Source organism: Misgurnus anguillicaudatus, chromosome 19, assembly GCF_027580225.2.
Source record: "Misgurnus anguillicaudatus chromosome 19, ASM2758022v2, whole genome shotgun sequence".
Lineage (NCBI taxonomy): Eukaryota > Metazoa > Chordata > Actinopteri > Cypriniformes > Cobitidae > Misgurnus > Misgurnus anguillicaudatus.
In genome coordinates this window covers 28,002,625-28,073,525 of record NC_073355.2, presented here as the reverse complement: position 1 = coordinate 28,073,525, position 70,901 = coordinate 28,002,625, and the positions used below count along the sequence as shown (strand labels likewise).

The 70,901-nt window shown below is 37.3% G+C and overlaps 6 protein-coding genes across 9 annotated transcripts; 3 read left to right on the top strand and 3 right to left on the bottom strand.

Moving 5' to 3' along the window:
• Positions 1-20,258: 20,258 nt before the first annotated feature.
• On the bottom strand, positions 20,259-22,417 carry LOC129436174 (uncharacterized). The gene is made up of 4 exons (XM_055194120.2): positions 22,126-22,417; positions 21,658-21,778; positions 21,403-21,532; positions 20,259-21,116 (listed from the first exon to the last, which is right to left on the bottom strand). The coding sequence occupies exons 2-4, from the start codon at positions 21,758-21,760 to the stop codon at positions 20,915-20,917; spliced, it is 435 nt and encodes a 144-aa protein (XP_055050095.2). The 5' UTR covers positions 21,761-21,778; positions 22,126-22,417; the 3' UTR covers positions 20,259-20,914.
• Positions 22,418-22,719: 302 nt separating this feature from the next.
• ift70 (intraflagellar transport 70) lies at positions 22,720-36,380 on the top strand. 3 transcript variants are annotated; one of them, XM_073857337.1, is made up of 20 exons: positions 22,720-22,917; positions 23,075-23,140; positions 23,579-23,788; positions 24,663-24,719; positions 25,814-25,949; positions 26,218-26,322; positions 26,400-26,528; positions 26,846-26,895; positions 29,550-29,702; positions 29,791-29,856; positions 30,119-30,172; positions 30,254-30,319; positions 30,611-30,686; positions 30,881-31,086; positions 32,907-32,954; positions 33,097-33,168; positions 33,291-33,394; positions 34,668-34,746; positions 35,606-35,735; positions 35,938-36,380. In XM_073857337.1, exons 1-20 carry the CDS (start codon positions 22,864-22,866, stop codon positions 36,072-36,074), a joined length of 1,998 nt encoding a protein of 665 aa, XP_073713438.1. In that variant the 5' UTR covers positions 22,720-22,863; the 3' UTR covers positions 36,075-36,380. The 3 variants fall into 3 exon arrangements, with proteins under 3 accessions (XP_073713438.1, XP_073713437.1, XP_073713439.1); XM_073857336.1 differs by having other exon boundaries at positions 22,721-22,917; positions 30,605-30,686; XM_073857338.1 differs by lacking the exon at positions 32,907-32,954 and having other exon boundaries at positions 22,722-22,917; positions 30,605-30,686.
• A 203-nt stretch (positions 36,381-36,583) lies between these two features.
• c19h16orf89 (chromosome 19 C16orf89 homolog) lies at positions 36,584-40,604 on the bottom strand. The gene is made up of 8 exons (XM_055194117.2): positions 40,325-40,604; positions 39,722-39,874; positions 39,497-39,647; positions 38,661-38,778; positions 38,367-38,529; positions 38,185-38,289; positions 37,968-38,045; positions 36,584-37,873 (listed from the first exon to the last, which is right to left on the bottom strand). The coding sequence occupies exons 1-8, from the start codon at positions 40,491-40,493 to the stop codon at positions 37,770-37,772; spliced, it is 1,041 nt and encodes a 346-aa protein (XP_055050092.1). The 5' UTR covers positions 40,494-40,604; the 3' UTR covers positions 36,584-37,769.
• A 975-nt stretch (positions 40,605-41,579) lies between these two features.
• Positions 41,580-44,645, top strand: alg1 (ALG1 chitobiosyldiphosphodolichol beta-mannosyltransferase). The gene is made up of 13 exons (XM_055194114.2): positions 41,580-41,992; positions 42,151-42,228; positions 42,315-42,418; positions 42,599-42,747; positions 42,834-42,923; positions 43,003-43,113; positions 43,237-43,358; positions 43,439-43,477; positions 43,585-43,644; positions 43,723-43,833; positions 43,917-44,031; positions 44,116-44,191; positions 44,288-44,645. Exons 1-13 carry the CDS (start codon positions 41,719-41,721, stop codon positions 44,423-44,425), a joined length of 1,467 nt encoding a protein of 488 aa, XP_055050089.1. The 5' UTR covers positions 41,580-41,718; the 3' UTR covers positions 44,426-44,645.
• eef2kmt (eukaryotic elongation factor 2 lysine methyltransferase) lies at positions 44,612-46,529 on the bottom strand. Its single transcript, XM_055194115.2, has 8 exons — positions 46,206-46,529; positions 46,063-46,125; positions 45,904-45,984; positions 45,695-45,796; positions 45,478-45,611; positions 45,110-45,357; positions 44,834-44,983; positions 44,612-44,760 (listed from the first exon to the last, which is right to left on the bottom strand). Exons 1-8 carry the CDS (start codon positions 46,329-46,331, stop codon positions 44,660-44,662), a joined length of 1,005 nt encoding a protein of 334 aa, XP_055050090.2. The 5' UTR covers positions 46,332-46,529; the 3' UTR covers positions 44,612-44,659.
• A 2,033-nt stretch (positions 46,530-48,562) lies between these two features.
• Positions 48,563-51,530, top strand: LOC129436171 (beta-galactoside-binding lectin). 2 transcript variants are annotated; one of them, XM_055194116.2, is made up of 4 exons: positions 48,563-48,712; positions 50,282-50,361; positions 50,465-50,636; positions 51,005-51,530. In XM_055194116.2, exons 1-4 carry the CDS (start codon positions 48,710-48,712, stop codon positions 51,149-51,151), a joined length of 402 nt encoding a protein of 133 aa, XP_055050091.1. In that variant the 5' UTR covers positions 48,563-48,709; the 3' UTR covers positions 51,152-51,530. The 2 variants fall into 2 exon arrangements, with proteins under 2 accessions (XP_055050091.1, XP_073713441.1); XM_073857340.1 differs by lacking the exon at positions 48,563-48,712 and adding an exon at positions 50,151-50,175.
• Positions 51,531-70,901: the final 19,371 nt, after the last annotated feature.

Here is a 70,901-nt window from a genome sequence, read left to right as displayed (position 1 = left end):
AGAGTCATTTTAATATCGACTACTTACCAAGATAATCACCTAAATGTACAAAAACATTCTGGGCCTTAGTTGGACTGGAACTACCAGACATACCAGCTCTACCGTGTTTGTTTTTATGCACTTTGACTCACAAGTGAATTGAAAGTATGCCATCTAACTTTGTGGTCATATAGTGTAGGTTTAAATTGAATAACTGCTTCTGCTTTTCTTGCTTGCACAGATGCACAAAAGAGAGTAAAGTGAAATCTGGCCTCTATGTCCTACTCCCTTTGGATGGGCGTAATGGTGATGCAGAGTAATCAGTCTTGCTTTAGTTCTGTGCTCAGTAAGTGTTTGACTCGGCCAATGCTTTAATCTCCATGCAACAATTAGGCCATTTAGACCAGGGAAAAGCATAGCCTGACCTCTTCCCTTGTTTAGATCTGCCTGGAGGTCCACTGAGACATAGTAATCAAATTACAGCAAGATGGACAGCTTCAAGGAGTGACCCCGGCTTTGTTGCTTGCAATAAAATGACACAATGCGAGAATTAATCTGAGACAGTCCTGATCCAATTATTCTGCCAATTAACTGGGTTATATTCAATTTCTGACCTCAGCATTAATACCCAACACTTCTAATTTTCTGGTTATAAACACTGTGGTTTATAAGCATCAGATCAATGCTCGGATTGAATCCCAAGGAGTTTTTTAAAACAAACCACACAGAAATCACTAAATTGATCTTAATGGAAAACGTACCCATTTTTTCAAGGGGGCTAAAGGTGAATCATAGAAAAATGTAGGCCTAGTATTATTTGAAGAAAAAAACATTGACTCCCCACACCTAAGTCTAACATCACAGAGATAAAATTGGATACAAAAATGTACACATTTAATCATACAAAATTATATGATTTAACCAACACTTAAAATGCATACAAAGATTGTTTTGAAATCACATGGATTATGCATCACAGGTATTACAATCTGCATCTTAAAGGGGACATATCATGAAAATCAGACTTTCTCCAAAGTGCTATAATTGGGTCCCCAGTGCTTCTATCAACCTACAAAATGTGAAAATTAACAACCCAGTATCTTAGTTTTGGTAAACCATTCTCTGCCAGCATGAAAAATATAGGTAATTGAAATTTTGCTCCACTTGTGATGTCAGAAGGGGATAATACCGCCCCTTAATCTGCACTATCCAAAAACTAGACTGCTATTTAGTGCAGAGATCAACTCATTTGCATTTGAAAGGACACATACAAAAATGGCACATTTTGCTCACATCTACAAAGTGGCAATTTTAACATGTTATAATAAATTATTTTATATGGTATTTTGAGCTAAAACCTTACATATGTACCTTGGGGACATTTATTTTACATCTTTAAAAAGTCTTGTAAAATGTCCCCTTTAATACCATGTCTATGGGTCTTAATTAGATTTTTGTACAATTTAAATATTCATGCGCTGCAGTATTTAATGTTAATGCAAATCACCTCCCTGTTGCTATTCTTCATCACTAATCTTTTTACTCATTCAGTACAATGAATTAATCTGATATCCCAGGCGACTACTACCTTAAAGCTGTGTTTAAAGTCTTGTTGATGGGAAAAATGTGATGTGTGAATTGTCATTTATCCAGTGTCCCCCCTAGTAGCACATTTTGCATTTAGTGTGTGTGAGTCAGTGGAGTAAAGTGAATGTTTATAGCAGTATGTCGTGCACTGGTCAAACACTTATGAGATTTGATTTTCAAGGGTTTACCTGGTGTGCTGCTGTCCTCTCTAATCCTCTGCTCAACGGCAGTGTTTGTTAACCACTGTGCTTCTGATGCATATGTGTCTATTTTGTTCTATCTTTTAACTGCAATGCTATTTCAATTCCTTAAATGTACTGTAAATAAGGTGAAGATGTACCAGGAAAGCATGGTAAAACCATATTTGATTAGAAAATACGTAAGCAATAATGTACGAGAGGCTGTGCTGTATCGTGAATATGTAACGGCTGAAGGGCGTTGTTTGCGTCGTGCCTAACAATGCTCTTTAGCCGTTACTTATTCACGAGACAGCACTTGCCTCGAGTACCTTATTGCTTTTATAAAACGGTTACCACACAATATTAAAGTTTAAAAAAAGTATTAGTGCAACTTTCATTAAGTGAAATCAGTAAAAACAATCCTTCCGCTAGAAAAAAATAGTCCCTGGCCTGAACAACAACATTCCAATGCGTAATATGCATGAAAGCTCAAAAAGAAAAAAACACGTATGTGTGGTTGCTAAGCGTGTTGCTAAGGGCGCAGTGAACCGTTGGGTGAAGCGGTCATAGCCGTGTTTTATCGTGAATAAAGCACAGTTATTAACCAATCAGAATCAAGGATTGGAACTAACCGTTTTATAATATGCAATACAAAAAGTTTTTGTTGGACCAAAGTATGTGTTGTTTTTAACTTTTGTCCTACATGTGTGTCTTGTAACTGTGATGTGGAACTAAGCTCAATTGTTTTTGTTTTTGTTTGTAGGGGAAGCGATATGTGCACGTTTAATACGAAGACAAGGCATGTATGTTATCTAGAGTCAAGCACATTGCCTCTTGGCTTAGAGCTCATCTGCCCGAGGAACAGATGTTAATATGGGCAAGAGCTGTCAACGTGATGAGCCAGTTTAAGACCGCTTATGCTCTAAGCCTGGGCCCTCTTCCTAGAGTTAGTATGTCATTTATTTACCGCATGGTTCCTAACTGACGACATTGGTCAACTAACAAAGCGGCCAAAGTAGGGTTTTGTCTACTGTAGATAAATGAACCCATTATAGTGCTATAGAACTTTATTTAAAGTTAGTCCCAGTCGTTGATTCTGATTAGTTATAAGCTGTGATTTAGGGTGCTTTCACACCTGCCTTGTTTAGTTTGGTTGAATCGTTCCGATTGCTCACTTGGTGCGGTTCGTTTGGGCAAGTGAGAATGCAGCAATCAAACTCTGTGCACACCAAAAGCGGACAAAACAAGCGGACTGGCTTCAAACGAACTCCTGAGCGGTTCATTTGTGGTGAGAACACAATCCGAGATCTAACCAACCTAACTGCAAAAAGTACTGCGCATTTTGGACTAAACCAGCTGCCGTAGTCAGCTGCGCAGTGCATTATTGGTTGAGGAAGTGTTTGTTGACAGTTTCTATTAGCAATATTAGCACAATGATAGGTCGCGGACATACCTGGAGTTGCGAGGAGGTGCGGACAGAGCCTCAGAAATTTGGTGTCTCCCCATTTGTAGTGCATTAAAACGTTGTTTTCAAGCCGCATCCGCGATTCATTCTGAAAATGAACGGTTTGTCTAGAGTGCTGTATACAAACTATGTATAACAACAACAGAGACATAATAGGGCTTGGGCGTCGTGACGTCATTACTTGTCGTGGCGGCCATGTTGGTTGCCTCCTTTACTGCTGCGCTCCATGCTGCGCTCTGTTTATAGACATACTTTCTCTCAATCGTGTGTCTTAATTTGATTAATTTGTCGTTATTTTTTCAATCATGGTAAACCGTTGCTGTATTAATAATAAAGTAACGCATTAAAAGTAATTTACATTAAAAATGACAGATAAGAACAAAACTTCATTATGTTTTATTCAATATCGGAAACCAAACATTAACCTCAACCCCTCAGTAATGTGTATACATGACATATAAATGACATTTATATATACGACAGTGAAGTATAACATCTGAATATTAATTTATATAGCTTAAGTCAACATTGAACATAAGGGAAATGTCCCGGTTTACTCGCCCAAAATACGGGAACATTTCAACATTCATCTTTCTGTTGCTATCCCTCTGCTGACAGCAAAAACTGCTGCATTAACTAAGCTACTTGTGAAGCTAGGTCATACGTGACTTTGCTTACAGATTGGCGTGAAATCGTGCTCTTACAACAACCACGCTGTTATCTTAAATGACTCTTTTTTCATATGGATCCCAACCGTTAATAGTTCCGATTTTGTCCACATACCGGTCCCTGCTTCCCTGTTTAACGTATCCCAGTAAATTACACATACTTTCCCGGATTTTAACATCTTTTTTCTTTCTTTTAATTCTCCCAACTCTGCCGCTTCTCCTCGTTCAACTTGCAGTATGATTACATTCGCGAGGCCACCAACATGGCCGCCACGTCCCAGAATGCAACGCGGCGCCCAAGCCCTATTACAGCTCGCAGCCGTCTGTCCATGGTGTCTGCTGTATTTTCCTTCTTTTGTTTACTTCCAGGGTTCCGTTGGAATTTCGTGCACGTTGATTCTGACCAATCGAGAAGCAGTTTAGAAAATACGTTTAAAAACATGTGGCCAATGAGTGATGTGGATCTTATCACATTACTGAATTTTGGTTTGTTTCAACTGGTGTGGATCAGAGCAATCAGTGTGGTGTGAAAAGGAACCAAAACTGCTAAAAAAGTTAATTTTTTTTTGCTTTTGGTCCGGACCGATGTGAAAACATCCTTTTTTACGATAAAACACACATTTGACCGCTGAACCCAACGATTCTGTGTATCACTGCGAAACCAACCCTTAAAAATGTAAAACATTCTGTTGGTGTTTACAGTTGGTCAGGGACTATTTTTTTCCATCGAGTAAAACTTATTGATTTTACTTCATAAAAATTTGTTGTTACATATATATATATATTTTGCTTTAATATCTGTTTTTGTGGTAACCATTTTCATAAAAGCAATAAGGTACTCAAGGCTGGTGCCATATTGTAAGTCATGGCTGAAGGGGTTGTAGGCACTCCGCTTCACATGATGTCTAACAACCCCCTTCAGGCATGACTTATTCCACAATACAGCACTGTATATCTCTAGTCCCTTATTGCTTACTTAACAGACCTATTACAGTACATTTAAAGTTTTAAGGTTACGTTATGTTAGAGTGTATGTTATGTTATACTGTATTAGATTATTTCTTTTATATACCTATTTACTTTTAGCTGTAAAATGAAAAATTGATCCTTGATCGCTTGACTGAAGCTTTTAAGATTGAGAGAGTAAAGAAGGCTTGGTTTCAGCTGGCTGTGATATCGAAGACTGGAAGTTGAGAGGACATCGGACACACACTGTGTAGATATGATCACCTCAGGGCGTTTAACAGCGGGAGTAGCTATGTGCAGTTCTACCACATCCTCATTTGCAATTCATATTGGGTAAGTGGTTTGGGGACACAGGCTGAGGTTCCCGCTCTCTGCCCCAGAATGACATGGGCTGGACTTGTGCGACAGCATCTGCAGCCCTCCATATGTGAGGAGGAAGTTCAGATACTCTATGGACACGTTTTCGTTTTAAGGTATGAGTACACGGTATAGCAATATATTTGGAAGTGAAGGCTGCGCCTGATATGGGACAGACCACCTCCAGGTAACCTTAATAGAACATGAAGCCGATAGTCATTCAACACCTGACACTGAGATTTAATGAGATACTTACCTTGGTGCTGGCAAGGCCGGCAACAACACTAGTGAATCATTCAAGGTGATCATTTCACACAGGGTACACATTTTTCCTCTAGCTTAATTGGTAAAGCACGGTGCTACCAACACCAAGATCTTGGGTTTGATTCTTTTGCAACATGCAATGAACTGCATACACTGTAAGTCACTGAGGCATACATGTAAATGTAGTTTACCACACATACATACACACATAGATAAATATACCCAGCATAGCAAAGTCATTGTAAGCCCCCCTTGGCATGAAGCATCTGGCTGGTATAGTGTTGCAGGTGGTGAAGTGTGACACTTGCCACCTGGCCCTCTTCAGAAGTGGCCCTCAAATACCGGCCTTCACGCTGTCTCTCAGTATCGACCACCTGCTAGATTGGCTCATTCACATGATGGTCTCTATTCTTATTATAATTATGACAGGTATTGTTCTTGCCATTGGCACTGTGATGTCTTGAGAGCTACTTTGCAGCGGTTTGAAGAAGAAGCACATTTTCAATCATGGCCGCATACGTAATGCTAGTGGTTTTTGCCATCCAGCATCCCAGGACTCAGATGATTATAAGGTGTGCTGTAGGAAAACCACCCATGGTTTCAGCAAATGGTCTCACAGTTTACAGACAACCAAGTGTTGTGATGTGAGATCAGATTAAGGTTTTTGCCCGTTGACCACAGGGGAGATGAGGGGAATCGTGCTTGTATCCTGTGTGGGTGGCTGTACGGTCCCACCACCTGTGTGCCACATGCCACTGACCTCTGCCAAGCATTTCCATGTAAATACTGGATATGGACAAGAAGTGCTAGGAAGGAGATGTATGAGGATGGGGAATTATGCTGTGTTTGGGCTGACTGAGGGTTTTTTAAATATAGTACCATAGTCACCACCGGGACAGGAGTCAAGATGATGTAATCTTTCAGGGATTTCTATCAAGATAGGCAGTTTTGTATTAAAGACTTGCAAGAAATAGCTCAAAACCTGTATGCTGTTGTGTTGTATAGAGAATTTAAATCATGTGAATTTGTCCTTTTTATGAGCCTGATTTACATGGCACTAAAATTGTCATTGTATGAGAAGAACTGCATAAAAATGTATACTTTAGGCCTGCAGCATACAGGTTTGGAACGGCATGCAGGTAAGTAAATAAATTACCTTTAATATGATTTCATTTCTCATTTATTTCCTAAATTGGACATAAAGAAAATTAATACATTAAAAGCACCGAAAGAGCATGCAGCCATTTTGAGTTTGCTCTACAAATTATACTCAATGATTTGGCCATGCGCCTATGTAATGAACGATCGGTGAAACCGAACTGAAACAAGCATTCGAATGTGTTTGCCAGCTCCACTGAAGGGTGCCTGAATCTCACAAGAAAATCTCTTCCCTCGTTTTTTTTTTCTCTTATCCTCTGACGTTTCTCAGCAGAAGTCTCCTCGCTGTTCTGAGAAAAGGCGTCTCTTAATTCCTTTCGCCCTCCAAAGTGACTGTTTCTGTGAGTGATGGACGCATGCGTATAACACGCACCTTCAGCCAAATCCGCCTCGCTGTCCTATTAGTGAAGAAGGTCTAATCTCTCTCCGCACCACCCGTTCGGTCTGAGCCGTAATTAAAGAGGCCAGACAGAAGCGAGGTGGAGTATAAAGGCAAGCGCTTCTCTTGAGCCGCTCCTCCTGCGATGCATCCTGTAATGAAAAGGCTGCATGTTAATAACCAAGGTGTGAAACACCCCTGGGGTCTGCGACGTATCGCATTCTCCGGCCCACTTGCTGGTAAAGGCCTGGTGCCGGCTGCTCCGTGAGCAGGTTATAAACATGAGCCGGGAGGAGTCCCGGTCCCGCAGTGATGGATGTTCGTTGGACTGTAAAGGTGTTGACAGAGCAGACAGGTGCTCTGATGGATCAGTGTCCTTCAGTAGGTCAGCGTTTCCATTCTACTTTGAATTTCTCCAGACTTATGCTGCCAAAATAAAAAATAAGAAAAGTGTTCTTAAGGTATTCTGCTGTGAATCTTGGCTGGATGAGCTCTATGTGAGTGGATAGATGTGGATCAGTGGTGATAAACAGTAAATGTCAATCACTGCCAGATGGTCTAAAAATTGTTTTGCATGCTATATTGTATACGAATCGTTAAACCTGGCACAGCTGGCATCAGAAGTCAGTCCCCCAACATTATGTAGTATTTATGCATTCATGTACTTCAGTTGATACAGGTTTGCATTAGGTTGTGGGTTCAATTCACAGGAACACACATACACCCATAGATATAAAAAATGTATAACTTGAATGTACTGTAAGCAACCTGATCTCACAAAATACGTGAAATAGTCACGCATTTTTTTGCTCAGTTTTGCGTGACATTGTCAAGTATTTCCACCATATTACGTGCCCCTGGCGCGACTTTCTTTTCCGTGGCGGTTTCGCGTGTTGGTTGCTCGGCTGTTTTTCCTATTTTCTTGCAGTTGTCGCTTCGGTTTGGGGTTAGAACAACTTTCTGTTAAATAAAATGACATCCTTACCCAAACCCAACTCTAACCCTAACGTCAGGCGACGATGGTTTAAAAAGCATACAAATTTTTTTTTATAAACCAATACATTAAGTGACATTGTAACACAAACAGCAAATCTGGCCCCAAACCGAAGCGACAATTGTTTAAAAATAGGAAAAACAGTTGAGTAACCAATACGTGAAACTGTCACGAAAAAGAAAGTCGTGTCAGGGGCACGTAATATGGTGGAAATACGTGACAATGTCACGCAAAACTGAGCAAAATAATGCGTGACTATTTCACGTATTTTGTGAGATCAGGTAGACTGTAAGTTACTTTGGATATAAGTGTCTGTCAAATATGTAAATGAGGAGCTTACACTGAAAAAATAAAGGATGCATTTACTTAAAAATATAGTGCATCATTTTTGCGTCCATTTTTTAAGTAAGTATTACACGGAAATTTAAGCAATTTATGCAATTAAAGTAAAACTTACTTTAAAAAGTGGATGCAAAAATGATGCACTATATTCTTAAGTAAATCCAGCGTATTATTTTTTACAGTGTGACACCTCCATCAAAAATAAGATAATGATATTAACTGAATGCTCTTGGCATGTGTTATACCTTCATCAAATACCTTCACTTCCCTCCTCAGACCATTCTCAAATATCACTTTGTTGTCAGAATCCGGTAAACGCCGCATTAACTTTTCTGCAAAATCCTCTAAGTGCACTGAAGATAAAAATGAAAAACAACTCAAAACGACCCTATAGATCACATTTAAACTTGGGTCGCTTGTGAACTCTTGGACTTAAATACAACCCGTATGTGATAGTCACATGGATCACAGCACCCCCCCACTGTTTTTGCTTAAATTGCAATTGCTTAAATTGCTTAAAATTCCATGTAAAACTTACTTAAAAAATTGCAATTGCTTAAATTGCTTAAAATTCCTTTTAAAACTTACTTAAAAAGTGGATGCAAAAATGATGCACTGTACTTTTAGTAAATCCTGCATATTTTTTCAGTGTATAATGTGTAGTTCAATTTCGTCATACTTATGGCACTTTTCCATTGCATAGTACCCCACGGTTCGGTTTGGTTTGTGTCGGGTCATCTTACTTTTGAGAGCTTTTCCACTGGGTGCAGTACGCAGTACCCGATACTTTTTTTCGTACCACCTCAGTTGGGGCTCCAAGCGACCCAAGCTGATACCAAACTTAACGAAAACACTGTAGATCACTGATTGGTCTGAGAGAAGCGCCACTACCAGCGTCATTACTATAATTAAAAGATTAGCTTTACCTCAGTGCTAGCTTGCGCTGTCTCAAGCAAACATGTTGTCATCTGTGCTCTGCATTAAGTTCCCAAACTCCCTTTTAGCGATGAAAAACATCCACAGGTTGAGTTTTTCCAGACTTGCAGTTTGTGGCGGAACATTCGCGACGAACATGTCAGCGCTTGACGCCACAGGTCGGGTGTTTATACAGAGGTAGTGAGACAGATGTAATGATAAACGCAATGTGCAAACATCTATTTTTGGTGCCCTATTTTAATTTTGTGGTGGACTGAGAAATAAATAAATGTATGGGAATGTACAACTACGCTCTCACTTGTATGATGTCACAGCAGTAGGCAGCGCAAATATAACGGCACGCCTATAATCCCTCCCACTCAGAAGTGTTAGTAAACTCGATGGAAAAGCTAACCACGCCAAAGTGAGGTGAGCTGACCCGAACCAAACTAAACTAAACCATGGGGTACTATACAATGGAAAAGCGCCATTACATTCTGACTTTCATCATTTGCAGTGTTTCTAGTGGCATCTTTACTGATTTTGTTACTATGTACTATGTCTTGTCCAAAGAAGTGGATTTTTTGAAGTGGTGGTTTTTGCTCCACTTGCATGCACTTAGAGGGTTTTTCAGCAAAAGACGCTCCAATTTGTTAAATACCATGAAATTCCTAAATTACTGAGTTATAACCTTTTCATTGCCATTAAAGTAAAATTACTGAACCTAAACATAAGGGCCTGGTAAAAATGCTCATTTACAAGAAAACATGTCAGACACACTTAAATGGTTTTGCATCTGAACTCCCTAAATGTTCTGATAAACAAAGCACCAGTTCAAGTCTTCTGTGTACTTTGGATTTCAACAATGCACATTTGATATGTAATTAGTTCCCCCAAAAATGCACCCATAAACCTCGCCAGAAATGTAATTCTCATGTGACTTATTTCTTGTGAGCAAAACAATCTCCCCAGATCTCTGCTCCAGAAAGAAGGTTTGTGCTTGTAGCACTTAGCTGTGTCAGGCTTACTGGTTCAGAAACTAAAATACAGCCCTGGCAAAAACAAGCTTGATTACGACAACAGCCGTGATGTAACCAAAAAGGATAAGTCACGATTTTACAGCAGCAGGCTTACAGAGCCCGCTTAAAGAGCTGTTCCTCTTTTAAACATTATGCACATCCAGGGAGAAATGTTTTTTGGTCAGAAGTTTAGGAGACATTGGGGAGATCTCAGTTATGTTTTATTTAGGTATAAATGGTGCCTTAGATGTTTCTCCTAAAGTCAAATGAGCATACAGTATTTAGGATATAGAGCTTTTATCATCATAGTTAAAGAGAAATTTTGTTGCACATTGATATTGAAATGTCTTAATCTTTTAAACTACAGATATTTGCATCTTAGCAAACCACTGTACTGACACATTGCCGAGATCCAGGTAAGAGATCACTGTGGAAAATTAAAAAATATTAATTAAACTGAATCTGCATTTTATCTCTTTAACGTCTCAGTAGTTTTGTGATCTCATTTGTGATCATTCTTTCCTGCGTTGTCACAAGAGACAGAAGCTGTCAAATTGAAAACATCTAGACTCGCGCAGCAGTCCCAGCCCTGTGAATCTATTACCGATACCAAGAACTAGCTGGATATGTGGCTGATCTCATTGGATAAATGGACACTCCTGAGGCCAAGCAGCATTTTAATGAAATACCTGAAAAGTCCATTTGCACCTCTCTCTCTCAGTCATTAATTACAGCACCGCAGGCAGAGGAGCTTTACAGCGCTGTTTAAAATGGAAATCTTTAAACAAAGGGGTTGACAGAAAATTTGGTTGCACTGAAAAATTGGGACGTCTCATGAATAATTGAATACAACATGTTGTTCTTAATTTGCTGTTTCACTTGGAAAGGTTAATGGGAGTTTTTTTTTTTTTTAAATCTCTAAAACTACACCATGTCTCTGTGTTTTTCTGAAATTCTGATAAAACATTTCTGATTACAGTATACTCGATTTTTGTCACACCTAAATGGTTTTTAATGGACTGATCATATTTAGTTTTAATTTATTTAATAGATCTGAATCCAATTTTTAATTGTGACATTTTTGGTTTTGTTTTTTGCAAGATATCCAAAGAGAACAATTCATATGATTCCCCTTGAAAATGTTAAATGCAGTTTCTGTACAGTTAAAAAAATTATATCATATCAACATATATTTTACTTTAACAAATTAAGTTAAATACTTTCAACTTGTAAGTTATGTCAACTTATTGCAAGTCAAATCTTTAATTGACTTGCATTAAGGTGTTTAAACTTCTTTTTTATCTGTTTATTGAACTTTTAAAAAAATATACAGGATACAGGAGAATCATGAACAAATTTTTCATGCTGCATTTTTAGCCAAACTAAAATATTACTTGGTTTCTTTGAGTGTCCAAACAGGAGATGGTTGAGTTATGGCTATATCTGTTTATCTGACTATTAGCAAATAGGGGAGTTTTTTGGAAACCTGTTTGAAATCTGTAAGTGTCATCTGAGGTCTCTTGAGCATCATTTGAGGTCTATTTTAATATCCCAGACAGCAAAAATCTGTATGTAATTTGTTCCTTAGCTCTTAGTCAAGAGGAGTAACTTGGCTGCAGTTTGTAAACCTTCTTAAATCTTCTTATAAGTGAGCATCTTGCTTGGGTATAGACTGTTTCCACAAAACTCATTTCACGTGTGGCTAAAACAGGAAATGGAATATGCCCCCCCCCCCCCATAAAATGTGACACCTCATTTCATTTAATAGTGCCATTCAGTAACCTGATGCTATTTTAACCTCCCAATCAACCCCTGTCAGATTGGCCTTGCACCTCTGTCAGTCAAGGAAAGAAATTATTCTTGTTTATAAGTAGAAAATAAGTTAAGTGCAGCATAGATGGATTTTTTTCTTGAATCATCGTAAATTTGGGGAAATAAATGTATTAAATTCCAGGGATTCATGAACTGTTGGATTGCATTTTTTTTTATTGAATAGTAAATGGCAGTAAGGTTTGCATCAGCACTTGGAGAATAAGAATAATATGACAGCCAGAAACTTGCATTCCTCAGGCCAAAGGATGCCAGGTCCACCAAACAAGACTGGCAAGTAGCAGTGGGAATTCACAGCCTTAGGGGAGCCACTGGGAGCAGTAAAGCATGATGGGTAAAACAGAGGAAATCTAAATCAAGATCTCCTACAGAAAACAATTTCACCTATTCTTTATAATAGACTTTTCAAATTAGGACGTTAGTGATATGCTATTTCTCAGCTGTTAAAATACTGGAAAGGTGTTAATAAATGAAATTTAACAAAAACATGATTCAAATTTTGATAAGAGTTAAGTAGTGGACTGAATAGTATTGCATTTTTTTTTAATTGCTGCAATTTGTAAAGTGAGTCTTTAACATCGCCTGACCCCTCAGCCAAGCTGCTTCACTGATTTAATTACCACACCATTCATAATCGTCAAACTCTTTCAGATCCGTATTGCACTAACCATGTCAGAGAGAGTTTAACAGCAAAGTGTTGCCTCACAACCTTTCTCATCGTGAGGTTTTTCCTAAAGGTGTTTATTAGTGAAAATACAAAAGAGCTTTTAACAAGTTTCAAGTTTCCAGAACAGTATGTCACTACTACATTCTGAAATGCTATGTTATACTCAAAAAACTGGTTCGTTTCAAACCCATGGTTCAATCAAAAAGAACAAACCCATCTGTTGGGTTTAATTAAGAAAACACCCAACCATATAAGCATATTAATTTAAATCCAACAGGGGGGCACATTAAAAAGTCTTTGGTTTGAGCCCCAGCTACTGTAGGTCAGATGGTCTTGGTTTGGACTTTCTGTGTGCATGGTCTCCTTGTGTCAGCATGGGTTTAATCGAGTACTCTGGTTTCCTCTGACAGGCCAGAAACATGCAGGTTAGATGAATTGGAGATGCCAAATTGTCATCACAGCTCGTATTTCGAGGTGGACCATTAAAAAGGTGACGCACACGGGTTTTGGCAATGCAAGCTCCCTTCTTAAACTTGTAACATGAATTTCGAGTGAATTTGATTCTCAGGAAACGACTGAGGTGCTCTCAAGCTCTTCACCCCCCATTTAGTCCCCGGATGCTGTGGTAAATGGCTACCACACTGTTTGTGTGTTCGTTACTCACTGCTCCTAATGGGTTAAATGCAGAGATGACGAATTTTGCATTTGTGCACTGTCAAAAACAAATGGTCAAAAATTGGTACTAATATGCATCCTTTGGTACCATTATGTTCCCTTTGAGTAGGGTTGCAAAGGGGAGGAAAGTTATTCTGTAAATGTCCGGAAACTTTCTATGGAAACCTAACCTGGGGAATTTTGGAAATATTCCTGGGAATTTATGGGAAATATTTGGAAATTTGTGGAAATTCATATAAACTATATCATATACAAACATAAATAAACATTTTGTTTGGTCATAAGCAGACATGCATGCTAGGTAATACAAATTTTTAAAATGACGTCTTGACTGATGTAAGTAGAACTTTAATTATTTCATTGAGTAACACCAAAGCATAATAAACATTACTGTAGTTATTATAATAGTGCCTAGATATCTGATTACCGGGCTAGCTTCTGCATAAACACATTTGCTAGTTAAACTATAATACCATATATTCAATTCAATTTTATTTATATAGCGCTTTTCACAATTTGGTAATTGTATCAAAGCAGCTTTACATAATAGATGCAGTGAAAAGCACAGAAAATCGACAGATAGCACAACATAATACACGATAGCATAAGCAGCTAAATTTGCTGCGGCTATAAATCAACATTATAAGCGAATGTATTACTAATGTAATTTATAGAAGTTAAGCCCAAGAAGGCTGCCTCCCCAGGTTGAAAAAACCCCTAGGAGAAAAAAAACCCGGATTTTAAGCCGGGGAAGTAAAAAAACTCCTAGGAGGGAAAAACCCTTGGGATATATTCCGGACAGGCTAACTATTGCTGGTTAAGTGTATTACATATAATTGATGATTTTAGAAAATTTGTGGGCCCAGGGCGAGTCTATGTATGGGGCCCCCCATATGAGCTTTAAAACAGAAACTCGTTTGACTATATCAAATATATTTATCCAAGTTTTATCATCAAAACTTACTCGACTTGATGTAGTCCTTGGACTCAAATGCAGCAAGTGTGGCTTTTGTGGTAGTCAAGGCCTGGAAAATATATATAAGTGATATATGTGCATATGACTGAGGAATGTGCGGGGTTGAAATTCAACTGAAATTGTATTACATCATCTTGTTTTAAACAAAATGTTGCTGCAAGATATTTTTTATAATTACATTTAAGTTGCTTGTTATAGGCCACTTTGCTTTTTTTCAAATTCCCAGTATATTCCCATTAATTCTCATATATTACCGTAATTCCTATGGAACGTTTTCTGCCTCAAAAATTTTCAGGATATTGCAACCCTACCTTTTTTGACCATTTTTTTCTGACAGTGTATGAAACTTGGGTGAGACTAGGCTCTGTCTCTGTTTTTATCAAGTGAACTCCATATCAAATGAGACGGTAGTCAAAGCAGTGACCAAGTACTGTATACCTGTAAATTCCACCAAAAATAGTTATAGTTATAATCAGAAGCAGTGGTGGCTCGTGACTGCTCATCTGAGGTGTGCTAATTCAAAATTAGTTTTCGGAGTGTCATGTGTCTAGCTTGCGTTTTCAAAATATGTGTTTGTTGGGTCATGTAAACCATGTGCATCACGTGTTTTGTCAAAATAAACCGTTTATGATAAAAGAGACGCTCACATTCACAAAATACACGCAAGACACTCCCTTAACAGTAAACTCTGATTACGCATGAGATTATGTGATTATCTGGCAAACGCGAACGTCTCTTTATCATAAACCCTTTAGACACGTCTGCAGCAGGCACTTATTTTGACAAGACACGTGATGCACACACGATCCCTCGATGCACAGAACACATATTTTGAAAAAAAAAAACACACACACATGATGGGCTACATACATGTTGTGACGAACTTCGCATCGAGCGCCCTTGAATAAAGAAGTTATCGGCCGCCACTGGTCAGAAAATAAAGTACCAGAAGATAAAATAAGTTTGCTACTTTTTATACATATGGCATTTATTTATTACCTTCATGTCAACATTCATTTTGATAACAATCATGTGCTGTTGTGCTCATGGGACCAGGGTTCGCCTATGTCATATCTTGTTTCTCTATTCTCCATCTCACTCTTTCCTGTCAGTTCTCTAATGTCATGTCTAAAAGGCAAAAAGCCAAAGAAGAAAAAATGAGACAATCTAGACAGCCCCTTGTCTAAAGAACTAATTCCTTTCTGTCTCCATCTCTGTAGTTTTTTATCCGAGCACATGACAGCCGACCGGGCCTCCATCGCCATCATGTCAAACGGTTTTAATCTTTTGACAACATTGTAAAGATGTTCTTAAAGTTTTGAGCTGTGAACGAAGGGCACTACTTAATCGCCTTCCCATCTCCATTTTATTCCATTAATCCCCTGCACAGCTGTTTGAGACACTGTAAGATAATGTTTGTCCCTTTCACCCCTTATCCTGTAACTGAAAAATGATCTCTCAAGTACAACAAAAATGCATCTTAAGAACACCCCTTCAGCCCTATTTCCTTTTTATTGCAATAAAAAGTATATCAAAAATTGAAATATTTAAAATATGTTATGTTCAGTGCAATGAATACAGGGCCTGAGGAGATTGGAGGTCACACCAAATAATGCAGACAGCATCTTGTTTTTTCACCTGAGTTTGCATCCCAAGTTGGGTCCTGGCTTGTTTAAGTTCACACATTAATGTAATAGTACTTGGACAGTGCCACAAGATTTATCTCCAAAAGTTACAAATATAAAACGGAATTATTTACTATCATTGCTGTCATGCTTGTCCTTCATCTGATGTTTGCTCTTAAACATCTGTGCATGTTATATAATAAATCAAGTGCAGTGTTTTTCACTGCAGTGTGACTGAAACAGTACAGTTACTGTCGGCCAGATTCTGTTCAATTAAGCAGCAGTGGATGTCCTATACCTTCTGTAGGTCAAATCCCATATGTGGGTAGACTTTAAATGCAAGTACAGCTGTATGGATAGTATGGTTAAATGCTAATGGTATTTGGACAAAAATATTTTCTATTAGCTTACTGAATCCATTCATTTTGTTCTTTGAAATATATATTTTTTCAATGACACAGTTTATTTAACAAATTTTATCTTTAAAGGTTGAGTTCTGCAGAATAAATGTTTTTCAAGGACAGTGAATGTTAAATTCTTTAAAATGCTATTAGATTAGGTTCTGTGTTTTGTGTCTTACATGAGGAAAGGTCATCTATTCCTCTATTTGTACCTGTACCTGTTCAAGTTCATATATTCAGCTCAGTCTCTGGCTTTTGTAGCTTCAGGATTGTTATCATAAATCTTTTTGCCACACATACCAAGAATGATGTACTAAATATTAATTTATGACATTCAAAGACTCATTCAAACCCACATGAGTGAGCTAAGATTTGAGGGCTTTTATTCAGATATGTTTGTTAAAATTAAAAAAAATGATTCTGCCGTTTATGGTGAAGTTATAGCAGTTTGTGGTTTTGGTGTTGAAATGAGTGCACATAATTCTTGAGAGACTGTATCTTTTTGGCAGCCTTTACAGTTGTAAGACCTCCAATATCTTTGGATTAACTTCTCAGACTCCAAGAGCTTGCTAAATCTTCAGTCGAGATGCGCGCATTGATTGTGACTCAGTTTGAAATAAAGCATGTCTGTCACTGCATTTTATTGATGTGCCCACTCTAGTGACCCCAATAAAGACCGTGTTGCATAAGAATGTATAAGACAGACATTTATGGTCTGAAAGCATCCAACAATTGATTAGCATCTATGAAGGAATACTAAAACATTTTGGCTGTGCCAGTTTCAAGAAAGGGTTTCATTAAGGACTTTATATGTGCAATCCAATGTCATATACTTTTACATTGAATTTAATTTAATTGGTTTAATGTGCATATGGTAGCGGCAGTGACATTTAAAGGAATAGTTAACCCAAATATGAAAATGTAATGAATTTTAAACCTGTATGAATTTCTTTATTCTGTTGAACGCAAAAGAAGATAATGTGATACATGATGGTAACCCGCACCTATTGAGTTTTATTATGGAAGTGAATGTCAACTGTGTGGTTACCATCATTTACTAATTTACTTTTCTTATTTTGTGTTCAACAGAATAACAAAGCTCATACTTGAACAACATGATGGTAAGTGTTTTCATTTTTTTGGAGAATTATTCCTTTAAGCTGAATTTAAGCCTCTGATGTTTAAGGGTTAAGTTAATATTGTATTATGTCACCAACACTATCTTGGGGTCAAACTGTAGTTATAACATATAAGACCAATGCTTTATGGTTAAGAAAGATTGCGGACTATGGTAGCCTATATGTAAGACTTAAGATTATACATAAATAGTTGCAAAGCATAGTTATGTAAATAATTCCGTTTTTATCATAAACAAATACTATAAACAAAACTACATTGCTGTCATATATCCAGCATGGATCACAACAAATAGCAAATGCCCTCTACGTACAGTAGGCTTACTGTTAATCCTGAGATCAGCAATATGTTGCAGTTCACTTAGCTTGCAGTAGATGGTGCTGTTTCAATGCCATGCCATCGACTGGACGCTGGCCTTGAATCAAACAGCTTAATAGATGTGGACACTCATGTGTGTTCCAAATGTCCTGTGCAGTTCCCACTCTTTTTAAAATCTTCATCTCAATTTGAACTCAATCAAGGTTTTGATTACACACCGTAAATGGCTGAGAAATCAATAAAAGATGCCTCTCTTATGGCCATTTTCCCAGAATTTTGAGTTGTATGACCTAAGCCGACTCAAGGCTAAATCCATACGAAGTGCTCAAGCTAATAAATGTTTTTAAACATGGACTGTCTGACCTTGGTTTGAAAGTCCTTGTTAAACCCGTCTTAAATGAAGTTATCGCAGATTGGTATTTCTAATATTGTGAGGATTAAATATGGAAGTGTAACTCAACACTGTGTATTTCACCATTCTGCCATACAATTGCAAACACATCTGTTCGCTTAAGCCAATTTGATATATAAATTTACATTTGTTTATACAGCCGTCTTCATATAGACATGTCATATCTAACACACCTACGCACATACTGCATGCATCACTGTTGTTTAGAGCATTGTGTAAGCAGTGCAAGGTCATGTGTTCATGCACATACTGATAAAATGTATGGATCGCTTTGGATGAAAATGTAAATGAAAACATAAACCAGTGCCTGACCTTAAAGGAAGCTTATTTCTAAGCATCAATGTTCTAATCTTGTATAAAAAAAATCCACATACATTTAGTTCCCTGCTAAAAAAAAACAATAGCATCACAGAAATGTTATTGGTTTTATTGGGAATTTTATTGGTTCTAATGGAATATGGCCCAAAGCACACTACAGTGTAGTGGTTTAAATGGTAAAAGCTAATGGTTCCTATTGGTATTTTAATGGCAACCATTAGAATTTCTGTAATGGTTTTATTGTTTTCTTCAACAGGGTTGTGTAGTGTGTTACTAACCTGTTAGCCGCCCTTGCTAACTACAGAAAGAAATGGCTTTAATGTGGATAAGAAACCAGGGAAGATACTTTATTGTCAGTTTCAAGAACTTTCCAATTGAATACATTACAGTTGTAAAAATTAATTTATAGCTGAAAATATTTGCAGGCATAAGGGATGATTTTACCACATAGCTGTAACACATTTGATGTGCAATGCTTCATAAATCTGAAAGGGTTTAAGAGACTGTTGCTGTTAATGTGTATGATTTATATGATGCTATTAGTGTATGTTGTAAACAGTGCTGTTAATATCTTTTGCTGATCCAGTCACAACAGTCTGTTGTCATTCCTGCAGGACCCAAATGATGTAATGGACATGAATGATGTGGTACTGTACATCTGCAATTACTTGAAACATTTGAGCTCTGTATGACTTCATAGCCACAGTATGTAGCCAAAGAGAGACACTTTATTTCCTCCTGCTGGTCAAATGTTAGCATTACAGTCTGGACACAGTTTAGCATCTGTGGAGTTTATATAACCACATTATATGGGCAGTTTCTCAATAGGAAGCCTGCAGCATCCGGAGGTTGCATTTGCAGTCTTATTTCAGAATAATTCTAATATACAATTATAAAGTTGACTGTTATTAGTTAATCGTAAATTGTTGTGTGAATGTAGTGTTTAGTTAACTTAAAGGTGGGGTGCATGATCTCTGAAAGCCAATGCTGACTTTTGAAATCACCTAAACAAACACGCCCCTACCCCAATAGAATCTGGACCTTCTTTTGAACCACACATATGCAACCCAGGCAACGATGTCGGTTAGTAGACACGCCCCTTACTGCTGATTGGCTACAAGTGTAATCCAAAGTGGTTTTTAAAAATCATGCACCCCGCCTTTAAATAAACCAGGCCTGATGACGTATGCATTTTCACAAAACATTTGTAGCAAACATTTAAAATATTTAACCATATGTTTTTGGTTCAAATTAAGATAAGTATTTGTAGTAAATGGCGACAGAATTCACATCTGAGTAAACTATTCTTTCGTTGATAAGTACTATAATAACCATCATTTGGACATTTGTGTAACTACAGAAAGATTTGTTGTGTAGTAGCTTAAAAAATCATAATACATTTTTTTGCTTCTGGTGATCCATTTCAGATTGAACATTTCTGAATTTTAAACTAAATACATTTTGGAAGAGCTTCTTGCAAATGTTTGTTAGAAATTCAGAGAGAATGCGAATACACAAAGTCGTGGGTATAATAAAAGCTTTTTGATTATTACACAGAACAAACATCATGTTATTATGCACAAAGCTAATTATGTCAAAAGTAAGCTAATGCACCAAAACATACTCGTGAATGCAACAGACTGAATTTATTATAGCTTACATGAGACCGCAAATATGAGCCAAGACAAAATTAAGCATCTCATTACCATGCTCCATCAAATTATAAGCATAAATTTACAATAAAAAAACACAATTTACCGTGTTCCTGAAATGTTCTTAGCTTGTACATAATCAGTTTATACCTGCAAGAGCCATTTATCATTCTGAGAGCTGCAAATATGAAATATCACCATGCTGACAGTCATGTACTGTATATTTGAATACACTAATTTAAATACAGACTAATTCCACTTACAGGATTAATGATCTTGTCAGTAAAATGCAATACTCTTATGCTGAATAACAAAGGCTGTTGTTTATTTGGTTTTGGAGTGATGCAAGGTATCCTAAAATATAATGTCCTGTGGTTACAGCTTTGTCTATTTTTTATGCAGTGTGTGAGTTATAAGCTAGGCCCTTATATTTTAAATAGCTGCTTTCAGCTTCCCAAAGCACATGGCCTGGGGTGGCCATTCACTATGTTCAGCATATTGTTTAATACCTGTTTCCCAGCAACATGCAGTAACAAAATGCCATAAACCTGAAAAGCTAAAGAAAAAACTGCATTATACATTATAGTCATTTGCCGTTTGGAGAGTTCCAGCTCTACTGGTCTCAGGATATTTAGGCGACAGGTGTTGGCTTTTTAATAACTCTTCTGCGCACTGGGTTTGTAGGTGGTGCATTCGCATTGCTCCTTTCAGTCTTGAGCTCATCGATGAATGTTTCCAGAGGTCCAAACTTCTCAGTCAGATCGGCAAGATGCGCTTTCAGGGCGTTGAATTCTTTGAACAGGTCATCCAACGCCTCAGAGAGAGGTTGGATTCTGAAAAAGGTCAAAAAGTAAAAGACATAAAATGAGTGGAAACACGGTACAGCACAATCACATACCATAAGGAGCCAGGAAGTTCCCTATTAAACATTACATTTTGCAAACTTTCCAGCTTTCTGGCATAATGAAATTTCTCTGGAAGAAGAAAAAACACAGTCCACATGCTCGGGGCTATAGATACCAAAATAACAACGTTCTGTCCCTGTTCATTCCTGTCTGTGGATGGAAAGAATGCTTAAATCTGGAAGTCGGATGTAACCGACTGAACCTCACACTGTACCTGGAGTAGTCAGGCAGCAAAGATTGATGGTCATTCTGCAGAAGCCCCTTTACTTGGTTCAGGATGTCAAACCTCCAATCATCAAGCACTTGGGTTAAGTTTGCCACTCCTCGCATGCTGACTTTCTCAGCTGTGGACCCAAACAGTATTTACTGCATGTTACAAAAATAATACTTTCTAGTGGAGGTTTATACCAACAAAACATATGAATGCATGAATTTCATGTGCTTTATTAAACTAAAGAAATCAGCTCAGAGCCATCGCGATAGTTCCACTCTTCTTTTGCTGGTCGTTTCCTCTGACCACCGACTAAGACCACAGCTATGGCCAGGAACAATAGGCTCACCCTGATGATCATCCCGGGTCTTTTCGGTTCCTCCACATGTACAAATAATAAACTCATGTCGTTACACTATAACTAAACATTTTTTTTGAAAACCGTTTCTGCCCCTATAATGTCTATGCAGTTTCAGTGCACAAACCAGTGCAGGCATTTTTCTCCATGTACTGTAAGAAAGCTACATATTTTAAGACAACATGCATGTAAAACAAAACCTTACATCACAATTCACAAAAACAAACAAACATACAAAATAATAAACATTTTGCTGCAAATTAACTTCTTGAAACTATATATTAAAAAGAATAAATTTAATATCTATCACTGATTTTCTCTGTTGAAATGTGCAACGTATTTAGCTCTAAATATCCATGCTTACATACCGGTCAGAAAGTTTAGACAGACAGATGTGACTCCTTCAGTGCCTCTGGAGTTCTGTGTCTTGGTATCCACCAAACAGAGCTGCACCACCCTTCGCCATAAGGGCCTGCCACGCCCCAGGACTAAAAACACTCCCACGTTCCCTCATCCAAGTCTCCACTATCACACACATCTTTTCCAAACACTTGGCTTGTATGAGCAAGCCACTATGGTTTAAATCAGAATTAACTTTTCCCTGAGGTCCAATGGGTTTCTGAAGGATTTGTGTGTGTGCTCACTCTGCTGTTGATCACTTAAAAATAAGCAAATTTCAGGGTTAAATATGTAATGTAAAGCTGATTAATAGAGCTTAAATTAACTCTCTTTTTTTTGTAGTAAAGGATGTTGTGTAACTTAAATTGCAGGCGATTTTCCAATGCAATTTTAATAATTTTTAAACTTATAAAACGACGTGTATAATAAATATACAGTGGTGGTTAACGCAAGAAACATGAAAACAAACAGAGAAAAAATAAAACAACAACGTGAAAATGTATTTTCGTTTTTTTTTTTTTTAAGTCTCGCTTTATCCTTTCTAGAGCGGCTCTGATCGTTTCATCGTAACGTCACCTCCGTCTGTGAAGTGGTTGCTAAGCGACCTGAGGCTTGCGCTGTGTCTCTGTACAGCATGATGAATTTTTAAATAGTTTTAAGCCATTTTGTATACGAAATAAAACCATACCTGGCGTTTGGATACAATCATGCCGCTAACGACGATTAAAGATGGTGAATATACAGCCACCGTATATAAAATGGTGAGTTATTAGCTGCATGTGCTAACAGGCTAGTTTGCTTCTCATCAGTCAGAGACGCTGTTTCCGTTAATGTTCACTGTTAGCAAAACAGTTCATTGAGCAAATCTCAAAAAGAATGTTTAAGCTGTTGATTAATGTTTATTACTGTTTCTGTAAGATCAAAGAGGGGCGATATGGAGATGCGATTCATATTTTGAGCAAAGAGCATCAGAAACAAACTAAAGTAAGTACAGTAGAAGCAGAAGACTAGACTTGTACCATTAACATTGCCTTATATTCATTTAGTCAGTCAATAAACATTGTTTTAATTTATGTTTTGTTTTTGTGTTTTAAAATAATATTGTTATTATGATTATTCATATATAATCTATTAATGTATACGTTTATATTATAAATGTAAATAATAAGAGGAATAATTATGTCATGAACAACAATTCATAATAGTTTCGTTTTATACTCATTTGGTAACTTGATGATTCATTTCATGATATCATTGCGTTTGTGTATAACTTAATGTGACAAATAAAACTTTGAACTTGAACTCATCTAGATTTGGTGTAGTATAAGTCCATATTATTCCTATGTTCTTATGATATAATAAAATAGTAATAATAAAGTATTTGTTTTTATACTATTTGTGTAAGTCTTATTATTTTTTCAGTCCAGGGCTGCCTTGTCACTCCTTGGCTATTGTTACTATCACATGCAAGACTTTACTAATGCAGCAGAGTGTTATGAACAGCTGACACAGCTTCACCCAGAGGTGGAGGACTATAAGCTCTACTACGCTCAATCACTATATGGAGCATGTGCCTTTCCAGATGCCATGAAGGCCACGTTCCTATTGGACAGCACAACTAGTCATACAAAGGTGCTTATGCATTAATATAACCTAAATCTGTGATCATTTATGTTTTATTTATGTACAAAATTTGGACTGCATAACAACTAATCGCAACTAATCGATTGCAGAATAAAAGTTTTTGTTTACATCATATACGTGTTTGTATTGTGTATAATAATTATGTATAGATAAATACACATGCATGCATCTATATATTTAAGAAATATATAAATATGTATTTATTATATATAAATATTATGAATACTTAATACATGCATGTATAGACCCCTTCAAGGTTCGTTAACATTGAATGACTATCGGGTGCGCGCGCAGCATGGGGTCAAACTGTTCAAACCATTTAGGCTTTCTATTTTAATCTAACAGGGCTGAAAAAGGATGACTTACCTGAAATGAAGTGAGCACTACAAACACAAGCCTCTTTGATCTTTGCATTGTCCCAGTCTGCACGTTTAATTGCTTGCAGCCGCAGATGTTGTATTTTTTGTTTTTGAGATTCTGCAGGAATCCCGAAAGACTTAACGGCTGACCTGGTGCGATTTTCAAAGCCCACGACGCAAGTAGGCATTTTTGACGATACCGAATAACACGCAACTCTGCTGTAATGACTTTTCTGACCCCGACATGCGCAGTGGGAACCACCTGTGACGTGAACTGTGAAGGGGTCTATAATTTTATGAAAACAATATGTGTATATATGTGTGTATTTATATAAACATAATTATTATACACACTACACAAACATATATGATGTAAACAAAAACCTTTATTCTGCAAACGATTAGTTGTTATGCAGCCCTATACAAAATACAAGTATTATTGTGAATCAAATATGTGTTGTTTTAGATCCATCAAAATTGAGATTTTTCATATTTCTAAATAGATGATTAAACTGCAAGCTGCTATCAAATATGGAGAGGAGGACTTTGCAGGTGCAAAGGTAACATTGCATTTTATTTCTTCTCCAGGCTTTTTTAAATTATAAAAAATCTTTAATCTAATTAACAGTGTCTGAAGTAATTTTGCATAATCAGACTATTGTAACTTGGCCTTCATTTGTACTAAGCTGATAAGCATTATAGTTTATAATAGTTGGCATAATAGTTTTAACATCTGTTGTTTTATAATGTCAAACCTAATGAAGTTGGATTGACATTTTTTAATTAATATAATCATATTCATACATTTGTAAATATGGCTTAAAGGAGACATTTAACAAGACTTTTTTACGTATGTGAGTACGTATGTGAAATTTTAGCTCAAAATACTATATCGATAATTTATGTTAATATTACCACTTTGTAGGTGTGAGCAAAAATGTGCCGTTTTGGGTGTGTCCTTTAAAATGCAAATGAGCTGATCTCTGCACTAAATGGCAGTGTCGTTGTTGGATAGTGCAGATTAAGGGGTGGTAATATCCCCTTCTGACATCAGAGGGGGAGTTAAATTTTAATGACCTATTTTTTCACTTGCTTGCAGAGAATTGTTTACCAAAACTAAGTTACTGGGTTGATCTTTTTCACGTTTTCTAGGTTGATAGAAGCACTGGAGACCAAATTATAGCACTTAAACATAGAAAAAGTCTGATTTTCATTATATGTCCCCTTTAAAAGGATAGTTCACCCAAAAATAAAAATTCTGCCATCATTTACCCACCCTCATTTTGTTACAAACCTGTATAAATGTTTGTAACTAAACCTTAAGCACCATTGACTTTATAGTATTTTTCTTTCCTGCTATGGAAGTCAATGGTGCTCCTGTTTCCTACTTGATTATAAATATCTTCCTTTGTGTTTAGCAAAACAAATAAATGTATACAGGCTTCGAACAACTTTAGGGTGAGTAAATGATTACAGAATTTTATTTCTTGGGTGAACTATCCCTTTTCTAGTGCCCACTGTCTATATATACAACATCCAGTAAGAACTCTAAAGCCATGGCTCATGTGGAAAATGAATCACCATTTGACCACAGAATGTGGCAAAGATGACCATATAGTTTATTATATTTCAACATTTGGTTTTGTCTGTCCAGACTTTGGTTGAGCAGTTGCCACAGGAAGATCCCGACTACGATGTGGATCTTGGATGTTTGCTTTATAAGGAGGGAGAATATGAAGAAGCTTGCAAAAAGTTTATGTCGTCTATGAATGTACTGGGCTACCAGCCAGGTATGCATGTGCTTCTTTAGCACAGATTTTTTTTTGTGTGTGTGTGTGTTTGCGGTTTACACGCAGGATCTGAACTGTAAGAAAAACAGACAAGCACACGTCGTTGTCCCTCAGTAATTCTTTTGCACAAACATCACATTGATTGGTTGACCACACTACCTAAGGGTAGTCATTTAGATTTTTATGGAAATGGATGTGGCTTCTCACATAGTGGAATGTTTTCTAAATCTAGCTGAGTTGGACTGTGTCTGAATTTCTTTTCTTACAGATTTGGCATACAATATAGCGCTGTGTTACTACAGCTTAAAGCAGTATGCTTCGGCACTCAAGTATATTGCAGAAATAATTGAACGTGGGATCAGAGAGCACCCAGGTATGTTTATCTGTAAATCTGTGTTGGTCTTATCAATTTCAGTGCAGCTCAATGCAATGCAATTTCTATTTCTATAGAACTTAGTATTGGCATGACAACAGAAGGCATTGATGTAAGGAGTGTTGGGAACACTCTCGTCCTACACGAAACCGCTTTGATCGAAGCCTTTAATCTGAAGGCAGCTATTGAATACCAGCTCAAAAACTGTAAGTATGGATAAAAAGTGTGACTTCATGTTTCAGGTTGGAATTCTTATTGCTTTAATCTTCAAGTGCACTCCGCATATTGTATAATGAATCACAAATCCGTCAAAAGAATCTGTGGCCTCCTAGGACTCAAAATGGTATTTGCATTAGCAATGAGGTTTTGCTGTGATGTTTCTCTCAGTGGCTTTCTGTGTAAATCAGCCTGGGGTGATGAACCGCTCGGTTCTCTCTGTCTAGTGTTGTGGATTACTATTAAAATTCAATAAACGTAACTCAACTCTGCAAAATTGTATTCATATATCTACATCTTTCTGCAGATGCTGCGGCACAGGAGGCTCTGACTGACATGCCCCCCCGATCGGAGGAGGTACTTAGAAAATATACTTTAAATCACCTGTATGATATTGCATTACACTGAGATATCTATTCCAGGAGTACCTCTTCTAGTGATTTAGCTATCGAATCCTCAGTTAAACTCTGTTTTTTCATTTCTATAGCAAAAAGACCCCCGAATGAGATGAGATGCCTGTCAAGAGAATATTTTCGTGATTAGTTATGCTGTGTGATCTGAGCGTGCTCACTCTTGCAGAATATCTTCTTAGGAATCAATGTCATAAAAGCATGCCAATTCACATCCACTTTTATCTTACTTAACTTTAATATTGACAGGCCGCACGTTGCTACTTGGACAGGCAAGGAAGTGTGTAAGACATGTCGGTTTTGCTGTATAGCGCTACCACTAATTGTAATTTTTTAGATAAGGTTGATTTACTCAAATATTGAAGTGGTATTTTTTGTGATTCTGTTGGGGATTGTGTTGTGAGACTGAGCTGGTATAAGCCCACACCTGCTGGCTGGAATGATGATGGACTGCAGGGACATGCGTCTGTGCTAGTTTGTGCTGGCACCTAGTAGACGTTAATGAGTCCAAACAGTGATCCGTCTTACATAAGCACTCATTAAATACACAGTTTCTCCCTGCAGGAAAGGTATTTTTAAACACTGCATCTGTAACTGGGATTAGGGTAAGGAACGTATCAGAATTTTAGGGTTATATACAAAGTGATGTTTACTAGGCTTTCTTATGAAACCAGAAATGTAACCAAACCAATATATTAACAGTTTTACTATTAGTATATGGCTTAATCACCCTTTCCAATGAGGTTTTTAGTTTGTCCAGACTCCAGAGAAGGAATTGATGTCTACTGTATAGACCAGTGGTAGAGCATTGTGTTAGCAGGGCAAATGGTGATGGGTTTAAACCCAGGGAACACACATGCTTATTAAACAGTACACTGTAAGTAGCATTGGATAAAAGCATCTGCCAAATGCATAAAAATTTAAAATCTCAAGATGTTTTTGTGAAATGCACAAGCGAACATAGACATCTGCTGCCCCCTGGTGAAACAGAATGTCATAGTTTAATATAAAAATAGCATTTATCTTACTTATCATACAGTATGTATGTCCTTTACCACTTTTTAAACTAAGAAATGCTTTTGCATGTCTGGTTTTGATGCATATTTTGAATTATTAAGCTGGCAGCTAAATAATAGATGCCCATTGTAACTATAAATTTGGTTTTATTTTAAAGGATTAGTCCATTTTCTTGGAAAAAGATCTATATAATATACTCGCCACCATGTCATCCGGGGTGTTGGTGTTTTTCTTTGTTCGGTCGAGAGGAGGTTGTGTTTTTTGAGGAAAACATTCCAGGATTTTTCTCATTTTGATGGACTTTGGTGGACACCAGCACTTGACACTTGTCTCAACACGGAGTTTCAAAGGACTATAAACAATCCGAAACGAGGCATAAGGGTCTTATCTTGCAAAACGATTGTCATTTTTGACAAGAAAAATAAAAATATGCTCTTTTAAACCACAACTTTTCGTCTAGGTCCGATCCAGCACGACCTAACGTAAATGCGTAGTGACGTTGGAAGGTCACGTGTTACATATATAAAAAACGCACATTTGCGGACCATTGTAAACAATAAACTGACACAAAGACATTAATTAGTATCATTCCACATACAACAACGTAGGAACGGTCCTCTTTCAACACACTTGTAAACACTGGGGCGGAGTTTCGTGTTCGTCCTCTGTGACCCTTATGCCTCGTTTGGGATCGTTTATAGTCCTTTGAAACTCCATTGAAAAAAAAACTGTTACGTGTTGAGTTAAGTGTTAAGTGTTGGTGTCCGTTAAAGTCTATTAAAATGAGAAAAATCCTGCAATGTTTTCATCAAAAAACATAATTTCTTCTTGACTGAACAAAGAAAGACATCAACATTTTGGATGACATGGTGGTGAGTAAATTATCTGGATTTTTCTTTTAAGAAAATGGACTATTCCTTTAACAGTTTTAATGCAGTTTGAAAAATTGCAGTTTCAAAGGACTCTAAACGATCTCAAACGAGGCATAAGGGTCTAATCTAGCGAAACGATTGTCATTTTTGACAAGAAAAATAAAAAAAAATGCACTTTTATGCGAAACTACGCCCCAGTGTTTACAAGTGTGGAGAAAGAGGACCTTTCTGACGTTGTTGTATGTCGAATGATACTAATTAATGTCTTTGTGTCAGTTTATTGCTTAAAATGGTCGCAAATGTGCATTTCATATATGTAAAACGTGACCTTTCCACGTCATTGCGCAATTACGTGAGGTCGCGCTGTGGCGTCACACAGCTGGAGGAAGAAGAGTAGTTGTGGTTTGAAAGTGCATATTTTTTATTTTTCTTGCCAAAAATGACAATCGTTTTGCTAGATAAGACCCTTGTGCCTCGTTTGGGATCGTTTGGAGTCCTTTGAAACTGCTATTTTGATCTGCATTGAAACTGTTAAGTGTTGGGGTCCATTAAAGTCCATTAAAATGAGAAAAATCTTGAAATGTTTTCTTCAAAAAACATAATTTCTTCTTGACTGAACAAAGAAAACATCAACATTTTGGATGACATGCTGGTGAGTAAATCATATAGATTTTTGGAAAGAAAATGGACTAATCCTTTAATTACAATTTAGGAACTGGATCCAGTCACTCTTCACAACCAGGCCCTAATGAACATGGACACAAAGCCCACGGAGGGTTTTGAGAAACTTGCTTTTCTACTACAGCAGAACCCCTTTCCCCCTGTCACTTTTGGCAATTTACTGTTGCTTTACTGCAAATATGAGGTAAGTGTACTTTAATGATATCGTTTTTTAATACAAACTCTCATAATAAACATTAGTGTATGTAAGTTTTTGTTTTTGTTGTCTATAGTACTTCGACCTCGCTGCTGATGTTCTGGCTGAAAATGCCCATCTCACATACAAGTTTCTCACGCCGGTAAGCCAAGTTCATTGCATGTTTTTAGAAATTTCACACGTTTCCCAAACAATTCATTTTCTAGCTGCACATTTGTATGTGCAGTAAGTTGCCATCATGTAGACATAAGTTTTAAACTTTAATTTAAGTGTTCCAGATGATTCTTCTCACAGTAAGCCATTTGCAAGTAACAGCAGACCAGCTGATCATTACTGATGATTTATATTGACATATGTATCAGTCAGGACTTGCAGTAAGACTTGTTGTGTTCTTCTGTTTAAAGTACCTGTTTGAGTTTCTGGATGCCATGATCACATGCCAAACAGCACCAGAGGAAGTAAGATATCGTTTGCAAACAAATACCTAGTGATGTATAATGCATTTGTTTTTGAATAATGACCTTTTTCATTCATCATAGGCTTTTCGAAAATTTGATGAAATTGCTGGAAAACTGACCGAGCAGCTACGCAAGGTTACGAAACAGGTTACGTTTCAGGATTTTGCCTTTCAAAGAATATCCAGTATGCATGTGTTTTTGTGTCAGATATGTTTTTGGATATTTATTGACTGCTTTGCATATAGCTAAAATTAGTGCATTTTTGTAACAACAAGAGACTATTTTCCAAACAGTTACATTTTGCAAGTCAGAAAGTAAAATATAATGCAAATGTAATGGAAAGAGAATTGTCACAAAGAAAGGAGGACACCCATTAGGATGATTAATGTATCTTCTAGAGACTCTAAAACCCTCCTCTGTGTTTCCCCTAAGGTGCAGGAAGCGAGGCACAACCGAGATGATGACTTGTTAAAAAAATATGTTCAAGACTATGATGAGGTTCTGGAGAGATACACTTATGAGTTGTGTTTGAAACTCAAGATCTTATGTGAAACATAAAATATATTTGTTGAACATGCATTGTGGTTGCAATATGCAATAAAAAAATGCATATTTCGTTTAATGTTAGGAAGTAGGAGCAGGAAGTTTATTGACAGGTAAATCTTTGTGTGATTCTAATTCACTTTGTATTTTTTTTATAAAGATACATCCCTGTTTTAATGGCTCAGGCCAAAATTTACTGGAACCGAGAGAACTATGGCATGGTTGAGAAGATCTTCCACAAGTCACTGGAGTTCTGCAATGAGCATGACACTTGGAAACTCAACGTTGCTCATGTGCTCTTCATGCAAGATAACAAATATAAAGAAGCCATTGGGTTCTATGAACCCATTGTTAAGAAACATTATGAGAATGTAAGTTTAATATTTCAATTATTTCAGTGCAGTTTTCTGTTCATTTGAAATGTTCAACTGTAAGGCTCATCTAATAACAACTGTATCTAATATACGGTGAGGAGAGTAAGTGTTTGAGCACCCTGCTATTTTGCCCACTTGGAGGTCATGGAGGGGTCTGAAATTGTCATCGTAGGTGCATGTCCAGTTGAAAGACATAATCTAAAAATATAATCCAGAAATCACAATGTATGATTTTTTAACTATTGATACAGCTGCAAATAAGTATTTGAACACCTGTCTATCAGCTAGAATTCTGACCCTCAAAGACCTGTTAGTCTGCCTTAAAAATGTCCACCTCCACTCCATTTATTATCCTAAATTAGATGCACCTGTTAGCTGCATAAAGACACCTGTCCACCCCATACAATAGGTAAGAATCCAACTACTAACATGGCCAAGACCAAAGAGCTGTCCAAAAACACTAGAAACAAAATTGTACACCTCCACAAGGCTGAGGGCTACCGGGAAATTGCCAAACAGCTTGGTGAAAAAAAGTCCACTGTTGGAGCAATCATTGGAAAATGGAAGAAGCTAAACATGACTGTCAATCATGTCTGGGGCTCCATGTGAGATCTCACCTCGTGGGGTCTCAGTTATCCTAAGAAAGGTGAGAAATCAGCCCAGAACTACACGGGAGGAGCTGGTCAATGACCTAAAAAGAGCTGGGACTACCGTTTCCAAGGTTACTGTTGGTAATACACTAAGATGTAATGGTTTGAAATCATGCATGGCAAGGAAGGTTCCCCTGCTTAAACCAGCACATGTCCAGGCCCGTCTTAAGTTTGCGTCATGGGAGAAAGTCATGTGGTCAGATGAGTCCAAAATAGAACTTTCTGGTCATAATTCCACAAAACTTGTTTGGAGGAAGAAGAACAATGAGTACCATCCCAAGAACACCATCCCTACTGTGAAGCATGGGGGTGGTAGCATCATGCTTTGGGTTTGTTTTTCTGGATGACCGCGGCCATGTATTGCAAGATTTTGGGGAACAACCTCCTTCCCTCAGTTAGAGCATTGAGATGGGTCAAGTCTGGGTCTTCCAACATGACAATGACCCAAAGCACACAGCCAGGATAACCAAGGAGTGGTTCTGTAAGAAGCATATCAAGGTTGTAGCGTGGCCTAGCCAGTCTCCAGACCTAAACCCAATAGAGGATCTTTGGAGGGAGCTCAAACTCCATGTTTCTCAGCGACAGGCCAGAAACCTGACTGATCTAGAGAAGATCTGTGTGGAGGAGTGGGCCAAAATCCCTCCCGCAGTGTGTGCAAACCTGGTGGAAAAACTACAGGAAACTTTTGACCTCTGTAATTGCAGGCTTCTGTACCAAATATTAACATTGATTTTCTCAGGTGTTCGGGTGCTTATTTGCAGCTGTATCATACGAATAAATGGTTAAAAGAATCATGCATTGTGATTTCTGACTTTTTTAGATTATGTGTTTACAGTGGACATCCACCTGCGATGGCCGTTTCGGACCCCTCCATGATTTCTAAGTGGGGAACTTGCAAAATAACAGGGTGGTCAAATACTTATTTTCCTCACTGTATGTATGTAGGTTAATCTAGGTAAAAATTTGATTAGATCAGTGGGGATTTAAAAGCTGGATGGGTATATTGCATATTGTAAGACATTAAAGGGCAACAGCTGAAGGTTGCTTTTGTACTGTACATGTATTGTTGGCAGCAGGAGGATAAGTTTCACATGTAAAGCATTTACATTTATACCAGAATTATAAACATTTCACATATAAAATGTTCTTTGCTCTCCTGCTTGCTAGCTGGAACAGTGTAACATTCAAGAGTGTCCCTGCAAAACAAAGCCCTCGGTAAAATGACCTGTGACCCTTGGAGTCTTGCTGCGTGTGTGCATGGGGTTTTCTGCATGGTGTTTGATTTTGTATTATGTTGAATGCGAAGTGCCTGCTTTAAGTTGAATGATTGCAAAGAATTAACTGTTTTATATCACAGATTCTTAACGTCAGTGCAATTGTTCTTGCAAACCTGTGCGTGTCGTACATCATGACCAGCCAAAATGAAGAGGTAAAAGTGTACATTATAAAATAATAACTAATATTTATATATAATGAAAATCAATTTCAGTGGAGTAGACTTTGTCCGATGTGTTGAATGTATATAAACTATCCGTCTCTGTGTGTGAAAAGGCAGAAGAACTGATGAGGAAGATAGAGAAAGAAGAGGAGCAGATCTCTTACGATGACCCAGACAAAAAAATATTTCATCTGTGTATTGTCAATCTTGTTATAGGGTATGTACAACAACCTATGATACATTGTTAAAGGGATAGTTAACCCAAATATTCTTATTCTGTCATCATTTACTACCCAGTTTATTTGTTCTTTAAGGGACAAGTTCGGTGTTTTGCACTTGGAGCCCTGTTTTCAGATTGTTTGTGATGAGGTAGAGTGGTTTTGACTGAGATTTGGACATATGATCCTGGCCTGGGAGTTTTCGGTTTCTGTTGTATCACCCCACCACCTCTACACTGGCTGTGCACATGGGTGCACTGGAACAATCCTTCCTAAAATGCATTAAACTTTCGTATACAAAGACGTGAAACTCACCGAGTGGTCGGGGGTGTTCACTGGTGTGCTCACACGAGAATCGCTGCAAAAGATGCTTTCCAACAGGTGTTTTAGCATTCGTTGTAAACTTGTGGACCTATTTTTCCAAACGCCTCACACCCGTACATTCTTACGCTGAGAGCTTGAATAATAGACACTCCAGCCCAGTTGGTGGCGATAATCCACCTTTGCCAATTGCAAGAATACAAACAATGCTCCCGGTGCGGAGTAATACCGTACCTCACAGCACATCTAATACAAGTCAATGGAGTTGGACAAAAAGTACGATAAAACCTGTTGGAAAGCGTATTTTGCAGCGATTTTATGTGAGCATATCAGTGAACACCCCTGACCACTCGGTGAGTTTCACATCTTTGTAAATAAAAGTTTAATGCATTTTAGGAAGGATTGTTCCAGTGCACCTATGCAGCCATTGTAGAGGTGGGGGGGGGGGGGTGATACAACAAACAACCGAAAATTCTCGGGCCAGCATCATATGTCCAAATTTCAGTCAAAACCGTTCTATTTCATCATAAACAATCTGAAAACAGGGCTTTAAGTGTAAAATACCAAAATTGTCCTTTAAGCAATGTTTGTTTTTGAGCACCATTAACTTCCATAGTATTTTTCTTTCCCACTATACAATTCGCCTAATTACAAAACTGCAAAACAAAGAAACAAAGAATTTTAATTTTTGAGTGAACTATCCCTTTAATTTGTAGTGTTTATTTGACCCATAAGGAAACTAATATTACTAATACAAATAAGCATTTATTATATAACTTGTATGTTGTAAAGACACTTTTGGGGCTGTCTGATATGTCAAAACACAGGATTAATACTTTTTGCAGACTGCTATTACAATTTCAAAAGAAAATATAACATTTTTATCTTCTTGAAGAGAACTCTTTCTTCGTAATAATACTTTTTTTTACTTGCATAATATACATTTTACAGGACTTTGTATTGTGCTAAAGGAAACTATGACTTTGGCATTTCACGTGTCATAAAAAGTTTGGAGCCATACAACAAGAAGGTAATCAAAATTTCATAAACTTTCTGTTCCTAATATTTCTTTCTTACTATTTAGATCTTTAGGCCACAAATAGTTATTGTCGTCTTTTGCTGCTGTAACCAGCTGCAAAAACAGGGTCACTCGTAGACCTCGGCATTCTTACTCTCATGACACTCGGCCACAGATGTAGTGGTTTGGTTTTGCATTTTCTTTTGCCCTCCTGCTTTGGTCCTCTTTATCCCTTTTGAGATGCACTTGAAATAAAGATTTCGTTTATATCTTAAAATCTTACGGTCTACAGTTACAGTATGTGCTAAGATTAAATCAGGGTCGCTATCTACAAAACATAGTCATGCCTTCTAAATAAAATTTTAAAGGAAAACACCACCGTTTTTCAATATTTTACTATGTTCTTACCTCAACTTAGATGAATTAAAACATACCTATCCTTTTTCAATGAATGCACTTTTAATCTTTGTACAGCACTACTTAAATATGTTGGCATTTAGCCTAGCCCCATTCATTCCTATGGCTCCAAACAAAAGTTTTGTTTTGTGCCACCATACTTACTCGTGTAACTACTCATGTAACAGTCTTTAAATAGGGAAAACATGGAAGTGTTTGGTGGCTTCTAAATTCATCTCTGTTTGGATCCTACGGAATGAATGGGGCTAAATGCTAACACATTCATGAGGCGCTGTACAAGGATTAAAAGTGCACGCATTGAAAAAAGATAGGTATGTATTAATTTGTCTAAGTTGAGGTAAGAACCTAGTAAAATATTGAAAAACTGTGTTGTTTTCCTTTAATCTCAAATGATATTTACTGCGATATTATAGTGCTTTGTGTTTGGACTGATGTTGACATGATGCATTTTCAGCTCGGAACAGACACTTGGTTCTACGCTAAAAGATGTTTCCTCTCACTTCTGGAAAACATGGCCAAACACATGATCATGCTGAGGGATTCAGTGGTGCAGGAGTGCATTCAGTTTCTGGAGCATTGTGAATGTAAGTGCGAACCACAACAGGTGCTTTATTCCGTTTCAATATAACAGGGTTTGATTTAAATTCATTGAAAATCAATCCAGTGGTTTCATAGTTGTTTAGAATGTTTAATTCAGCTGGGGATAAAATTATCTTTTTAAATGAAGAGACGCTAATTAAATTTCAATCAGGAGGGACTAATTACTCTTTTAACCGTCTCCTCAAGTGTATGGGAAGGATGTGCCTGCCATCATAGAGCAGCCTCTGGAGGAGGATCGCATTCATATTGGCAAGAATACTGTCACGTATGAATCACGCCTGATCAAAGCACTTTTCTATGAAGTCACGGGGTGGAATGAGTAGATGTGTTTGCATAATTTCATGAATCTGTATTAAAAGAGGATTTTGAGCTAATACTCAACAAGGAGCACAATTTTGTCATTGGATTTTAATTTGATTTGTCATTAAAATACAATATCTGTAAAGTATTAACACAAGTCTATATAATGATTATATAATAGTATGGTCATGTGACTAAGAGTTTTAGCTTGTTCTTTCTATGCAGCTTGTAAAAGATGATGTTGATTCTGGACTGTAGTCAAATATGCATTTTTAAACATGTTTATGTAATAATAAACCAACAGGGGTTCCTTCCCTGCCAACCTAAAAGCTTAGTTAAAACTAAAGGATACAATTCACCAAAGAACATTTTAATAACTTATACTACGCTGTGTTTGCAGGAAAATAATAAAGTACACCTCTAACTACAATTTTTTTATCTCTAAAGCATTATAATTGTACAGTTTGGATAATATTTTTCAGAATTAAAAGGCATGGTGATCAACAGAATCGTTTTTTCTTTACTGTATGCGACTCTATTTAAAGGTATTTTACAGTAATTTATCATCTAAATTTGTTTTTCGGACTATTTGCTCATCTCTGTTCATTATCTTTAATGCAGTTTCAGTCCAGCGGAGTGTTGTCACATACACAACACACATGCCACTTAGCCATTTTTTGAAGAAAATAGATACAGAAATTCTAAAGGTTTTGTGACATAACCCATTATTAAAGGGATTGTTCACCCAAAAATGAAAATAATGTCATCATTTACTTACCCTTATGTTGTTCTAAACCTGTATGAGTTCTTTATTCTGTTGACCACAAAAGAAGATATTTTGATAACTGATATCTTCCTATGAATGAAAACAAAATAAACAAACTCATGCAGGGACATGAAAAATAACCAAAGAGTTTTTATATTTTTCCTATTTAAACCTTCACGCCTCTGCATTATCATTGTGTAAGACAGACGGAAAATTAAAAGCTGCGACTTTCAACTGGCATTATAATCAAGGACTCCGCTGATGCAACATGGCCGCAGCAGGCGCAGCGATACTACGCACCGACCGAAAACAGTCCCCAGCTATTGAAAGTAACCAAGGGGACTATTTTCGGTCAGTGCACATCATCACCACGCCCGCCGCAGCCATGCCACATCAACAAAGTCCTTGATCACTACGCCAGAATGAGAGTATAGTTCCTAGCCATATCTGCCTAAAAAATTGCAACTTTTAATTTTCCGTCGGCCTTAGTACACGATGTAACTACAGAAGTGTCAAGTTTTAAATAGGAAAATATCGAAACTATTTGGTTATTTTTTAGCGCGGTGCTAATGGTCTAATCAGATTCAATGGATTGTGCTAAACTATGCTAAAAATGCTAGCGCCAGACCCGGAGATCGGCTGAATGGATTCCAAAACGGTAAGAATCAAATGTTTAACCCTAGGGGAGCTTTGGAAAAGTGAGTCGGACCGAGTACCAAAACACACTTGTAGCCAATCAGCAGTAAGGGGCGTGTCTACTAACCCACATTGTTGTCTGGGTTGCGTATGTGTGGGGCTGGTCTATAAAAAGAAGGTCCAGATTCTATTGGGGTAGGGGCGTGTTTGTTATGTGATTTCAAATATCAACATTGGCTTTCAGAGATCATGCACCCCGCCTTTAAATGACAGAATTTTCATTTTTGGGTGAACTATCGCTTTAGAAATTGTCCTTCTAGATTAATGGCCTCTTCGTTATGTCCTGCTCTGAAAGGTAATAGTTGAGAAAACCTCCTAATGCACTCACTGCAACTCCTGTCATATGACTTGAGCAGCCATCTATGAAAAGAAACGAGAGTTAGTTTTAGATAGATTAATATAAAAATGCAACATTAAGTATTTGCTTAAAATAAGTCCAATCCCAAACAAGCACCGTTTAGTGTTTTCTCTCTTCTTTTCACCCGTTTATGGGGTGCATCCAAAAATTCCTCGAAGATCTGGGCGAGGTCATCTTAAAAAAATAAATACATTTAACATGTTACATAGTCATAAAGGGCGTATCTAAAAATGTTCTGTTTAATGTCTATACAGCTGCTTGATGTTTATGTTTCATAGAATAAGAATATTTTTCCGCAGTTTATTTAACTCACCTTCTTTGCCAAAACAACCCACTTCTTGATCTTGCCATGTTATTATAGACTGTAACCAGTCTAATTTATAGAAATCTGAGAATCCCTCCAAACCACATAAAAGAACTGTAAAAAATAAAAATACAATAAGTGTAACAGACAAATCTTGTTCAATTTTTTCATAACCTTTGGCATATACTAACTGTTTTCTAAAAAGATGTCTTGCATTTGGCCAGTAAGCCCAGTTTTGAACATATCCTGGTTGCTCTGTATCATGTTGGAGCAGAAGATTCTCTTGTAATGTTCCACAGTTATATTGACACGAGACAATCTCATGTCCCCCTTCAGCATTCTGGAGCATCCTTTCTAAGAGGACACAAGTGTGAATCTCAAAGCAAACAGATGACTGTTCACTTATGCACTGCAGGATTTTCTTAACATATGGTAAATCATTTTAATAAACTAGTGTGAGCGTAGAGATTAATATGATACTTTACCATTGTTCCTATCATGAAGTAGAGGAGCTGATGGGAAAGGGAATAGTGTGGACAACCGAATTGTGTCATTGCATCTCTGCAGGTCTTAGTCACAATACATGGCGTTCCATTGTCTTTCCTGAAACAACATAGTTGCAGGAATATTTTGTTAGCAAACATTTTAAGGAATTACAAATTCATAATTACTCTCATACCATCCTAGATGTATATGACTTTTTTCTTCAATTGAACACAAAATAATTTTATATCAAAATGTTATTACCTTATAAAGGGGGCTCAACATGGCAAAGCTTCAAAAGCACAAACGTCTATCATTAAAGTGATCTAAATGACATCAGTAAGTTAATGAATATTTTCTAAAAATCTGAGAGAAACTATTAAAGGAACAGTATGTAAGAAATGTATGTCAATTAATAATAAAATGGCCCTGATATGTCACTAGACATTAAGAAATCATTTTCATTTGCAGCCCTCAACTGATGTTTATGTTGTCATTTTGTGTATTGACAACCAGTTGTGTAGTTGCAGTACCAGTTGAAGCCACAAGTTTTGTGATTGCAGTACCAATTTTGGCCACAATCCTACATACTGTTCCTTTAATATTTTGATCTTCTATGGAAACAGATCAATAATTCAAATATGGCGGCAGGATGATGCGCTAATGTTGATTCTCTCGGTACTTGCATGTCTCGTCGTGACTATAGTTGTCATATGTGTTTCATCACAGATTTGATTTAGAAATTTTTAGATGAGATTTTGTTATCAACGTGAGGGTGAGAGAGCAATAATGAGAAAAAAATTAATATTTGGGTATTCCTTTAATTCTTAACTCTTACCATGTTCCAAGTAAAAGAGTCATGCATTTGTCACTCAGGTGCTCATCATAGCACTCCATAGACCTCACTGAACTATAAACCAGTGAGGGGTCCGTTAAACTCCATTTTGCAGGCAGGGACCAAAAGGAGCTGTCCAAGATCGGCTCAAACTCTGTAGGAAAAATTCATTTTTTACATCTTAATATAGAGCTTTGGAAACAGATTGCATTTTCTACCAAGTTTTACCTTTGAAATATTTATGATCTGTATCCTGAAGAGCACTGACAGCAGCAGAAAGGCTTCTGTTTAGTCTCTTTAGCAGAGAAACTGCAGCTGAGCGCTGAGAAAGACTCACGAAATCCGAGTGCGGCCAGGTGCGCGTCGCCTCCAGAAGCTGCGCTGGATACGAAAACAAAAAAGGTCCAATCATGTGGTGCTGCGCAGGTGGATCGACGTATGACATCAAAGCACCGCGAGAGAACCCTGGAATCGCTCCTATCGCGGTACTTTGATGTTATATGTCAATCGGTCTGCGCAACGCCGCAAGAAGTGGAACACGTCAAATGACGACTGTTGTATTAACAAATAGATATTCGGTTGATTTAACAACCAGGCCATAATCACATAAAAACGCATCTCATGGATCTTACAGCGACACGGTGTGTGTTGAGAAAAATATATATTTTGAAGAGAAGAATGCGACAATATTTCTACCACAGAGGTTTGACAGATGCACTTTACCTCATGAAGAACAAGTCATTTCGCCAACAGAATAAAATCATACGCTGTCACTCAAACAGGCTGTAAATAAAACGTAAAAATGTATTTAATCTGTAGGCTAACACCTACCTTCAAGGATTATGTATCCGACAACACCGTCCAGGTTGATATTTCTTCCCTGTTTCTCAAAGTATGTAATTCCCTTTGATAGACTCGTTAGTAAATTATCAATCACATCTTGTCTTGACAAATCAACAGTAGACGTGAGAATAAGAAGCAGAAAGAAAGGATACAACATTTTAAGAGCTTATGAAATATACGGGGGGATCGTGAATGGGAAAGTCTATGCGTCTACCCCACTGCTTTTCCCCTTATTTTCCAAAACGAAGCTGTTTGACTTGGCAAAGTCATCACGTGGGTCAAGTCCGCTGAGATTTAGGACTCTTATCCCTGGGGTATCACATAGTTTGAATGCTGTTGCTTATTTTGCTTTTTCATAATTTGCTTATTATTCATTTATTTTTCTTTCTTTTTTATTTTCTTTCTTTTAATTATGTAATAAACTACGAACTGTGATATACACAATTTGGCAAATTATTGTAAAAAAAAGTTTATTATTCTCGGCTTAAATTTTCTGATTATGAACATATTTGCTGTAACATTTAAATAATTTGGAAAAGTTTATATTTACCAAAATTAAAATAATCATGATATATTTTATTTGTTTAGTATGTAGCCTATTAGTAATATTCAGCAGTGGTTTGTGTCTCCACATGGATAGAGCCCCTAAGGCACTACAGTAATTCATAGGTCTTTTTGCCTTGCATTCCTCACACCCAGAGTTTCAAAATATTGATTGGGTTCAAATTTAAAGTGTTTAAAGTTGGGTATTATTTTTAAACATTCACATTTATGTACATTAAATGTACCTACAATGATTAAATAAATAAAGCACAAAATACGTTTTTCTATCTGTAAAGTTTTGTCATACAAAAATAATACACTTTTGCACCCAAAATAAATGATATCAGTTCCCAAAATCTCCATAAAAAGATCTTAAAGTCAGACCAAAATAACTTACACATGCGATCAAAAATATATGTAAAATATTTTTACAAAAAACACAGGTTTATTTAATATCTTTCTTAAACCTTTTAACTATCTGTTTTACCGGGTAAATGTTATCAACCTTATTAGTTCTTGTCGTGTCGTGTTTTTTATTTATATAACTGCTTCGAGAATATATGTGAAAATAATAACAGAACAGTGAAGAAAATAACAAAACAGTAAAGAAAAAGAAAAGGGTTCAAGGAAAGTCAATCGATATATAAAAACACCAAAAAGTGCACATACATTTAAAGTTTTAGTAGCCTTTTTGGTTTCTGGATAATGATAATTTAGTGTAAATTAAAAAATCTTGAAAATGAGAAAAAAATTGGTGATTTTCAGTCTTGCATTTGTGAGTTCGTGTCTCTTTAAATTTCCTGCCCTACATTCGGCTACGTCACAAAGCAGGAAACACAATGGCGGATGCCAATGCAGCCGTGGCTGTAGTTACTGTTTCATTGGTTCTTTTGGGACTTTTATCTGGGCTAAGTTTGTCGTGGGCTCTTCTTCCAGTCGCTGTAGTGGTGCTTATTTTTATGCTAGCCAGTGGTTTGAAGGGACGAGATGAATTTGCACATTTGAACGTTTGCGTGCTGGTGCTGGGAGATATAGGGCGCAGTCCTCGTATGCAGTATCATGCGCTCTCTTTCAGCAGACATGGATACAATGTCACCCTTATTGGCTTTCTTGGTACGTATAACGTTACATTGTTTTTAAACCCATTATAAAAAACAATACAGGAAACTATAACCGCAGGCTTATGAACTGTATGCTTACAGATTTGTCTTATGGATACAAGAGACAGGTGTATCAGTATCTCTACTAACGCTGGTGTGTTGTCTACATAGGTACTACTCCTCACCAGGACATTCTTGAGGATGAGAGGATAGACATACTTCCCATTTCAGAACTAAAGGGACTCAGATGTAATACAAACATTCAACGAAATAAAGTTTTTGCACAGTAACAATATTACTGCTTTAAACAATTTGATCTGCATCTTGCCTTTCAGTTGGACCTAAAATCTTCAGATATGTCTTTAAGGTGATACTGCAGTCTATTCAGCTCTTCTATGTGTTGATGAAGATTGAGGACCAAGGCTATATTCTTATGCAGGTATATGACACTTTATATTTAATATAAATCATGTTTACACATGATGTAAACAACTTTTTTTCTGCAAACAATTAGTTGTGAGCGATTAATTGTTATGCAGCTCTACAGTATATTACACTAAAACGTTTTCATGATAAGGATAATGTATGCAATTCTGAATGACATTTTTTCATCATGTAGAACCCACCTGGATTGCCTGGTATAGCAGTGGCATGGCTGGTGAGTCGTTTAAGAGGAAACCAGTTTATTATAGATTGGCACAACTATGGCTACACCATAATGGCCCTTTCTCATGGAGAGAAGCATCCGATTGTAAAGGTTGCTAAATGGTAAGCAACGCTTTTTAGAAACGTATAGAAACAGTGACTTTTCTTTGTAAAGTGATGTTATAGACTTGTTTAAACTTTGTTGGTAGGTATGAAAAGCTTTTCGGTTGTTTCTCTGATCATAACCTGTGTGTTACCAACGCAATGAGAGGGGATCTTCAGAAGAACTGGAATATCAAGTAAGCAAAACATTTTTAAACCAAATAATTAATCTTTTATTTAAATTACAATCCAGTTAATCCAATATTTCAATTGCAGGGCAACCACGTTATATGACAAGCCACCCTCAATATTTAGAGAAACACCTTTGAAACTTCAACATGAGCTGTTTGTTAGAATCGGGAATGTTTATTCAGCATTTAAACCGAGGTATTTGCATGTGGTTTAACCGTTTGCTTTCATTGCATACGGTTACACAGTGTATGCAAGAAGGTATTTGTCATTGCATAAATGTTTTATCATAAGATTATAAAATGCTGGGTAATTTTGCAGTTCTGATATGAGTAAGGAGCACACAGAATTGACAGCCTTCACAGAGCGTAATACTCAAACAGGAGCTGTGACGCCCTCTCCTGGACGACCTGCTTTACTTATCAGCAGCACCAGCTGGACTGGTCAGTTTTATACGTGTGCCAAACTAAGCTGTAGAAATATTGTCCTTTTTTATTTAACATTTGTTATATTCTTTCACCAGAGGATGAAGATTTCTCTATCCTTTTACAGGCACTTGAAGGTTATTTTTTTATTCTTTCTACATACATGCTACAAATCTGAAGCTGTTAGGCTGTAAATAAATAAATTATCTTAAATATTTGATTTTCTTTATTCTTTCTCTAATAGACTATGAGCAGTTTGTTGAAAAAGGGGACAAACTTCCATCACTGGTCTGTGCAATTACAGGTACACCACAATGTCTAATATCTATACAGTGAACTGTAAACCTGTATGTGTCTTACACTCATTGATGTGTCAATACAGGTAAAGGTCCTCAGAAGGAGTATTACAAGAAGCTGATTGACTCGAAAGACTTCAAACATGTCAAGATTTGCACTCCATGGTTAGAAGCTGAGGATTATCCTGTTTTACTCGGTGAGAGAAATAGCCCAGATCTTCGCATTTTTAGCAGATCTTCGCATCTTCTACATTTACCCGAGTATGCTGTTTTGGCACAGGTTCGGCTGATCTTGGGGTCTGCTTGCACACATCCTCTAGTGGTCTTGACCTTCCAATGAAAGTGGTTGATATGTTCGGATGTTGTTTGCCAGTCTGTGCAATACGTTTTCAATGGTAAGACTGAGACTAGTCTTTACGCATGTGTTAATTCTCTTACTATTTAAAAAAGCAACAACTGATATTCTATTCTGTTGGTAGTTTGCATGAACTCGTGAAACATGAAGAAAATGGGCTTATTTTCAAAGACTCCAGTGAACTGTCTGAACAGCTAAAGGTACGATATCTGTGACCTATATAAGATGACTTCCACACTAAATGTGATGTATCTGATGTTGTGCACAGCTAATTCTGGTATGTTGTATCGTTGTAGCTTCTCTTTTCAAACTTCCCAGGTGAACAGGGTAAACTGCGCACCTTCAGGAAGAATCTAAGGGAAAGCGGGCAGCAGCGCTGGGATGAGAACTGGGACCATAACGTCCTGCCTCTTATTAAAGAGCACTGTGATTGATCATCAGTCGAATTTAAACGATGGGTTTGTGCATCAGGCTCTCCAGTCCTTTGACTGCCATTTAATAGAAAGTTACTGTCAGGTATTTGCACAGGGTAAAAATTCTAAGCTGTCCTTATAGTGGGACAATAAGCATTCCAGCGATGCCATCGGAAAAGACTTGAACATGAGAAAAAGCACACTATGTAAATATGTAAATAAATATTTTATTACAAAATGATCTTGACTGTTTTGTCATACATGTATTTTAATGATTTCTATAGTGGAGACTCTGTTGTAAGGGAATACTAGGGTAACAAAATCTGTAATAATGTCATGTCTCAATCCAGCCTTTTCTGCAAATAAAAAACAAACATTTTATTCATCAAGTTACACACACATGCTTAAATCATTACCGAAAAGTCCTACCTAGTTCTGTCTTGAAGCAGTCGTATGTCTGTGGGTTGCGTACAGTAGATGCAATGTAAACATCAGGATGGCTTTCTTGAAAATTGCAGTTCAGAAGCCTCGCTAGGAGTCTCACCAGACAGCTAATGATATCAGGATCATAAACCACATCTGCATAGACACAGTTACTGTAAAGATTGGTTCACTGCCCATTTTGACCAACACAGACCACATTTGAATAGACACAATAATAAAACTAATCCGCTATGTTGTGTGTATTTATTCTCAAAATACCACCTGCGGCAATGATAGTGTTGGCTTGAATTCTTTGCAGCTGCTCGTCCGAAACATTTTGCCAGTCCACTTGCTCCACACACACAGACACGCTGTTACTGTGACACTCAGTTAAGCAATTTGCGACATTGCCCCTCAACCTTTGGAGCACAGTCTGGTGGCAGTCACTGAAGATGTATTTGGTTGGGCTGGATGATCGACACACTACAATGCCAGTGAGTCCGACCCCGCTGCCCAATTCGAGCACAGTCCTGCATGCACAGCACAGATCAACAGAATGACAAATAAAACAGTCTGGATAAACCTTTGTTTCTGGGTTTAAAAAGCAACAATGCCAAATTGCACAAAGTATATTAAAGTGATAGTCTTACTTGTTTTTAAAGATGTGAGGGTTTTCCAGAGCCCATTCAGCCAGGTACAACGCAGCTTCCCAGGTAACCAGACCTGTTGTGCCTTCAGAGATGAGAGCCACATTCTCTGCCAGACTAACAGTATCTCCTGTTGGCTGTCAGGATGCAACATTTTGAGGTGGGGTTTATATTGTATCAATGTCATTTTTATCTATCAATTAATGCTAATGTGGTCTACCAATAAGTAGGTTTTGTAGCACGTGTCCCCCTCCTGTGCGATCATGACGTCACCCAGCGCTTCGTACAGTATATCCAATGGCTCCGCCTCCAACATCTCATGCTATAAAATGAAATTGTCATTAAAAACCAAGCTGCATTTCAACAAATATAACACGTGCATACAAAATATGAATTTTTTTATGCGCATTGAAAAGCAACAAAGCCAACCCTTTTAATTAATTCGGTTAGGAAGCGTCTCCTGTATTTCAGGGAGGGGGGATTCTTGCGACAAATTGGATTTAAACACGTCTGCAAAATAAAAATAAAGATACAGTGTGAATATTTGAACTATTCATTCATTCATTCGTTTTCATAGCGACTGTTTACCTTCTCAAGAATCTTCAAAATGATGTCCGAAGTCTTTGATGTTTTAAGTTCCCTGTCTAATAACTACAACACATCACATTATTAATAGCATAAAAGCCTTACTGTAGGTTCTTAGTGTGTATAGATCGGGAGCAGATACTTACATCCCATGGAAAAGTGTTTAAAAGACACATAGCGAAGAAGTTCACTTGAAAAATGTGCGTGACGTCTTCAGTGTTATCACATGTGTTTTCTTGCTCTTTAACTGTCACTTGATGTGTATTGTTCATCTTTTAACAACGGTTTGCTGCTGTTGTTATTGTAGTCTGACAGAGTGGAAGACGCATGTGTGAATTTTACAGTGAATTTCTTTGTGTGTGTGTTTGTCCATAACACACGTTTTGTTTGGAGCGCCATCTGCCGCTCGGATGTGCATTATAGACTCATATATCTGGAGCGCCACCTGCCGCTCGGATCATTCCTGAGGATGATAAAAAGCGAAAACCTACTATTTATGGATGCTGCTGTCGAAACATTTTAGGACTTGTAATGTTGTACGTTGTCGTAAAACTTTAATTTTTTTTTTACCTCTGACAAACCAACTGATCTAGCAGATGTAGCACAGATTTGCTTGCCTTTCCAAAATAAAGATAAAAAATTTGTTTTGAGTTAAAGAAGAACGCCAAGAGAGGTCATACATATTCTTATTTTGCTTGCTTGTTTTCTCGTGACGACTTAATCTCTCGTGATCTCTCGATAAGTTGTTTTCTCGTTATCCTGACACAATCCAAATGTCATAATGTAATTTCCTCTCCATAATATTTCGTTTATTTTGAAGTGTTCTGATGATGCATATAAGTTGGGGTCTTTGCCGTTACCACACGTGTTGCTGATAGACTTAATAAATAGAGGGTATGCATATGACGTCACCGTCGGCGAGAGAGTCTGCGGTTACGCCCACTGAGTGGCAAAAGACAGAGCGGCAGCGTTTGAGTACAGCGTACATCGACGAAAACAGGGTGAAAACGCGTCGAAATGGGGAAAGCTGTTGTGCGATGGACTGTACTAACATAATTCAGAGCTATCCTTTTACAGACTGCCAAAAAACACCGAAAGGAGAAGTAAATTGATCGTTCATTCCAACGTCCACAGACCACAGGTGGGTTGATAAGTTGCGGGGGTCATTATCAAGCGGTTTTACGTTGTATGTTTGATGTTCGTGAATTTAGGGACCATCTCTAAAGTAATAACGAACACGTTTCTATATTCAATAGTATTTAACAGTTTATTTGAATAAATATCTAAATTCTAAAACGTGTGCATGAAAGCTGACAACAACATGAACACTGTACAGTTGTTTTGTGACTGTTTGTTGACTTTAAACAGCATTTAAATGGATTGACAAGTAGAAACGTATTATGGAGTTGCTGTAGAGACGGTCCCTAAATTCACCACTATCAAATTGTCAATTATTGACAAATCTATTTCAGCTTGTGCGAATCCCTGATCCAAGAAAAATCTAATTTGTTCATCCATGCTAATTTATCAAAATATGTTTTTGCTGTCTCCAAACAAAACAACAAGTTCTATCGAGTACAGTACACGTAAGCTTAATCACATCACAAGAATACAACTTTTGTTATGTCGAGATCACGAGGAAACAATATTTTGTTATCTTGAGAAAATTAAGTCGAGATTACGAGAAAACAACTTTTGTTATCTCGAGATAAATTAAGTTTTGATCATGAGAAAACAAGCAAAATAATCACGAGAAAACAAGCAAGCAAAATAAATAAATAAATATACACGACCTCTCTCTGCTTCCGTAAGTAACTGGCGTTTTCACTTTTTTTAGTCATTAGTCTACATATTTAGTGGTTTCTTTTAATCTCTTATGTCCTTTTTTATTTTTTATGTTGCCTTGGCAACCTGTTCCTGTTTTCATTGTGTGGCAACGCCGCATTACTCAACATGTCATGTTGCAAAGTGATGATGTCCTTCTCCAAAATCGTCATTTCCTCTGAGCATCTTCTCAGTTTGTAGCTCGTGACTGTCTTAAGACACATCTTGCGGCGCTCGATCACTGCATTAAAACATCTCGATAATTTCAAAAGACCAGCCAAATTGTTTACTACCGTAATGAAGAAAATAAACAAACACTTGTCATTTCGCAATGCAGCGCAAATGGGCGACACCACACCTTTATGTCACCAGTCTCACAAATACCGAGTATTCTTGCACACTGATCAGAAATACATCACCTATTGATCATCCAATTGATCATTACTGATTTTCTTTATGACCTGTTTGATTTATGTTAAATAGTTTTAATCAATTCTTAATTTTACATTATTTTTTAAATACATTTTACATATTCAAAGCGTTCTCAATAGTTATATTCGCCTGTTTTAGGCTAATTATTTGTAAGTATTTATAGCGTATTACTAAGGTATGATACTAGAATAGACTCCTTGACCCCCCATACCTTTTTGCAATTGGTCAAAGTGGAATTACGCAAAGCATTCAGATTGGATGAAATAAAGATCAGTCATCTAAAGATCGGACTGCCAGCCCTGCAGTGGACATAAGAAGCGCTCCGCACAGCTCAGCGATCTCCTGGACGCTTTATTTCACATCGTAGTTGGGAAAAAAGAGAGAAGTTGCAATAATGGTGAGTAATACTTCACTACATCCTCGATATATTGTTCTTTGCCTATAGTTGCATTCTTACTAAGAATCGTTTTAGTATACGAAGCCCACTTAAATCTAAAAGTCCCATATGTCTTTGTCAAGTATTGTGTAGCCTATACGTGTAACAATGGATCTCTGCTACAGTAAGCTATTCTGCAGATTTGTCCCTTAATATTGTACATATTGTCTGTTTGGTCCATTCATAGTTATTATAACTCTCCACGTGCATTATTCATGGGTGTGGCCTTACATACAGAGTAAAGTTACTGTTATGCTCATAGGAATGTAGTTTATAATTGAATAATCAATATGTGGTGGGGTTTAGAAATAAGTGCTGAATGCTTCCCTTTTTCAAACATTTTTTTTAAACACTTGGGCTTGTGTTTTTTATTGTGCATTGTTTCATAAAACATCCATATATCCTCCTTATGCATACTTAATTAAATAATGGGAAAGTCATGGGCTATTTCACAAAAAAAGCAGGAATAGTAAAAATTTGCTGTCCAATTTTAAAGTTATTTTACTTACTTTAATCTTCTGCAGTTTTTACAGATCTAGACCAAAAATAGAAAGTTGTTCAGCTCAGCACTATGATTCAGCACCAGGAAAATAAAAACTGAACGTATTAATGGAGACCTTTAGCATGCTTGCTTTATCAGCACAGAAAAGGCAGGGTGATTCAATCGTTCAGTCATTGCCAGCAATGTTTATCGTAATGCTTCCCGCAGCTGTCTTCTGCAGTCTACAGAGGGTTAGACTGTGAGAGAGAGAGAGAGAGAGAGAAAGCATGTCACACTGCTCTATAAGGAAATTTCTACAACAGAACAGATTATACATAAAGGCACAACTTTACAGTTACTTATCCTCAGAATAATACAGCGACTAATGTGGAAAGAATTCACCTCTGTTACACATATGGGCTGTCACATTCCAAGGAATTGAAGGACTTTTTCCTTTCTCCTTCAGTCTCTCTTTTTGGCCCCCTCTCTTGTTTAATTGCCTTTTCTCTCCACATTTTGCAGCTGTTGCCTCTTCTACCATCATTATAAAAATCTACCTTCCATATGGAGGCTTTTTATAAATGACACCTGCTGACCCCACTTCTCAACTTATCAGATCTATTCAGATGCTGTAAACTTATTTTTAAAAGTTTAATGACTGAGGAATAACTTTTCTTTCGATATATCTCGTCGTACACGTCAACACCTGGAGGATTTCCAATAGGGGAATCTTGCCCTTGCATCTGCAGTTTTATAAAAGTTCAAATCTGGCACTCTGCCTTTAGCTTTTCCAGGGTTTCCCTCTTAAGCGCTTAGGAAAATTTGACTGCAATGTCAGACTTATTCTGTTTCCTCCTCATTACAGCAACAATCTTCTCTCTTGGGTTTCTGGGGAAAACCAGGCACTCTGCCAAGCTAATGGAAGTTTGAGTAGATTCACATGTTAAGTTGCACCAACCAGTAGTGTCTATCTCAAATAAATCAGAATATGGAAAAGGAGAACAATTTATATAGAGTAAATGGTCATGTCAAGCTCATTTTTTTTACAGGGTGTGGTCGTGCAGAACATGTCCTTCAAGGTGGGACAGACTCTTACCCTTACTGGAGTCCCCACTCCTGACTCCACAAAGTAAGTAGGCTACGTAGTAACATTTGCTGTGAAAAAGCAAAAGAGTGACATTTGAAGGACTAATGAATCTTATTTGATACCTTATTTATTTATTTTTATGCAGTTTTGCCATTAACATCGGTCAAAGTCCTGAAGAATTTGCTTTACACTTCAACCCTCGTTTTGATGCCCATGGTGACCAGCGTGCTATAGTGTGCAATTCATACCAGGGTGGTAAATGGTGTGAGGAGCAAAGACCGGGCTCCTTTCCCTTCAATCAGAATGAGGAGTTTCAGGCAAGACTTTCATATAGCCTATCTCTACAGGACTGTCACAATGTGATTATTGTTGCCAAAATGCCTTTCAACACTGATATTACTGACACTAAACAAACACGCCCTACCCCAATAGAATCTGGACCTTCTTTTAATAGACCCGCTCCACACATATGCAACCCAGGCTAATACAGTTGGTTAGTAGACATGCCCCTTACTGCTGATTGGCTACAAGTGTGTTTTGGTACTTGGCCGGCTCCCTTTTCCAAAGCATTTTTCAAAAATCGTGCACCTTTAAAAATAACGAATAAAGCTAATCTAATGATTTGTCTAATTTTAGATTAATAATATTTAAATTGACATGTTTACTACTTTTATCGTTTTTATAGATAAAAATCTCATTCACCCCTGAGGAGTTCCAGGTGAAACTTACAGATGGCTCTGAAGTTCACTTCCCTAACCGCCCAGGCGCTGAGAAGTACATGTACATGCAATTTGATGGTGATGTCAGGATCCATGGAATCGAAATTAAGTAGACTTGACCAGAATGAGAACAAGATTACCTATCCAGCTCTGTTATTAGTATTGTAACAGCCATCTCTGTCTATCAATTGCAGTACATTCTGTCATTTGTGTGCCAAATCAGCATAAGAACAGTGTTGTAGTACTGCCTTTGTCGACCACTAGAGGGAGCACAACTACAGTACATTTTCCATGGGTTTTAGTTGGTCTGTATGAAAACATTACAGTAGCAGAGGTGGTTGACATTTTCTGAACCAGGTAACTTTCTTTCAAGTTACGTTTTTGCAGTTTAACACAACATGTGCCTAAATATATCCTTATTTGATACTAAAGCAAAGTTATAAGCCGTTAACTGTTAGCAGTAAAATAAAATCATGTTCTCACAAATTAAAAGCCCTATTTGTCTTTTTTTGTGTTTTGGGCCAAAACGTCTTTAGTGATTTAGTGGTGCTTAATTTGTTTGGTTGAAGAAACAAAAATGAGAACTTATAGAATTCAACAAATCTTTGCATTTCACCAGATTGTTATTATTCTGATCATAGTAACATGACTAGAATGATTTAAGAAATTAATGTCAGTTAAATATTAAAATGGTGATGACATCACAATGATATTGTATATTAAATGTTTTTGTAAATCTTTAATTTATTAAGATACAATTTTTCAAGGATTTGACAGGTAAATTCATGTATCCTTTGTGCTGATTTGGTGTATGAGGCTATTTGTAATATGTTTTAATTAATTTCTTATTTGTATCTTAAGCATTTTATATATATAAAAATACAATTCCCAAAACATTATTGATGCAATTTCTGTGTAAACCTCTGAGCAGCATTAAACAGTTTTGGGGGGAAGCGGACAGGGTTCAGATTAATCCAGGTCTAGGCCTTTATTTTAGGACATGTAGTTTTTACAAACAAACCTTACAAAAAACAATACTGGTGTGCATCTTGAGACAAAACAATGACACTTGTACTGACATATTTTAACATATATAAGGAGTTTTGAAAATAAAGCAGATCAAACATGCATTTTAGTCTGGAACTAGGATAAACCCTGAAACCGCCCCTTTGTGTAACTGCAGCAGATTAAAGCCGTGAAACTGCACACTCCGATACAGCAGGTGGCGCACTCACACTGGATTACGCTGCTTTATAACCCGCTATAAAACAAAGAATGAATAATGTTCCACCCGTAAATCCACCCGTATTATCTTCAAATGTTCACACTTTTGGAGTAAAAGCCCTAATTGACGTTTTGTGAAGGCCTTTGATTTGATTATAAGTTTACTGAAGTTTACAACATCTGGATGGTTTTACAATACAGGTAGGCTATTAACTTTTTTATTTCCATTTTACTTACGGTGTCTTATATAATATATTCAGAAGACGTGAGTCACAGAAATAATGTAATGTGCTTGACGGTAATCATCTTAAGATCAGTTTAACACTGAAACTGTGTAACCAGAGCTTTATTGTTTTGGCGCCCATTACAAAGCAGAGCAGGACGAACAGAGCGGAAGCGTCATTGGGGTTGCCAGATCTGCGTAACAAAACCAGCCCAATCAATGACTCTTTGCGAATATTGCATTAATAAATGTTATTGTTTTATTAGAGATGTTGACATATATGTGAATTCTAACGGAAATTTATTTGCAAGACTCTTTATCGTGTAGAGTAGGCACTGTACAATAGACTTAAACTCCTTTTGTTTTGTCTTGTATTGTAAATATTGTATCTGTATTGCATTAACTAGGGCTGTCAAAATATTAATCGCGATTCTTCGCATACAAAATAAAATTTTGTATTTGCATAATATATGTGTGTGGACTGTGTGAAATTATTTTTTTATATGCACACATGCATTAAACATTTACGCGTGCGTGCGTGTGTACATGTGTATTTATATATACACCTAATAATCACACACAATACACTGAAATATATTATGCAAACACAAACTTTTATTTTGTATGCGATTAATCTTTTGACAGCCCTAAAAAAACCTCAAAAGACAAAAACTGGTAATATGCCAATATTTTTTCCCCCAGAAATGTATTATTTATTACTGGTAGAATATTAACTGGGAAGATATATTTTTTAAGTCAAATATAATAAGTTATATGCCAAACATTTAACCCACTGCAACAGTTTAAAACTAGACAAATTCCTTATGACTTGGCAACACTGCTGAGTAAATTAAAGTGACAGTGCTTTGTTTATGTGAACACAGAAAGTTGCAATTTTACCATCAAAGCAAGTAATTAAAGTATACGAGTGTTTCACAGCATCACCACTTTATTGCTGTTGCATAAAACAATTTAAACTAGAAATATAGATTTAGTCCATTCATTATATAAACTACACTACACAGCATGATATATGGATTAACATATATATATATGTTTTTATATGTCTGTGGGAGGTGGACACTGTCGCAACATGCAGAGTATGCAGTATGCAGATCATTAACAAAAGCACATGACAGGCGTAGCAAAATTTAAATGTATTTAAACTAGATCAATAAACTTATAAAATAAGCATATCAAAGAATAATAATTTATTAACTTTAATACTAACTTTGAACAGTATTATAAGTAAACTGCTATCTTTGTATAATTCTAACACAGTGTATATAGCCAAGGGTTAGTTTAGTTAGTTTTTTTTTCACAGAAAATGTACAGATAAAGATGGAAAATAGAAAAAGATATTAAGCTCTGTATTAGTAAGTGATGTGTTGGCGGAAGATATGGGTTTTAGCTGATTCTTAAAGACAGCTACAGAGTCAGCAGATCGTGTCGCAGCCAGCAGATCATTCCACAGATGTGGAACAGATCCAAAGAAGCTATGCGATAGTGAATGTTTTCAATTTTTTGGGATGGCATCAGAAGCCGTCGCTCAGTGACAGAGTGCAGGGATTGAAAGGGTACATAAGTCTGTATAAACGAGTTAAGGGGGCGCTGACCCAGTAGTGGTTTTAACGACCAGGAGCATAGCTTTGAATTTGATGCAAGCTGCTAGGAAGCAAGAGTAACTTGACAAAGAGAGGAGTGACATGCGCCCTCTTTGGCTCACCGAAGACCACTCTTGCCACAGCATTTTAGGATCATCTGTAGGGGCTTGGTTGTGCAGGCTGGTAGACTGTTCAGTAACGCATTGCAATAATCCAGTCTGGACAGGACAAGAGCCTGGACTAGGACTTCCGTAGCATGCTCATTTAGGAAAGGTCTAATTTTCCTAATATTGTAGAGGATGAATCTACAAGAGCTGGCGGTGCTGGCAAAGCAAACAGGGTTCCCACAGGTCTGTGAAATCCTTGAAAGTTTGTGGATGTGGGGGAAAATATTCAAGGCCCTGGGAAGTTTTTGAAAATATACATTCATAGATACAGGTCATTTAAAGTGCTTGAATCTATTTTATCCAAGATAAAGTTTTCTCAAAAAAAATCCATATTCCCTGTGTAGTGTAGGATAATATCATAAAAATAAGACTTTTTAAGCACACATGCTAAACTGTTTGCTCTAAATGCTTATATCTTATGTGAATGTTGATTCATACCAAAATGCTTTTTTGCATAATTGTGTTTGACACATGAAAACTTCTCGGGTTACGTATGTACCTGTTGTTCCCTGAGAAGGGAACAAGGTGCTGCGTCTCCCTTGCCATACTTCCTGCGTCCCTGTAACGCCATCTCTACACATTCAGACACACTTACTCTTGGAGGCGTCCCCAAAGTGTCACCGCAGTGACGCAGCGCAAGTTCCCTCGAAAGGGAACTGTAATGCTGCATTCACACCAGCCGCGGTAGAGGCGTCAAGCGCGAGTGATTTCAACACTGTAACAAATTTCTATAGAAATTACTTACTGGGTATTACTGGCAACCAGCTGCCAGTAACGTACTGTAGATTTTACATTTATGTTATTTACTGACAACAGTTTGTTCAAAGTTAACTCTTTCGCCGCCATTGACGAGATATCTCGTCAATCAAGAGAAAACGCTTCCCCGCCAATGACGAGTATTTCCGTCTTTCCGCAATACCGCTATTATCCACCAGGTGGCGCCCTTTCGCAACTTTTTAAACCCGGAAGTAATGCCCTATGGCAAGCAGCTGCATGTCCGTGTCTGTTTTAAAGATCACTCTGAATGGGATCTCTATGAAAAGTCTGTCACAAAAATGGAATTATCTCTGCTTTTTGCTCAAAATGTGGTGTTTCTGCAGAAACCTACTCATATTCAAAAGCTGATTACAAAAGAACTACTGAAGGTAGGATGAACCTTTTTTTTTTTGTTTGAAAGCAGAGGGTCTGTTCTTTCATTTGGTATATTGTATGTTTATATATTTAAAGAAGAACATTTTCTGGAAGGCATTAAACTTTTGTGAAAATCATGAAAAACGCTGGCGCTGGCTGGCAACTTTTTTTTTTAAAATGCTGGCGGTGAAAGAGTTAAATGAACATGAAACATTTTTAGTCTTTATCTTCTACAGTAAGTTACAGGCAACCAGCTGCATAATTACAGCTAATTTTTTACAGTTAATGTTAAGTAAATGTGAAGACGCGTTGACGCGTGTGTGGAGGTCTCGCTGTGCGAGAATGGCGCGAATTGAGCGTTGCCACAGAAAACCGTATTTTCGCGGAAAAACGCGCCGTGTTAACCAATCAGGAGCTTACTCTAGTAGTGACGTGATTACAGAAAGCGAGTGGAGTCACAGAAGCCCTGCTCCCATGACACGAATTTCTCAACGACTAGAATTTCACTCACGGCTTTCACGCGCGAATGAAGCTAGTAAACTCAGCAAACTAGTGCAGTATGAATCATTTTTGTAAACTTTTGAACTGAATTTGGTTATCATATTGTTGCAAACTTTCTGTAAACATTTCTCATGTGAAATAACTTGTTCAGGGCAGGAATACATTTAAAACTAATTTTAACTTTTTCCAAAATATGCAGCATTTTCCAGATTCTGTGAGTTGTATGTAAACTTCGATCGCAACTCTAGATATCAGCGAGTGCCCAATAGAGAAGGCTACTCAAAATATAGATTCTGTCTGTCACAAAGCCTTACACTTTGAAAGTAAGCCTATAAATGTCTTACGAATACCTGTCACATTACTCCTGAAATTTATGCCCAAGAAAATTGGATCCTACAAAAGCAGTCACTGTCATTTATTATCATAATAATAGCAAATTCCCTTTCTGGTCACTTCAGAGACTGGGACTGAGGTTGTTTCTCTGCAGTTGTGTTTCATTTGATTACTTTGTTGTTCTACCGGATGTTAATTCATTGCCATGGAACGTCTTCTGTCATAGACTGGCTGCTTTTTGGTGGCCTGGTTTCCATGGAGAGCTGACATTCTGAGTGTCGCGAGTGGACACGCATAATCGTGAAGGACGGTCTGTACTGGGCATGTGCACAGAGATATGGAGTGGGTATTAGCATGTTTTAACATTCACAGAGGTCAAACAGTGGCATTTACCCTAAATCATCATCATCAGTACCAGCCACAGCAGTACAGGCTGAGAGCAAGACAAGCGATAGCACATCAATGAAATAATACTCATTCATCTCTTAAGAGACAGACTGATGGGCTACTCTCTTGTGGAGCTATAAAACTCTATGCCTATTATACAGCTATATAAACAATGTATGGAATATAGTTGTAAAATAAAGCTATAGCATTGTGGCCAGTTAATCAAAGCATATATAAGATTATACTAATTGCTATAATTAAAAAACGGATAATCGAGTTAATGGGGCAATCACAACGACAATTCCTTCATTTTACGCTCTTTAAGCACCGTGATGAACAAAATGGCAACCAGTGTGAGGCATGGGCCTTAGTGTAATATTGTATTGTGTTTAATTATTTAAATCGTACACCATTTTGAACAGAAGCAAAACATGTATAGCTTTTGTAAAGCTTAATGCTTTGTCATTGATTTCACATTGATTTCAGTCTCTGACATGACCTCAAGGAGATATCAAGGTTATATTTTCATATCATGTTGTTTACATCATGTAGGATGATTTTAGAAAACAGTAAATCACAAAAAGATGACTTTCACATACACTTTTCGGATTTATAGTACGAAGACGTGAACGCTTTCATGTTCCATAAACATAAAATCACAATATTTATTTTTTTCCTATTCGTATTTTTCTCTCTCTCGCTGTCACACAGAAAGTCTCCACATGCATTATCCATTTAACCGGATAGGGTGACACTCGTAGAATCCTGACAGGAAAAACAAATGGAATAAGTAACCTGTGTGGAGAAATGTGTTTAGTGGCAGTGAGAGAGTAAGGTGATAATGGGGCCCATCCATTATGTCTATACAGGGGTGCGGGGCTGAGTCTAAGTAAGACAGATGACTTGTGTGTTCAAACCCCACTGGAGCTGTAAGGTCGGACTCCCTACACCTACGAAATTATTTTATGTACACTTCCTGAATTCTGATTGGCTGATCTGCATTGTAAAATGACAATAAATGCACATCTCTTAAGCATGTTTTGTTGCATAACAACCGCATGCAGCATACAATCAAAAATGAATGATATTATGCAAAGACACATTTTTTATTCAGATTTAGGGCTGTCACGATTATGAAATTTGGCCGACGATTAGTTGTTTAATAAATTATGTTGATTATGATGATTAATTGCCTGTTTTAGGACTTTGACGATTATGTTGATTAATTGACTGTTTTAGGACTTTGGCAATTATGTCGATTAATTGCCTAATTTTCGGACTTTGGCGATTATGGCGATTAATTGCCTGTTTTGGGACTTTGGCGATAATGGCGATTAATTGCCTGTTTTGGGACTTTAGCGATTATGACGATTTATTGCCTGTTTTGGGACTTTGGCGATTATAATGATTATTTGCCTGTTTTGGGGACTTTGGCGATTATAATGATTATTTGCCTGTTTTGGGGACTTTGGCGATTATGGCGATTTATTGCCTGTTTTGGGACTTTGGCGATTATGGCGGTTTATTACCTGTTTTGGGACTTTGGCGATTATGTCGATTAATTGCCTGTTTTAGGACTTTGGCGATTATGGCGATTAATTGCCTGTTTTTGGGACTTTGGCGATTATGGTGATTAATTGCCTGTTTTGGGACTTTGTCGATTATGATGATTAATTGCCTGTTTTGGGACTTTGGCTATTATGGCGATTTATTGCCTGTTTTGGGACTTTGTTGATTATGACGATTAATTGCCTGTTTTGGGACTTTGGCGATTATGGCGATTTATTGTCTGTTTTTTTTTCCTTTGGCGATTATGGCGATTTATTGCCTGTTTTTTACTTTGGCAATTATGGCGATTTATTGCCTGTTTTGGGACTTTGGCGATGAATTGCCTGTTTTGGGACTTTGACGGTTATGACGATTAATTGCTGTCATGACACGCAGGTGAAGTGAAGACACAAATGCAGAGTTCGGAAAATAAATAACATTTAATGATAAAACTGGAAATAATAACACGAGGAGTAACAGGTAACCAAACACAGGAACATCAAAAACGTGACACAGGGAGCAGACATGGTTGCAATGACAATCTACCGGCGACAAGTGTGAAACAGACAGCAGTATAAATACACAAAGACTAAACAAGGAACAGGTTAGATGAGCAATCAGTCTGTGAATAGTCCAGATGACGTAAGTGGAGACACACACAAAACATGACACGCACTAGCCGTGACAATTGCCTGTTTTGGGACTTTGGCGATTAATTGCCTGTTTTAGGACTTTGGCGATTATGGCGATTAATTGCCTGTTTTGGGACTTTGGCGATTATGGCAATTAATTGCCTGTTTTGGGACTTTGGCGATTAATTGCCTGTTTTAGGACTTTGGCGATTATGGCAATTAATTGCCTGTTTTGGGACTTTGACGGTTATGGCGATTAATTGCCTGTTTTGGGACTTTGGCGATTTATTGTCTGTTTTGGGACTTTGGCGATTATGACGATTAATTGCCTGTTTTGGGACTTTGGCGATTATGGCAATTTATTGCCTGTTTTGGGACTTTGGCGATTATGGCGATTTATTGCCTGTTTTGGGACTTTGGCGATTATGGCGATTTATTGCCTGTTTTGGGACTTTGGCGATTATGGCGATTTATTGCCTGTTTTGGGACTTTGGGGATTAATTGCCTGTTTTAGGACTTTGGCGATTATGGCGATTAATTGCCTGGCTTTGGCGATTATGCCGATTAATTGCCTGTTTTGGGACTTTGACGATTATGGCGATTTATTGCCTGTTTTGGGACTTTGGCGATTTATTGTCTGTTTTGGGACTTTGGCGATTATGCCGATTAATTGCCTGTTTTGGGACTTTGACGGTTATGGCGATTAATTGCCTGTTTTGGGACTTTGGCGATTTATTGTCTGTTTTGGGACTTTGGCGATTATGACGATTAATTGCCTGTTTTGGGACTTTGGCGATTATGGCAATTTATTGCCTGTTTTGGGACTTTGGCGATTATGGCGATTTATTGCCTGTTTTGGGACTTTGGCGATTATGGCGATTTATTGCCTGTTTTGGGACTTTGGCGATTATGGCGATTTATTGCCTGTTTTGGGACTTTGGGGATTAATTGCCTGTTTTAGGACTTTGGCGATTATGGCGATTAATTGCCTGGCTTTGGCGATTATGCCGATTAATTGCCTGTTTTGGGACTTTGACGATTATGGCGATTTATTGCCTGTTTTGGGACTTTGGCGATTAATTGCCTGTTTTGGAACAAATGGTGACATTTGCTTAAGGGTCCTGATCTGATTTTTTCTAATGAGAAATTTGCCCTAATGTGTCTCATGAATTTAAACAATTTCAAATCGGATTCACTTTTGTATTTCAATGCTTTAACTGTAAATGGTCTAAATTGTGTCTATTTGAAGGAATATCAGAAAAAAAACATAATTATCAATGTATGAACGTTTATACACCGAGTAATAAATGTTCCACCGGGTGGGTATCTGTTCAGTCAAGTCATTGATTTAGGATCGAAGCACAAGCTCAGAGGACATCCTGATGCCTGTCTTGTATTACAGAATGTGTGGAAGTACCTTGTCGCCCTTGGCTCTGCTCAAAAGCTTTTAATTGGCTCGTTTATCTGCCTGCAAAGCTGGGCGGCACAAGGAAGCGAGTCCATTACCTGATGCTAGAATCTGGAGCCACAGTGATAAAGGGTGGGATTTTTCTTAGGTAGTGCTGCTGGAAGTCCCTGCATGCATTGCAGTAATATTGAGGCTGTGTCCAAGGTGATTATAAGATTTTGGTTGATCTTCCTCTCTCCATTTTAGTATGCTTATGCTGTTAGGTCTCATTCGTTTTTCAGGTCAAACTTTCTTTTCAAGCTTTGTTCGGGCACCTTGCTCCTCTCCATTCTGCTGTTCTGTGTTTTCTCATTGCAGTCAATCTACACCCATCAGATCCTCTTAATCTCTTAATCTAAATTGTTATTTACTGCAGCACCATCCAGCATATGCTTGTGCCTCTGTGTCCTAACTTAATCTGATGTAAGATAATGCAACCATGAGAAAGTCCTTGGATTACAGCTAACAAATGAAATAGTGTGCAGACAGGTGGGTAGACAAACAGGTCTCATTTGCAACTAAAAGTCTAAGCAGATGTAACAGTTGCTTTTTTGGGTTGCCGTAGTTTTATAAAAATTCTGTGATCAGTCAAAGGTTGACGTTGCTGCCTCACTTATAATATGCAGGCTGGCACAAAATTCACATCTTGTTTGAGCATCAAACAGTATTAAAAATGTATCTAGTGTATCTTATGTGTTATTCCACTAGCATTGGGTCATCTGAGGGCATCGTATGAGGTCATTCCATGGGCCGGCATCATCTTCCATTGGTGTTGGGGTTGGCTCATTTACAGATTTCATTTGCTCTTAATGAAATATATATCTGCATAACTATGGAAACTAATTACATATTTTTTAATTAAGTTGCCAAGGGACAGCATGTACTGTACTGTATATTGAGAATAACAAAGGCCCTAAAACAGGTCCTTGTGGTAATCCATCATTTACTGCCGTTAGTTTTGATGAAAGCCCATTTAGATTAACAAAACTGTTTCACATTATGATGTTATGGTTGCTATCTCTCTTATGGGATGTTGATGCTACTGCTTTGTTGGAACCAGGCATTTTAACTAGTTTTAACAGCAAAAGTGTTCAAATCCCAGGGAACACACATACTGTCAAAATGTTCCCCTTGTGATGCATAGTAAGACGCTTTGAATGAAAGCATCTTCAAAATGCATACATTTATATGTAGGATTGAAGCTAAACTTCAGGATGGTTGCCATCTAGAAGTTATTTCCTTTTATATTGTAAAACAGCAGTAAAAGAGAATGGTTTGTTTTTATTTTACAATAGATGAGAGATAAACACACACATACAGTTCACACCCCATGAACTGCAGGGCAAAGTTTCAGACATTTCACCGAATTAATATTCTCACCACCCTCAGGGGTAACGGGTCTCATGAGGGAGTTGCAAGGATTAATCCATAACCAGGCCACAGGAAACAGCAAGGCGTCATATCATAAGGGATACAATGTTCCTTGATCTTCTGAGATAAAAGAGCTTATTGTAGTACAAAACAGCCTGAACCCCAAACCAAAAATTTTACAGCATTTATCCCAAACAAGCAGCAGAAATCGCTTGTTTTGAAATCGTTGAGCGTCTTGCGTCACAAACCAAAGTATTAAAGGCATAGTTCACCCAAATATAAAAATTCTGTCATAATTTTTTCACTCTCATACATTTCTTTGATCTGATGAACATGAATGAAGATATTTTGACGTATATTTATAACCAAACCGATCATGAGCCTCACTGACTGCCATCCCTTACGAAACAAAAATATATTGCAGTATATTGGAAAATATCATGTAATACATTAGGCAACATATTCCCATATATGGGATTTAATATTTATATTTTCCAATATATTGCAATATATGCATAAACCATACATGTATATATGATACAAAATATATAGCAATCAAGAACAAAAAGGGCACTATATTTTTACATGCAATAGTTTGTCTTCTTATGCTTTAATATATTGCAATGCATAGACCATACATGTATATATGATACAAAATATATTGCAATTAAAACAAAAAAGGCACTTTATTTTTTACATGTAATAGTTTGTCTTTATATGCTTTAATACATTGCAATATATGCATAGATAGAGCATACATGTATATAGGATACAAAATAGGTTGCATATTTAAGTATTCATATATTTTAGATGTTACATATACTGTTTATATCCCCATATATTTTCATACATTGTATGTGCATGTTCTCATATATGTACACATATTGTGCATTACAATATATATGTACATATATTTCCATCTAATTTTACATATATTTAAAATGTATTCCACAATATATTGAACACATATCTACATGTATTTTATGTATATATTATCATATAATTTTACATATATTTGAAATATATTCTACCATATAGTAAACATACATGTGACACTATATCTGTACATATACTGTACATACATTTTTTGCATATATATCGGAATACAATATTGTGAAAATTTATAAATATAATATTGCATGTATTTTTAGATATATAAACACATATATTATATTCATCTGCAATATATTGAAAGCGGCATTCATTTGTATATTTTGCAATATACTGCAATATATTAAACATATATATATATGTACCATATTATATATTATAATTAATATATTATTCCATGTATTGCCAATATATAATGTATTGGAAAATGGAAAGGAAAATAATATATTACAATATATTTCAAGTAATATATTGGTAAATATATTTTCCTTTCTTAAGGGATGGGATAAAACAGAATATTATGGAAGTGAATGGGGCTCATGAACGGTTTGGTTACAAACATTCCTCAAAATATCTTCGTTCATGTTCATCAAAACAAAGAAATACAGGTTTGTAACAATAATTACAACAGTTTGATTAAATGATGACAGAATACTTAACCATACATCAATAACACCTCTTTAGAAAGCAGTAATGAAAATATAAATGTTTTCAGTTCAAAAAGGTAAACATAATAATTGTTTGTTGATTTATTGTCATGTCCAACCAGCTTCATCAGCATAGACCAACTTGATCAGCGTTGCACCAGTACCAACCATCATAAACCAGCATGCACCTGAATGAGGCTGAGCCTATGAATATGATTTTAATTCTTCAGTTTGATGTTCTGTCCCAGCAGTCTCCACTCATAACTCAAGACACACACACACACACACACACACACACACACACACACACACACACACAGCATATTGTGTCATATACCTGTATATATGTATGGTTACCCATGGGAAACAAAGTGATGGAGACAGACAGCGCAGGACCCTCTCTCTTTGTTGGTTTGTGTTTTTCAGTGTCAGGTGAGCGAATGGTAATCGGCTCACCGGGATCAGAGGTCATCTCCCTGGAGAGGAGAAGTGCAGAGATTTGGATACCATGACGACCAGGTTACTGCCTCCCATGTCAGAATATGCCACAGGTATGTCTGATTTCTCCCAAGGATTTTTCCTCTCGACCATGCAACATGGATTTCTTTCTCTGACATTTTTACTGGGGCTTCAACATGTGATATTCTGGTATGCTGCTTTGAAAAGTAGATTTTAAACAACTAGTACAATGCATACAAAACAAATGAAAAGACTTGACCTGACTCTTTCTCGTGTTTCTGTTTCTTTTCATTTGTAAAAAAAATGAAGCAATCTTTGTGTGGCAGCTGACATTTTCCTCATTTTCACTTTTTTTACGCTCCCTCATTTTCTTTCACGCTCCAAAACATTTAGTGCCAAATTACTATCACACTAAATTTCTCCGTTCAGCTTTGTGCAGGCGTGGATACTAGCGTTTAGATTGTGTTTGCGTTTGTTGTCAAGCAGAGATGTCTGTAACCCACTTCGCTCTTCTCAAACAGAGATTTTCAGACCAGACGACTGTTTGCCAGTCCAGGTCTCTCGGTTCGTGTGTGTGTAAAATCCATGAAACCGTGAAAGCATTGAGTTCAGCGTCGAGATATTTTTAGCACTGTCTTAAGACCTCTCTCCTTTCCACTTTTCTCTTCTCCTCTTTGGCCTTGTCTTCACCTTCCCCCATGTGTTTATCTGCTGATATGTGTGTGTGTAGGTTTGGCTATAATCGGCTACATTACATTGCTGAAATTGAATTTCGGGTTAGACTTGTCTTCTGTGTTTTTTTGTTTTTATTCATATATTGCTTTAAATCTAATGTTGTCAACAGGTGTGTGTAAGGGTTAGAGATAGTGATAGCGTTGAGGATATAAATCTTGATACAAATGTGTGTGCGTAAGAGTGACCTCTTGAAAAAGAGAGTTGCTAAGATTGTTGATTTAAAGATTTAGGGCCCTATTTTAACGATCTAAGCGCACGGTCTAAATCGACGTGTCCAAATCCACTTTTGCTAATTTAATGACGGGATAAATAGTTTGTGCACCGAGTGCATGGTCGAAAAGGGTTGTTCCTATTCTTTTAATGAGTAATGGGAGTGTTGTGGGCTTAATGTGCAATAAACCAATGAGAGTCTCAGCTCTCATCCCTTTTAAAAGCCAGTTGCGCTGGCGCTATGTCTAATCCCCATTTAGATGATGGACTTTGTAAACTGAAAAATTAAGTGGAGGAAGAAGATCCCCAGTTTAAGATTAATGTTAAATCATTGTGTTGTTTTTCACTTGTATTGAAATTGTTATTTTTTGGATTAAAACCTTTAAAGCCGTTTTCTTTCTCGTAGTCATGGAAATAAATTATTTTTTGATGACATTGGATAGCCATACATTTAAAAGCCTGCTATTTTTAGTATGTAAGAAACGTTTTGTACTCTAAAAATACTTTATTTGTAACAAACAGAAGATAAAGAATTTACAAACGTGCGGAAAAAAGCATTACTTAAAAATGTTTCTCATCTCACTGTATCCACAGGTACAGAGTCATCATATACAATAAATCCGTGGGGTAGCATAAAAAAAAACATTTAAAAACAGATGCATTTGTTTAAAGCAAAGCATTTATTTACTTACCAGGCTGCAGGTGAAGCAGCTCTTTACGCCTTTTATCATCTCATATTCGGTCCTCATTTATGTCCAAGAGACTCAATAATAATATTTTACATTTTAATCCTTTAATTTTCATATTTAAAAGCTTTTGTGTGCTGCTGCGCATCCATGTGTGTGATAAGCAAACCCGCGTTGTCGTCCCGTTTCTAGGCGCATATTACTAACGTGCTCTTTAAATAACAAAAACACTATTGCGCCATAGACTTTAGACCAGGTTTTTGTTGGTCAATGGCGTAGTCTATTTTAGTTGCCTCAAAATAGCAATGCGCCAACAATGCGACTGAACACACCTCGTTTTCAGACCAGAAATTGGGCGCAAATGCATTTGCTATTTAAACAACGTGGCGCTAAACGTGAAAATAATAATTGCGCCGTGTTGTAACTAGCAAAAGACACTTGTGTCGCGCATTGCGCTGCATTGCGCCGGGTGTAGGATAGAGCTCTTAAAGTTAAATTAGACCAGTACACAATTGTTTGTTGAGCGCTCTCATGTGCTGCTCTTTCAAGTGTAACGTAGCTTTGCTTGGAAATGAAATCTAACCTGTCTAATCTCTTCCATTAAGACACAATTAGCGTAATTTAATTACTATCAAATGGACCTCTTAAAGTCTAACCCGCCTTCATGCGCACATCAGGTTGGAAATAATGCAATCACAAGCACGCGCAAAATAGCAAAGCATTGATTTGACATTACTAGAGCCTCGGTTATTATCTCACATGAATGAATATTTTTAAGAGGGTAATGAAGTTTGAATATTTCATACATTCGAGGAGCACTTCTCCATCATCAGGCCCTCCCTTATCGTTGAACAGATGGCGATGATTTGCCAGTTTCTGTTTGATGGGGCCAGTGTGAGTGTAATCAGGTTAATATGTTTGACAGCATTGCAGCCACAGTATGTCATTATAGATATTACACCCTATCACCCACCCTCAATAAGAGCAATTTCTCACATCACTAAATATAGAGGAGATTACATAGCACTGGTGTGTACACCAGTACATACAAATAGAGATGTGTATAAAAGATAACGTTTGCCATTGTATAAGCCTTAAATTTATGTGGTGCTTTTTTGCATGGCTGTTTGATTGTATTTTTAACAGCTGTAGGTTATTAAAGCATCTGTGATTGTGGTTAGAAGTACACACACAGAGAGAGAGAGAGAGAGTGAGAGAGGACGTGCAAGAAGAAATCTGCGGAAGGGAGTCATTCACCTAGACTTATATAAACCCTAGCTCTAAATTTAGACAGCGTGACTTCAGATTTCTGCACCAGAGTGATCGACCACATTGATATGCGTGTGGGCCTCAGTGTTCATCATGAACAAACCGCAGTCAAAATGCTTCTGCTGTGCTGTGCTACACTAATGCTGCTTTGCTGTGTATGGGAAATGTATCGGGCTATTGCCGTTCTGCTGTTTGTTACTGTGTGTCAGACAGATGCTGTGTTGTTGTATGTAAAAAAAATCACATTTCTACCTTGCTGCCGTGTGTTAATTTGGTAACGCTTACAATAAGGTTTAGTTTGTTAACATTAGTGAACTACAGTATTAGTTAAAGGGTACCTTGATTATGAAGACTTAATATTTGTATACCGTACTTTCCGGACTTTAAACCGCATCATTCAAAAATGCGTCATTAAGACAAAATAAAATATATAAGTCACAGTGGACTATACGTCAAGTTTATTTAGAAAATTATTTCACAAAATCTGAGCCGAAGAACAGACATTTAATCTGGAAAGGCAAGTTATTCAACTAAACAATAGCAGACAGAACAGCAGGCTGAATAGATGTCTGTACGTTTAAAGTAATATTATCAGTTATTTAAACAATAAACCATAGCATACAGAACTTACCTGGAAGGTTGAATAGGCTAAATTAACTCAACAAGCCAACTAGCGTGAAGTAGTGTTGTAGTTCTCATGACCGGTCTCAAGACCACTTTTAAAGGTCTTGGTCTCATCTTGGAATCGACCGCATTTTTCCTCGGCCTCGTCTCGGTCTCAGACAAAGAGGACTCGGAATTGATTTCAAGACCGGTCAAGACCACAACTGATGGCACATCACAATTTTTTTTAATCATTAATTTTATGCAGTTTATTCAGGTTTGACATATATGATGTTGGCATTGTTTAAGCATTGTTTAAGTTTCTCCCAATGACAATTTTCTAATTTTATTACTAAAAACGCCTGCATTGTGTTAAGTGAATGGCAAGACAGTTCAGAATAAATGGTTTAGTTGATTTCAGCTCTTTAGTGTTTGTTCACTTTAATTTGCTTATAGACAAAGATAAATTCCCACATATCTGCAATGCCTTTGATTATTTTATCAACTTCTCTGATGGCACACGCACACATACACATAGTAATGTTTTCTCAGTACTCAAAGAGCTTTACATATGAACTAGTAGGCCAATGGGCAAGTTTGGCCAGGATGCCGGGGCACACCCCTACTCTTTTTCGAAGGAGATCCTGGGATTTTTAATGACCACAGAGAGTCAGGACCTCGGTTTAACGTCTCATCCAAAGGACGGTGCTTTTTTGACAGTATAGTGTCCCCGTACCTATACTGGGGTTTTAGGACCCACACAGACCACAGGGTGAGCACCCCCTGCTGGTCTCACTAACACCACTACCAGCAGCAACCTGGTTTTCCCAGGTGGTCTCCCATCCAAGTACTGACCAGGCTCAGCCCTGCTTAACTTTAGTGGGCAAGCTGTCTTGACCTACAGGGTGATATGGCTGCATAAATGTTTTAATGCACTGGTCTTGACTTGGTCTCGACCCTTTAAAGTCTTGGTCTTGTCTCGGTCTCGGCCTGGTCTTGGTCATGACTTGGTCTCGGTTTAGGTGGTCTTGACTACAACACTAGCGTGAAGTTTGCATACTCGTCCTTCCACATTACAGAACCCATTGAATTACATATTATACCTCTCGAATTTAGTTAAATAAACTTCATTTAATGTTAATTTGTAAATTGTATTGTAATATTGCCAATGAACTGACAAACAAACAACTGTGTTTGTGTTAACTATCATTACCAAATCATTTATCAATCAATGCTGTAAAATGTGTTGTTTATTTTTAGTTCATATTCTCAAATGATAATAAATAAACCCTTACTGTAAAGGGTTACTGCTAATTTCAACTGTACTTTTTACACCACTGTATATTGTGTATAAACCTGTCGGTGCACAGCTGTTTGTTTAATGTTCATCAGACTGTTGTACCCATGCTTTATGTAAGTATATTTTGAACGACTGCTTTGTGTTAATATGGACTATACTGGTATATAGGAGTTTGTCTGACACTTATGTGGGATTGTGTTACAGGTTGTGTGCGTGAGGATATGCATTGTGTTTCAGGAAAGATCAAATGTTGTATGTTCTCATATCAGAAGAAAAAGTATGTCACCACAGCCCTATAAATCACAATGTCATCTCATAAATCACATATCCCATTAGATTTATGATCTGTGATTATAATGTTTCGTATGTTGGTAATGTTACTATAAAATTCCCCTGATAGAGAGTTTGTTTTTGTGAATAAGATTACCGTTACCTCTTCGAATAATCTATGTGTATCTGTGTTGATTTGCCTGTGTTTATGCGTTTTTGACCACGTTGACCTTCATCCCCACTGCTACCATTGAAGTAGTGTTAAATGCGTAAAGACGTGCTCCCCGCCGCCACTCTCCATCTCAGTGAGATAACCCCTGCGGTTGTCCACCGAGCTCCTCTTCTAGTCTGACCTTCAGCGTTCTCCAACCTGCTTTTACTATTCTCCCCCTGCACTCCCTCTCAATGTCACACACACACACGTATATAGGCACAGTGTGGGGCTCTGTGTTCAACAGCAGACTGTGATTAAATCATTTCTGCTCTATAGGATGCTTGGCCAAGGATCCCAACAGCCTTTAATATTAATATGCAATGAGATCAGACCTACAACAACTAAAACTCATTTAATGTCTCCTGCTGGCATTCCATCTAATTCATTACGGTCCAAATTGCGCTAAATTGGATACGCCAATGTGACAAAACATATGGATGCTGCTCATTTTTAAGCTCTTTGTTTACACTCAAGTGCCTTTTACTCTCTGAACAAATTTGTCCACTAGAAAGACCAATTGATAACAGAATTTTACATCAGAGCAACCTGACCTCATAAATGCTAAAATAGTTCATCTTACGGCTTTAAAATCACACTAGCATTTGCACAATGGCAATATGCAAATAGCAATTTGAAGTTCTTCTGAGAAGTTCATATTTACGAGTTGGGAAGTGGTAATTATGACACAAGGTGTATAAGTCAATTTAGTCTGAGTAAGACATTCTTATAAATATATAAAAAGCCACGCATTGTGGTCACAATGAGGTCACAAATTAATCTACTTTCTGTTACTTCGCACATACACTCACCTAAAGGATTATAAGAAACACCTGTTCAATTTCTCATTGATGCAATTATCTAATCAACCAATCACATGGCAGTTGATTCAATGCATTTAGGGGTGTGGTCTTGGTGAAGACAATCTCCTGAACTCCAAACTGAATGTCAGAATGGGAAAAAAAGGTGATTTAAGCAATTTTGAGCGTGGCATGATGGTTGGTCCCATACGGGCCGGTCTGAGTATTTCACAAACTGCTCAGTTACTGGGATTTTCACGCACAACCATTTTTAGGGTTTACAAAGAATGATGTGAAAAGGAAAAAACATCCAGTATGTGGCAGTCCTGTGGGTGAAAATGTCTTGTTGATGCTAGAGGTCAGAGGAGAATGAGCCGACTGATTCAAGCTGATAGAAGAGCAACTTTGACTGAAATAACCACTCGTTACAACTGAGGTATGCAGCAAAGCATTTGTGAAGTCACAACACGCACAACCTTGAGGTGGATGGGCTACAACCGCAGAAGACCCCACCGGGTACCACTCATTTCCTCTACAAATAGGAAAAAGAGGTTACAATTTGCACAAGCTCACCAAAATTGGACAGTTGAAGACTAGAAAAATGTTGTCTGGTCTGATGAGTCTCGATTTCTGTTGAGACATTCAGATGGTAGAGTCAGAATTTGGCGTAAACAGAATGAGAACATGGATCCATCATGCCTTGTTACCACTGTGCAGGCTGGTGGTGGTGGTGTAATGGTGTGGGGGATCTTTTCTTGGCACACTTTATGCCCCATTAGTGCCAATTGGGCATAGTTTAAATGCCACAACCTACCTGAGCATTGTTTCTGACCATGTCCATCCCTTTATGACCACCATGTATCCATCCTCTGATGGTTCCTTCCAGCAGGATAATGCACCATGTCACAAAGCTTGAATCGTTTTAAATTGGTTTCTTGAACATGACAATGAGTTCATTGTACTAAAATGGCCCCCACAGTGACCAGATCTCAACCCAATAGAGCATCTTTGGGATGTGGTGGAACGGGAGCTTTGTGCCCTGGATGTGCATCCCACAAAACTCCATCAACAGCAAGATGCTATCCTATCAATATGTGCCAACATTTCTAAAGAATGCTTTCAGCACCTTGTTGAATCAATGCCATGTAGAATAAAGGCAGTTCTGAAGGCGAAAGGGGGTCAAACACAGTATTAGTATGGTGTTCCTAATAATC

Coding starts and splice junctions, on each gene's coding strand:
- eef2kmt (XM_055194115.2), bottom strand. CDS start 46,331: ATGAACAATACACATCAAGTGACAGTTAAAGAGCAAGAAAACACATGT. Junction 45,985..46,062: donor TTTTGAAGATTCTTGAGAAG/GTAAACAGTCGC, acceptor TTTATTTTGCAG/ACGTGTTTAAATCCAATTTG. Junction 45,612..45,694: donor GCTACAAAACCTACTTATTG/GTAGACCACATT, acceptor GCATCCTGACAG/CCAACAGGAGATACTGTTAG.
- ift70 (XM_073857336.1), top strand. CDS start 22,864: ATGCCGCTAACGACGATTAAAGATGGTGAATATACAGCCACCGTATAT. Junction 26,323..26,399: donor TGGGATCAGAGAGCACCCAG/GTATGTTTATCT, acceptor CTATTTCTATAG/AACTTAGTATTGGCATGACA. Junction 30,687..30,880: donor TGAGGTTCTGGAGAGATACA/CTTATGAGTTGT, acceptor TATAAAGATACA/TCCCTGTTTTAATGGCTCAG.
- alg1 (XM_055194114.2), top strand. CDS start 41,719: ATGGCGGATGCCAATGCAGCCGTGGCTGTAGTTACTGTTTCATTGGTT. Junction 43,114..43,236: donor TATTCAGCATTTAAACCGAG/GTATTTGCATGT, acceptor GTAATTTTGCAG/TTCTGATATGAGTAAGGAGC. Junction 43,478..43,584: donor CCTTTTACAGGCACTTGAAG/GTTATTTTTTTA, acceptor TTTCTCTAATAG/ACTATGAGCAGTTTGTTGAA.
- LOC129436174 (XM_055194120.2), bottom strand. CDS start 21,760: ATGATCATCAGGGTGAGCCTATTGTTCCTGGCCATAGCTGTGGTCTTA. Junction 21,533..21,657: donor GTGGAACTATCGCGATGGCT/CTGAGCTGATTT, acceptor TTGGGTCCACAG/CTGAGAAAGTCAGCATGCGA. Junction 21,117..21,402: donor TTGCTGCCTGACTACTCCAG/GTACAGTGTGAG, acceptor GACCTTTTTCAG/AATCCAACCTCTCTCTGAGG.
- c19h16orf89 (XM_055194117.2), bottom strand. CDS start 40,493: ATGTTGTATCCTTTCTTTCTGCTTCTTATTCTCACGTCTACTGTTGAT. Junction 39,648..39,721: donor AGATCATAAATATTTCAAAG/GTAAAACTTGGT, acceptor TTTTTCCTACAG/AGTTTGAGCCGATCTTGGAC. Junction 37,874..37,967: donor AAGAGAGAAAACACTAAACG/GTGCTTGTTTGG, acceptor TTCTTTTCATAG/ATGGCTGCTCAAGTCATATG.
- LOC129436171 (XM_055194116.2), top strand. Junction 50,362..50,464: donor CCCACTCCTGACTCCACAAA/GTAAGTAGGCTA, acceptor ATTTTTATGCAG/TTTTGCCATTAACATCGGTC. Junction 50,637..51,004: donor ATCAGAATGAGGAGTTTCAG/GCAAGACTTTCA, acceptor TCGTTTTTATAG/ATAAAAATCTCATTCACCCC.